Raw genomic sequence first — 72,089 nt, 5'->3', positions numbered from 1 at the left:
TCCAGCATCCCCTGGTCACCATGGCGTCTCCATGGCATCCCAGGTGACTATAGACTCAGCGATAGGCTACAAAATGATTTAGCCTATTAACATTAGATAGCTACAATTCCAACAACATGTCACTCACCTTCAAGTCCCACTGCAGCCTATGTAGGTCAGACTGACAGCTTCTCCCCATCCAACATCTTACCCAAACTTTTTGGTGCAAAAAGTAGTCTTCAGCTGTTCATTCATACGTTCTGTGTCTTGTATCTCTTAGCAACGGGTTGTATTTTTGAGTGAGGGTAGTCGTGTGGTGTGTTATGCCTAATGTGGAAATAATCAGTTAGTGTATGAAACCCTTTAAGGCTAAGATTGTAGAAATTGGGTAGTGTAACGCAGTAACAATTGCTCCTCCCTGATGTGTAACAGTTTTGTCCTTGGTAAGGATTTGTTTAAATTAATTGTTTATTGTTTATTGAAATGTTGCACCTTGCTTGTATCAAATTAAGTAGTAAGTAAGGGGTAAGAAGATGAACCCAAGCTTCTTTCTAGTTTTCAGTTTGGTCTCAGCCCCTGTTTCAAGCCAATGTGTTTCCACTGCACCTGCAATACTGTTGTTATGGCTGGAAGGGCTTACACAGTTTCTCAAGACCAAGTAGCCAGTCAGTTTAAGCCAAAGATTCTACAGGTGTTTTGTGCTGCTCTATAATCTTTGGTTTAAACTACTGTTTACTACCATCATTAGCGGGTTAACATCCAACCTTTTAAAGCACATTTTGACCATTCAAATAAGCAATCTTGACTGGAAAGGCTTGAAATTTGCATAAAATCCTTGAATGTGAATAAAAGTTTGATTAGCTTGAGAGGGGGTGGATTAACTTCCTATTAAATTAGGGTAATAATGCGGCTAAATGTTGATTCAAACGGGTTTATTCGCATAAATTAAAATGTTTTGCTTTATTTTAACCAGGTGTTTCTGTGAAGTTGCCCTGACAATCCTACCTTTTGATCCCACAGCTAAGTGCAACTCCTCCCTTGTTTAGCAGAGTGTCCATTTTGATTTCGCCTCACACCGCTGATAGAAACACGCACTGCTTCGACACTTTTCACGAAAGTGCATAAAAGATGCAAAGGAGTTGGGTGGCTTTTGTTTATCTTAAAGTAGGAATAAGAGGAAAGCACACGTCTCTAATATGGATTCTGGTGCCAGCTGTGCTGTAATTGCTATGCAATGACGGAGCTGCCTGATGCCTGGTGCCAAGTCAGGTTTACGTCAGAGCAGGCTTGTGTTTTCTGAAATAATGAAAATAATCATTTTTGCTTTTTATTGACAATCCTCTTTTTGGGGGCTAATAGCATTTGCTATGGTGCTTTAAGGGAATGTTCAGATAACTGCTACTCTGGCTCCTCCAGTTTTTCAATCTCATTCCCCATCTCTCTCTCTTGCTTGCCCTCTCTCTCTTGCTTGCTCTCTCTCTCTCTCTCTCTCTCTCTCTCTTGCTCGCTCACTCTCTCTCTCTTTCTCTTTTCCTCGCTCACTCACTCTCTCACTCACCTACTCTGTCTCTCTCTTGCTCGCTCTCTATTTCTATAACTCGCTCGCTCACTCTCAATCTTTCTCTCTCTCACTTTCTCTTGCTTGCTCACTGTCTCTCTCTCGATCCCTCTCTCTCTCTTGCTCCCTCTCTCTCTCTCTCTTGCTCTCTCTCTTACTCGGAGTGACAGTGGAGCAGCTGTGTGAATGTGGGGCGGTGTGGGCGTGATTGGTGAGCTAGGGGGGATTAGAGATATTAGCTTTTAATAAGGCTGATTAGGAATTACTGCAGGGATACATTCTGCTGAGATTTGGAAACATAATTACAGCCTCCCCTGTGGGGCCGCCAGTACATTAGCAGGTAAACAGACCGTAACTCTCCGTACGAGCTGGCCAGCCACATGGACGCAGTAACCACCACGGGAGAACGGCTGAATTTTTTATAACTTAAGAGGCCAATGCATTATGTGTGAGCCAAAGCCACTTAATGCAGCTGGAACTACTTTGGGATTGGGAGATATCTTACAAAAACAGAATTATCAAAACATGCACGTAAACACAAGACGGTGACCTTTTGACCTCTTGTAATGTGTGGCTCGTTGCACTCCGGTGTCCTCTGGGGAGGCGGAGAGGTGTGTCTGTGACAGATCTCCTGATCAAAGCTCAGGCACTGAGGCGGCTCCTCAGGTGGGTTGGCCTTTTGTTTCAGTTTTATCTTGTCATTGTGGGTCAAAGGTCACTCCACCCAGACACTCCTGAGATACATGCCGAATGCCATGCAGCATGTCTTACAGGACGAGCACACACCAAGAAACAAAATGGAGTTCTGAATCAGGCATAGGGCTGGGGGATATTACCGAAAATCACTATATCAATAATTTCACAGATTTACCTTGACGATCCATGATAATTTCACTTCAGTTTCAAAATACCAATTTAGCAAATGCCTTTAAAATATAATACTTTGTTTAGAGGTCAACTGTAGTCAAAATGATTACATTGTCAATATAGGAATTTATGTAATGTATGATATTTTTTCACATTTTTTCACATAAAAAAAAAAAAAAGTTGGAAATGATGGTATTCGCAAAATGTGCATTTGTGTTCGTTTTGAGATGTCTAGCAAAACCCAGTGAGCTGATGGTTATTTTGACACCATGACTTGATGAAGCTTATTAAATAATAAGGCTTTTTAAGGCTGTGATGACACTTATTAAATAATAAGGCTTTTTAAGGCTGTGATGACACTTATTAAATAATAAGGCTATTTAAAAGTGTGATTCCTCTGAAGAAGAGCCAAATGCTGAATCATCACTTAAGTAAATCCTGTTTTATGGGAGCTTGTTGGATGTGTAAATCCTTTGCACCATTGCTTCTACTCTCATGCAGAACACATGATTGGGCTGTTTACTGAGAGTGGTTAATCAGTGTTGGTTTTGGAAAGATATGTGGACTTCACTCAGATGCTGTCGTAACTGACGCCTCAAAATTGGACTTGGACCATAAAACTACTGTATGTATCAGATTAGGTGGAACGAGTGATTTCCACCATTTTGACCATAATCGTCAGTGAGTTTGTTACCTTTATCCTGGGGGGAAAAAATGCGCAGTCTCATACCTTATTCTCACCATTGGTTGTCTTTTTGAAGTTTAGTGTATTTTGCTTCTTCTTTTTTTTGTTCATCCACTCACGTTGCCTCAGCGCACAGTCATAGCTCCTTGATGCGTTGTGTCTGTGGCTGTACACCATCCGTCAGGTGACAGTCAGAGCACACACTCAAAAGTTTTTCATTCTTGAGCAAAGGCTGCCCTCTAGTGGCTCAAACAGGGAATTATTGTTTTTATTGACGTTTGACGGGCAGGATTCTGGTGGGACTGGAATTATTGATGTCTTGAAACTCTCAGATGTTGGGTTGTTGATTTGTTTTTCACTTTGGTGGGTTCTTGACCTAGAACTGCCTATGCAACACGAACTAACAATGGAGAGATTGGGCTGCTGAACGCATAGATCAAACCCCCTAAAGCTCAATTCATAGTCCAAAACTGACGTCAAAGAGACAACAATTATGTCTGCTAGGGTGCCAGAAATTTGAAAGGGTGTTGACATTGTCGCACACTCTGATTTGATAGCACCTCAAAGTTCTATGTTCTGGAGTGTTGCTGTGGTCACCGTATGCAGTCAAAGAGCTACTCCTCCTCCACCTCCCTCATCTGTTGAACTAGGAGGTGTTCCCCACTCTTTCCTCCTCCTCCATCTCCCTTATCTGTTGAGCAAGGAGGTGTTCTCAATCTCCACTCTCTCCTCCTCCTCCATCTCCCTCATCTGTTGAGCAAGGAGGTGTTCCCCACTCTCTACTACTCTTTAGTGACCCAGAGCTAGAGCTGAGAGTTGTTTGCTGAAGGTCTGTCTGTCTGTCTGCTTCACTGATGTCTGGCTGCTGGTGTCTGTCTGTCTGTCTGTCTGTCTGTCTGTCAGCTTCACTGATGTCTGGCTGCTGAAGTCTGTCTGTCTGCCTGTCAGCTTCACTGATGTCTGACTGCTGAAGTCTGTCTGTATGTCTGTCTGTCTGACAGCTGAAGTCTGTCTGCCTGTCAGCTTCACTGATGTCTGGCTGCTGAAGTCTGTCTGTCTGTCTGCCTGTCAGCTTCACTGATGTCTGACTGCTGAAGTCTGTCTGTATGTCTGTCTGTCTGACAGTTGAAGTCTGTCTGTCTGGCAGCTTCACTGATGTCTGACTGCTGAAAGCGTGTCTGTCTGTCTGTCTGTCTGTCTGTCTGTCTGTCTGTATGTCTGTATGTCTGTCTGTCTGTCAGTCTGTCTGTCTGTCTGACAGCTTCACTGATGTCTGACTGCTCTTTCAGGGCCCTGAAGCTGTGCGGTCGTGGAGGTCCGGTGCACGTGAAACTCATCATCGAGTGGGAACACAAGATCAAAGAATGGTGAGGCTTTCACTGATCTCTGTATACACGTGCATTCAAACATCCATGAATCATTTTCATCCACATACCAGATCAATTAATCAACAAATATTTATTTGAAGGCACAAATAGTGCAAGCTACAAAAACACACACACGCAGATGAAATTTATGAAATGAAAATGTGTGTGTGTGTCTCTCTGTGTGTACGTGTGTGTGTGTCTCTGTGTGTGTGTGTGTGTCTGTGTCTGTGTCTGTGTCTGTGTCTGTGTATACGTGTGTGTGCGTGTGTGTGCGTGTACGTGTGTGTGTGTGTGTGTGTGTCAGTCTGTTTGGAAACATCCAGGAGGAGGTGGTGAAGGATGCAGAGAGTGTGAGGGTCCAGCAGCAGCAGCACCTCCAGCAGCACAGCTGCACCCTGGACGAGTGCTTTCAGCTCTACACCAAAGAGGAGCAGGTAGCTTTTCATTCACCGCTCTCCTTCAGTCTCTTCTTTCTTCCTCCCTTCTTAGCCAATCTCTCTTTTCATTTCCCGCTCTTTTTCAGTCTTTACTTTCTTCCCCGCTCTCTTTCAGTCTCTCATTTCTCCCTCCTCCCATAGCCAATCTCTCTTTTCATTCCCCCGCTGTCTTTCAGTCTGTCCTTTCTTCCTTAGCCAATCTCTCATTCCATTCCCCACTCTCTTTCAGTCTCTCCTTTCTTCCTCCCCCCTCTTAGCCAATCTCTTGTTTCATTCTTCATGTCTTATTACCACCAGAATTTTCCTCCCGTCCACTTTCCTCCCCGACCAACATGTGACACAGTCAGTTTTTCTAAGAAAGTAGAGAGTTTATTCATCTCAAGGGAGCACTAAGCTTTTATGAGGCCCTTTTTTTAAGGGTCTATATATCTGCCGAACAGGTTCCAAGTCTACTCTTTTTGTTGCCATGCTGACTCAATATGAAGAAAAATGTTGTACTATTCGTTTGAGAGAGCATCATAGTCATCCATAGCTTATCATAATGACCTGGCTTTCATGTCACTGTGATAGTCACACATGCACACTTTCTCAAACCATGTAAGACACACATACGCACACACACACACACACAAACACTCAAACATGCTGTTTATACCCATAACTGCAATCAACACCTGCCTTAGCATGCTTTTCTAACGATGGCTCATTAACACCTAAAGCTGGCTCTATCGAGTTCAACACAAATGTGTGTGTGTGTGTGAGTGTGAGTGTGAGCGTGAGCGTGTGCGTCTGCTGGCAGAATTGTTCAAGTGTGTGTGTGTGTGTGTGTGTGTGAGTGTGTGTGTGTGCGTGTGTGTGTGCGTGCGTGTCTGCTGGCAGTATTGTTCAAGTGTGTGTGTGTGTGTGTGTGTCCTCCAGCTGGCCCCAGACGATGCGTGGAAGTGTCCCCACTGCAAGCAGCTGCAGCAGGGCATGGTGAAGATGAGCCTGTGGACGCTGCCCGACATCCTCATCCTGCACCTCAAGCGCTTCCGGCAGGTTGGCGAGCGCCGCAACAAGCTCTCCACGCTGGTGCACTTCCCCCTGGCCGGCCTGGACATGGGCCCCCACGTGGTCAAGCGCAGTCAGAGCATGCGCAGCCTAGGCCCCTGGCCCCCTGCCTGTAAGCACCCCGACGGCCCCCTGCCCCAGGACTTCCTCTACGACCTCTACGCCGTCTGCAACCACCACGGGGGCATGCACGGCGGACATTACACCGGTAGGTTCACTGCAGTCCGAGCCCTCGATCTCATTCCTCATTGACATCGTGCCGAGCTACTGTGTACTTCCCTCTTCAGCTATCTCCACGACACATTTCTCCCTATCAAATCCTTATGTACTTGTTTACATTTACATTTAGTCATTTAGCAGACGCATTTATCCAAAGCGACGTAAAAAGGAGAGAACAATTTAGACTGATGAGCTATAAGCAGAACACATTCAATGACGTATGTGTTCTGCTTACAGCTTATCAGTCTTCATTGCAGTCGGTGGTTGTTTCATAACTGTGTGTCCTCTGCAGCATACTGTAGGAGCTCAGGCTAACTCTGTGTGTCCTCTGCAGCATACTGTAGGAACTCAGTGGACGGCCAGTGGTACAGCTATGACGACAGCAGTGTTGACCTGGTGCCCGAGGAGGAGCTGCGTACCCGCGGTGCCTACATCCTCTTCTACCAGCGGCGCAACGCCATCCCGCCCTGGTCTGCCAACAGCTCCGTCAGGGGTGAGGGAAGGGTGGCACTTTAACATCTCAGGAAGCTGAGTCATCTAAACGCTATCATTACATCCATGCAAACATGCTCAGTACGGTCCTCTATTATGGGGGTTCTACCATGTCACACCAGCCATAACACAGTTCTCCATGTTTAATTTTTACTAAACCATGAGTGTGGTGTTCTTGTTCTTGTCTGTTGAAAATACTGGAACTAAGGACTAGTAGTTGATCAAATGTCTGTAGGCCTAAATGGTTAATAGTTTCTCTGGCCCTATACTGCCTCATATCTACAAATTACACAATGTACATAATGTGTAATAATAATAATAATAACAACAATAAACTTTATATAGCACCTTTCATGCAAAAGAATGCAGCTCAAAGTGCTTTACAGCAAAAACATTATGTGCACAAAGAAATTACATGCACATAAAAATAGACATCAAATAAACATAAAAACTCATAAATAAATCAATAAAAAAGAAAATGCATAAAATGCATAGCATAAGACAGAAAATAAAACTTTGTATAGTGTATAGTGCGATCACATATAACTGCTATGACCTATGACCTATGACCTACTAATACCGTGTGCCTCCACCAGGCTCCACCAGTTCCTCTATGTCCGACCACTGGCTGATCCGCCTGGCGGGGGAGAGTAAGCGAGGGAGCGTGGTGTCACGGAGCTCCACCACCTGCCCCTCGTCCATCCCAGACTCCCCAGAGTCACCGGTCTTCCACGAGGAGCCCTCCAAAGATGAGAGAGGTTTGTCAACACTGTCTTCTGTTATGCTCAAAAGAGTCTCCATTAACTTGCTGGGCATTTTGGCTGTTATTTCCACTCGGAATAGGAAGATTACAGTGATTCAGTAATTTCTGCATTATTATGAGAACAACAAAGAGTTGTTTTTCTGAAATATATTTTGTTTCTGTAGCTGAGTTTATTTGCCTTTGTACTGATGCCCAAAGTGTTGCTTATTTCCTCCCCTACCTTCCCTCCAGGTGGCTCTGAGTTCAGGCCCTTTGCGCGGGGCATCAAGGGCCGCAGCGTGAGCATGAGGGCCCCCACAAAGACCAGGGACGCCCTCAGCAAGGTCCTGCCTCTTCGCTGGTCCTTCGGCTCCAAGGACCGCCGCAAACCGGCCACCAACACTGCTCCTGATGGGGCCACTCCTGCCCCTGCTCCTGCCCCCGCGCCCGCGGAGCTGGTGGAGTACCTGGAGTCAGGCCGGAGGCCGCGCTGCACCAAGGACTCCATCATCACTCTGATGAGCAGCCCCTCCACCAGGGAGGGCCCCAAGGGCCAGCAGCAGCCCACCACCCCCTCCAGCTCCTCCAGCCTCAGCTGCATCGGCAGGTCCTCCGAGGAGCAGGAGGGGGTGGTGGGGGCCGACCTCCACCAGCCCCCCGAAGGCCCGCGCAGGCAGAGCGCCACTGACAGGACGGGCAGCCTGAGGCGCAGCAGCACCACCACCGCCGTGACCAAGCAGCGAGACGACGACACCCTCGGCAGGAGGAGCTCCAGGAAGCCCAAGCAGGACCAGGGGGCCAAGATCCATCAATCACAGTCCATGAGGGGGTCCAGCTCTGGGCTTCATCCCAGCCCCAGCACTCATTCAGGCTTGGACTCGAGGCAGCAGAGAGGCAAGGGGAATGCGGTCGAGGAGCTCCCAGACGGAGACAAGGGCAGAAGGGGAGAGGAGACGAAGGCACACGACGGGCTGCTGTCCTTCCTCAAGGGTGGGTTCCTCAAGAAGGACTCCATGCGCCGCTCCCGGGACAGTGACTGGGGGAGGGGCAGTGATGCTGGGAGCAGGAGCTTGTCCAAGCTGTCCCTGTCCAACGGAGGCCCCAATGGGGGCCCAAACAGCACCGCGGAGGGGAAGAGCGCCGGCTCCGCCCGGGGTCGCCACGGTGACGAGCTGGCCAATGGGAAGGTGGTACGTAGCAGCATGACGGACATCAAGCGCTCGCAGAGCTCCTCCAACATCCAGAGTAAGGCCGACCCGTCTCTGCGGCGGACTGCCTCCCTGCACCGCAACGGCCTCTCGGCAGCACCGGCACGAAGCCTCACCGCGGACAAGGCCTCGTGCGGGACCCTGCAGAGGACCCGCTACAGCAGCACCTCCCTGGGGAGGAAGAGGACTGTCCCTGAGTCCAGCTTCTGAGACCCGTTCGGACCCTGACCCTGACCCTGGCCCTATAGCCTAATTTATACTTCGGTAGACGACACTTTTAAAAAGGTCGCCGACAAAAATTACGTCATGGACGACACTTTAAACCGTCGTTTTGAAGTGTCGGCTACATGGAGAAATTTCTACTGGCGCTGAAGTCGTCACGAAGTGTCGCGCAAATGTGATTGGCTAGATAGACGGCACGCGTCGTTGACTTCGTTGTTTGAATTTTCCTCGAGCGGTCAACAGCTGATTCCAACAGCTGATTTCCAACAAAAAAAGCCCCTCTCCCATTATGACAAACTCGGCGACTGTTCGCCTGAAGTATAAACACACAAGCCTGGACGACACTTTTTTTTTTGTCAGCGACCTTTTCAAAAGTGTCGTCCACTGAAGTAAAAATTTGGCTTAACCCTGACCCGCTCAAAGCAATAGCACACAAGGGCACAGGAAGTGCACAAGTACTGCTGTCCTATTTGTGGAGGGGGGAGTATGCAAAGCTTCAGAGAGGAAAGGGAACTTGCCTAATAGAACAAGAAAGGAGGGAGCTACCCAGTGTTTTTATTTGAATACTTTTGTTTGGTTGTTTAATACCATTAGAGTTGATGACAAGTGCCTCTGTGACAGCAGCCCGAGGAGCTGGAAGCTCAGCTCTCCAGGAGTGGAGGCACATCTTCCTGTTCACACTGGGGGCTGAGCATTCTTTGGTTTGACCTGTAGGTTCATGTCCTGAGAACATGTAGATGCTGTGAGTATCAAAGGTGAAGAGATGAAATAAGAATATGTTGGTATGATCTAATGTGGTACCAAAAAACTGATTTTTTTTTACTTACTTTGTAAACAAATGTTTATTGAAGGTCTATTTAACTATTGCAAAGAGAGGGACCATCTGTGACTACACAATATAACCGCTGCTAGCTTTTAGTTTTGTTATTGTTTGTAAAGATTTAACAATAGAGATTATAATAATGCACTTTTAAAGAAGTTGGAAGCACAAGTTGTTTTTCTTTGGTCTACATTGTGCAAGATGACAAAAAATAACTGTTATTCCACAAAACAATCTTTGTGCAAAAATGTAACTCCAGAAGAAACCCCAGAACAGATCAATTAATATATAAACATGAATGATTAAGGGTTTACATTAATGTAAAATGATCGCATAATATATTCCACTCTGTAAATGCTTATATCATTTTTTGTATGTGGTGTGATGGATATAATTGTGAACTGATTAATCTCTAACTTGCAAGGTTTTATATTTCCTTGAAACGCTGCCTTTTTCCGATTTCTTTGTGTTTATTTTCTTTTCACCGTGTCAAACACTCCCTCAAAACACAGTAACTATTCAGTGACTATTTGTGCAAACATAGCTTTACACTGATCTTCATTTCACCTCAAATGCAGTTGCAAGTGCCAATATGTTTGATATACAAATGTACCTTGTTTCCATTTATCAAGTACTGTAAGTGACTCCAGCACAGCACTGAATTCAATGTATACTATGATGAAACCCTTTCTTAATATGATCTTACCACAGTCTACAGTTTGCTTACAGCAAAACCTGGTTCAGGTGTGTGTAGCTGCAGTTTTAAATTGAAGGATTGAACATAACTAAGACTAGACCAGGTAATGTCACTCTGAGGGAGTGTGTAATGATTTTGGATCCATTTCTTATAATATTTGTCTAAGGCCATAAACTTCCAAACATATTTGATAATCAACTGCATTTCAGGCAGAGAGTCTCATCAGAATATGAAAGACGTCCTGGACCTCAAATAAAGCAGACCTGGTACAGCACAAGGAGAAACCCCCTCTGCGCTGTGTGTTCTATGTGTTTTAAATGTGCCGTATATGTTCTGTGTGTTTGCCAAATGGAGTGCAACGCTGGTGTCAGACTCGGCTGGTTTTAAGTGAAGGAGCAATAAAGATTGAAGTCACAGATTCCTCGTAAGTGTTTTTCAAATACTACTGCAGTACTATGAATGTGTTTATAGCTTAAAAAAAATTGCAACATATTTATGTTAAAGGCACCCAGTGCAACTTCCGAGGCAAAAATAAACATTCGATTTCTAGTCTTTTTTACACGTAGTAAGTTTCAATAACTCCATACCATTACCACACAACAACGTCTCATCTTTGCTCCTTGAATGTCGATATGTAATGGTATGGAGTTATTGAAACTAACTACGTGTAAAAAAGACTAGAAATTAAATGTTTATTTTTGCCTCGAAAGTTGCACTGGGTAACTTTAAGGTGTCTCACCATAGCTGAAAGCTATAGATGGGTGTGTGTGTGTGGCGTAACATCAGCGTTCTTCACATTTTCCTTCTTGCTTTTTGTGATAATACCTCCTGATGATGCGTCATGACGGTGCAACTTACTGTGTACACCAAAGCAGAAACTCTACCATTGTCAAAGAGCCAAAGTGCTCCTTCACACTGTGAGCCTGGCACCATTAATATCATATATTATAATATATTGTAATGTATAATATTAATATATTATACAACATAATGCCCAGCACTGGTATTACATAATTTGAGAGACTAAAACTTGTTCTCTCATCAGTTATGTGTAGTAATGAGGGGATGCTGGCTCCACTGTGAAGTGTAGTTGTGATGTGCTTTTCACAACAGGATAAAGTATAACACATCAAAAGGAAGGCTGCCAGAGAGATGTTAGCATATCACTAGAGGAGTAAGATGGCAGAACAATAGATGATTAAGATGACTGATCAGTCCTGCTATTCATAATAGCCTTTCATGTCCGTTAGAGGTAGGACACATTTCGATCTATTTCACCCAAATTGCTCATGTCACTCGGTCGTTTGGTTTGCATTTTTGTAAGCAGAAACATATGCAGTGCACAGCTTCATATGCTGTCAGTATAAGCTGACCAACACACCACCTATAGAAAAAGTATTGTAGGTTTTTTTATGTTTAGGAGCAGGACCCCAGATATCTTATTGGGAATCCATACAGCGCCTCTACAGCCCAGACCCCCATCATGTCTGAGTCCAGACATTAGAGAAATGTGCTGAGAGGATTTGTGTGACTTGTTATGATTTTTTTTTTTTAAACCTTTTCTCTGATTTTCTCTCGTTTTCTTTGAAACTACTGTACTTGTGGGACAACAAACACCCAAAAGAGCCCTTATCATGGAAAAACAAATCTAAAAATGAAGGATTTACCCTTAGTTTATTGTGCTTGCAATGTTTCATATGCAACTTTTATAAGGTTTTTATAATGGCATTGTAAATACACACAGGGAAGTTTGACGAGGCTGGCTATGTAGCCTTGCTTGAAGGGGAGAGAAAATCACACACAAGTGTACATGGTGTCATACTGCTTCAGCTTTGCTTTCTATTTGCCTATGAAGTCTGCTATATGTAAAATACAATTTTTATTTTTAATACTGCAAAATAAAACACATTCTTTATCACACGTTGGCTGTGGATGGATAGTGTGCAGTGGGTGCTATGTATTGTGTTGTTTATACCCTTATGAGCATGAGAATATGGTTATGATTTTACAGATGTTTTGAGAGACAAGTATGATTATTTACCTGGATGGCAAGGACATAATATAAGGGGTTGGGAGCTCTGTGCTTCATTGAAAACGTGCGTCATGCATTCACCCTGACCCTGACCCTGATACACTCAAAGCAATAGCACACAAAGGCACAGGAAGTGCACAAGTACTGCTACATTCACAGTCATTTAGCAGACGCTTTTGTCCAAAGCGACATACAAGCGAGAGAGCAGTCAAGCTACTTTACATAAGAAATAGAAGAGACGAAATAGAAAGGGGAAAATAATGCAGGAATGTAACTGCTGTAATTAGTGTGTGTAGCTGCCCCTAAACTTTTCTCCTGGTTAAAGATGAACCACGCGCCTCCAACTGATGGTTGATGAGTTTTTATTTGCTTTCGTACTCTCTCTCATACTCCAAACCACCGTAAAAAACTGAAATAAAATGTATCACATTCTAACATCAGCATATGTCACGTAATGATATTATGAATTAACTTTGAAATTATCCTTTAACACCTTTAACACATTACTAATCAAATAAAACATACAAACATACCGTGTGCGCCCTCGAACCAGAAAGTTAAGGTCAGCTAAATATTTTTGTATTCACGCACGTCCTTCTTCGTGCACATCTTAGCTACAAAAGAACAAAACTTACTTTTTCCCTGCTATTAGTTAAGTGGATCACATGACTATGGTAGCCTATTTGACTCAATTAACGTATTCAACAGTATACAGGTGTCCTTACCATGCAATACCAAAATCCACATCAGAAAATACTAAATACAATTAAGTATGCACAAGCACACAAACAAATAAACAAACACAAACATATTTTAATAAATAAATAAAGAAAATATGTATATATTTCAGCGACAGCTACACTGCCACCAAAATTACAGAAGATTCATATTACCATATTCAAAGAAATTTGCATGAATCTTGTAATTTTCCCATAACTTTGGCAATTAACCAATTGTAAACCATTAACCTTGTTTTTAATCAACAGCTTCTTTTAAAGTTTTTAGAATAAGTATTATGTAACTATGAATTATGCTCAACTAAAACAACTCATTTTTTAACTGGACGATCAAGAAATGAAGGTTGCGTTAAGCGCTCACCTTTCTTTCCTAAATTAGTTTGTCTTATTTGAATGTTTACTTTTCGCACAAGACCGTCATCCTATTGAATTCCTTTTCTACCTTGTTTTGTATTCAATGACACAATCCTTGATAGGCTTGGCCACTACCTTGCTGCTTTAACTCAAGTGTGGCTGATGACATTCTCAACCTGCCACCAATCCCGAGCACTCTATAATCGAGAATAGGGTCAAACTAATACCTTTTTTGCGAGTTTTCCAGAGTTTGTTTTTTGCTCTATGACTAAACCAGTTCAGCTCTTCTTCAAAGGCTTCTGTCTGCGCTGCCTTGACGAGCACAAGAGCACCTTTCTGTCTTTCCTTCACACTAATGGGCCTAGATATGTCTTTATGTGCCAGTCTCTGAATCCGAGAAATGACGTTGAGGCATGTAATCCAATCAGAGAATCTTGACAGCCTCTTGAGGCTAGTGTCTCTTTCAACGACATCTGTTTTCAGGACTTTTACCTCTAGGTCACCTAAAAGAAGCTCTGGGTATCCTTTGTCAATGACAATGTCTTGTTCCCATAAGAACTTGGGTCCTCTAAGCCAGTGTGATGCTAGGTCTGCCACCTTGAGACCCTTAGAGGCATGGTTTTCCTTGTCCTTGGGACTTCTCTCCATCTTCAAGGTTTCAGTGTGACTGTAGCCAGCTTGTTGCTGGGAAGTTGAGGTCGCTCTCTAAATGGCAGAGACATCTCCAGATGTCCAGTTTCCTTATGGTGAATTTTACCATTCAAAAATTGCAAAAATTGAATATCCTCTTGAGATATTGTCTTTTCTCTCGAGTTGGTATCCTGGAAATCAGTCTCCAGTGCTTTAATCACAGACGCAGGTGTGATGGGCGGAAGTTCTTTCCCAGAGATACGATGACAGAATCTTGTTTCATCCCTTCTGCTAGTGCTAGGTATCTTGGCACCAACTATACTCCAACCTAAATCTGTCTTGACTGCGTATGGTTCATGCTCATCCCCTGATACCACTTTCTTTGGTTTAAGAGCCCTTGCACAGTCATAGCCAATTAGGAGTCCAACAGGACAGTCCAATAGGTCTGGCATCTCTTCCGCTATGCTAAGCAGGTGGGTCCACCTTTTGGCTGTGTCACGAGTTGGAATGCTAGTTTTCTCCAATGGGATGTATTCCTGGGTGTATGCTGGTGGTAGCTCAATGCACTCTTGTGAGCTGTACCCTCTCACCTTCATTCCAACAGCTCTGTGACAATTCACTATTGAACTTCTGTCTGTCATTGTTGACAGCTTCAGTTTGACAGGTTCTGAGTATGCTTGAATTTTTTCACACACATCTTGGTTGATGAACGTACTACTACTCTGTGTGTCTAACAATGCATACACCAACATTTCTGGGCTACTCTTGTCAGCACGAGAGAGCCACACTGGGACAATCATTGAAGTGCGGTTGGTATTGTCCTAGTTTGAACTACATAAGGAAGTAGTGGGACCTTCTGTTTGTAATGACACTTCAGGCTTACTTTCTAGAGAGCGTTCTTCATGAAGCGGAGACGGATAGCTCTTCCTGCAGATGTTACAAGTAGCCCTATTCCGGCAATTTTTCGCAACATGGCCAACTCTCAGGCAACCGAAGCACATGTTGTTGCTCATGATGAATTTTTTCTTCTCATCAAGCGGCATTGCTGTAAATTTTTCACATTTAAAAATGAAGTGATTCTGTTGACAGCAAATGCATTCTATTTGTCTTTTGGTTTGAGTGGCAGGATTAGCTGTAGAACCATCTGATATTCTTGTGTCTTTATAAGTTGGTCTTGTACTCACCCTTGTTGATGTCGCTAGTGTGCTTGCTTTGACACGTCTCTGTTCCTTGCCTAATCTCTCATCAATTCTGTCATTCTGTTTTAATGCAAGAAGAGAAGACACTGGATTGCATGCAATGCGTGCCTCCTCTGCTATGAAGTTGGAGAAATCCTCAAAGCCTGGATATGGTTCGCCTTCATCCAATGCCCTAGTGACATACCGGTTCCAGCGGGTCGTTGCCCAGTCAGGAAGTTTCTGGAGCAATTTGTGATTTTCCTCACTGCTTGTTGAGTTTCAGAAGCTGGCTTCTGGCTCTTTATTTTATGTATTTTTAAATATTCATTAATATCAGCTATGCGTTGTTCAACTTGTTCTCTTTCAGATTCTTCTATTTCAGTTTCTAGCTTTGTCTCTAATTCAGTTTTCTCATCTTCAAGAGCCTGCATTACTCCCTCTAATACAAGTGAATCCATTGTATTAACTATGGCCTAATTAGAAACAATACTATTGAAATATAAATTCTTTGAATGCAAACTTATATTACAGGAAACCAAAATAGTAAATGAATTAAACACTGTCAAACAAAATTACACATGTTACTGTAATCTAATTGCAATGTACATTTCTCTCTTCATTATATATGCAAGAAATATTCATTTCAAATTAGCATAGGAAATAACTTAATCAGACCTTACATCCCGTGGGCTTATCTTCACTCACTGAATTGTCCATAGTGTTGCGTTGTTGCTCCCTTTAGGCTTGTTCTTGGCAGCTGAGGTAGTCTTCTCAAGCTGGTTTCATTTCACGCGGAGCCGTTGAAGCCTTGTTGCTGAGTCACGTTGCTGGAAACCCAGGACGAGCAGGTAGATCTTCCGTGAAGCGTAACGTAGCGATGTAATCTTCAGGCGGGCTGGATGATGTTCCCTGGGATGCTGGCGAACGTCGGTAGGCTTGTTCACTCCCGATGACCGCGTTGTTCACCACAATGGATGGCGACGGTCTCCACCACGTCCTTCATGGCCTTGAATTGCGATGTTCTCCACCGAGTGCACACCAAGCATGTTCTTCTCCCTCGTCTATGCGTTCTCTGCAGGCTGCGGTATCTCTAGCTGTCTACGTTATTCACTGCGGTATCATTAGCAGTCCACGTTTTTCACTGTAGCTGGCCCTAAACTTTTCTCCTGGTTAAAGATGAACCACGCGCCTCCAACTGATGGTTGCTGGGTTTTTATTTGCTTTCGTACTCTCTCTCATACTCCAAACCACCGTGAAAAACTGAAATAAAATGTATCACATTCTAACATCAGCATATGTCACGTAATGATATTATGAATTAACTTTGAAATTATCCTTTAACACCTTTAACACATTACTAATCAAATAAAACATACAAACATACCGTGTGCGCCCTCGAACCAGAAAGTTAAGGTCAGCTAAATATTTTTGTATTCACGCACGTCCTTCTTCGTGCACATCTTAGCTACAAAAGAACGAAACTTACTTTTTCCCTGCTATTAGTTAAGTGGATCACATGACTATGGTAGCCTATTTGACTAAATTAACGTATTCAACAGTATACAGGTGTCCTTACCATGCAATACCAAAATCCACATCAGAAAATACTAAATACAATTAAGTATGCACAAGCACACAAACAAATAAACAAACACAAACATATTTTAATAAATAAATAAAGAAAATATGTATATATTTCAGCGACAGCTACAGTGTGCTTGCCCGAAGGGAAGCACAGTATTGTTCTTCATAAGTTTTCTTTATTTATTCTCCCCGTTTTTCTTGCAGCTAACTACGCCTCGCCCGATTGAGATAGAGACGCAGTTCAAACACCGAAACGTCCGGCCCGAACTGGTGCAACCTGCTATATCTTTTCGTGGCGGTACTCCATGCCACTCTTTTTTTATCACCTTTTTCCCCCATAGACTTGCATGGCAGAACTCAGTGGCATTATGACATCATAATGGGGTCATTAAACTGGCTTGCACCTGTGCTTCACTGACACCTGCGCCAAGGTCCCAAGGCTCCTCTTCTCTCTCTGTCCCTCTCCATTCAACTGTATAACTAGGAATATTAAGAGACACCTTCCATACCAGGGCTCTACTCACTCATGCATACTCACTCATGTTTACTCACTCGTGCATACTCACTCATGCATACTCACTCGTGCATACTCACTCATGCATACTCACTCATGCATACTCACTCATGCATACTCACTCATGAATACTCACTCATGCACACTCAATCATGCATACTCACTCATGTTTACTCACTCGTGCATACTCACTCATGTATACTCACTCATGCACACTCACTCATGCATACTCACTCATGTTTACTCACTCATGCATACTCACTCATGCATACTCATGTTTACTCACTCGTGCATACTCACTCATGCATACTCACTCATGCATACTCACTCATGTTTACTCACTCATGCATACTCACTCATGTATACTCACTCATGCATACTCATTTTTGCATGCTCATCCAGCAGGGAGAGTGTGTGTGGTAGGCGCGCACGGCTGACACCTGCCCCAATTCCAAGGCACTTGTTCTCTCTGTCATGGCCGCAACAGAGCAAGCACACTCTCGCAGTTCGTTCACGAAACGCATTCTAGTTGCAAGTTAAGCACTAGGCGAAGTGCCTGTTAGGACTTGAGGTGCTCTCTGAAGAGTTGGGTCAATGCTTCTTAAAGGTAAACGTCCCGCCCCTGCTCTGGTAGTGCTAGGCCAGGGTAGCCTACTCAGCCGGACCCAAACGTAATAAAATTCGGACCGAAGCCAAAATCAAATCAAATTTCATTGTTGCGTGATTTTGCGCTATATATTTTTTCCTACTCGTTGTGGTTTCTATCTTCTGTGTCCAGTCCAGAGGTCCAATCAGGAGCTGTAATAACAACATCACTATGACAACTCACTCATTCAATGTTGGCCGCGAGGTCTGTGGGCAACAACGCGGGCAGATTGATTTGTGAACGGTATGTGTTTCTCAATAAATGAAAATCATGGCGTGCTCTAAACCCGACAAAAAAACTAAAAGTTGATTCCAAAAATCGCGAATTAAGAGAGAGTGGACTGACAAGTATGCATTTGTGTTGCCTGTGGGGAGCACAAAACCGATGTATGCATTGGTGCTGCCTATGGGGACTTGGGGAGCACAAAACCGATGTGTTTAATCTGCAACGTTGTCCTTGTCAAAATTGGTAACGTGATACGTCACTATGAAACAAAGCATGCACACTTCGAACAAAATTACCCCCAGAACTTAGGGCCAGAAACCATCTGCAATCATCATACCAAGCAACATGCAGTGTAATTGTTAGATCAGCCACACAACAAGAGCATGCACCTCAACATAATGTGAGTCTGCCTTTTCAACCATGAATATGGTGAAACACAAATAGCCTACAGGAGCACACTCACTAAAGAACATTTACCTCAGTGCCTCCGCCTGGCCCTCACAACTTTTATGCCCAAGTTTAAAGCACAAAAAGGTGTCACCTTTCACACAAATAAGGCCAGACCACATCACCTTTGGTGCAAAGTTCTAACGTATTGTTGGAGTTATGTTTTTAGATTTTGACCATCACTGTCCCGGCCCTGGACTGAACGGAAATTTGGCGAGTGGACCTTTTGGGTTTCTAATTGAGTACCCCTGTGCTAGGCAGTTCATTCCACCAACATGGAACTACAAATGAGAATAGTCTGGATTGCTGTGCTTGCACAGACGGCAGTGCCAAACGACACTCACTAGAAGAGCGCTGCATCCTGGGTGTAACATTTGCCCTTACAAGAGCCTTTAGGTAGGTGGGAGCAGAGCCAGTAATCACTCTGTAGGCAAGCATAGGTGACTGAACTTAATGTGTGGAGCTCAATGAGTAGCGGGTTGACGTGTGCCCTTTTCGGTTGGTTGAACACCAGACGTGCTGCTGCTGGATCACTGCTGTCCCATTTATGGAGGAGGGAGTATGCAAAGCTACAGAGAGGAAAGGGAACTTGCCTATGAGAACAAGAAAGGAGGGAGCTACCCAGTGTTGTTGGAATACCTTTGTATGTTTTATACCATTACCATTTGTTGTATACCATAATGTTTATTGGTAAACATGTGTTTTGAAGGTCTATTTAACTATTGCAAAGAGAGGAACCATCTGTGACTACATAATATAACCACTGCTAGCTTGTTTTGTTATTGTTTGTAAAGATTTAACAATAGAGATTATAATAATGCACTTTTAAAAGAGTTGGAAGCACAAGTTTTTTTCTTTGGTCTACATTGTGCAATATGTCCAAAAATAACTGTTATTCCCCAAAATAATCTTTGTGCAAAAATGTAACACCAGAAGAAACCCAAGAACAGATCAATTAATAGTACACATAATTGATTAAGGGTTAAATAACTAAATAACTTCAGATTTTCTTTCTTGCTTTTTGTAATGATACCTCCTGATGATGCGTCATGACAGTACAACCTACTGTGTACACCAAATCAGAAACACTACCCATGTCAACCTACTGTGTACACCAAAGCAGAAACACAACTGATGTCAAAGAGCCAGAGTGCTCCGTCACACTGTCAGACTGGCACCGTCAATATCATTTATTATAATATATAATATTAATATATTATACAACATAATGCCCAGCACTGGTTTTACATCAGTTGACAGAGTAAAACTTGTTCTCTCATCAGTTATGTGTAGTAATGAGGGGAGGCTGGCTCCACTGTGAAGTGTAGTTGTGATGTGCTTTTCACAACAGGATAAAATATAACACATCAAAAAGATGTTACCATATCAATAGAGGAGTAAGATGGCAGAACAATAGATGATTAAGATGACTGATCAGTCCTGCTATTCATAATAGCCTTTCATGTCCGTTAGAGGTAGGACACATTTCGATCTATTTCACCCAAATTGCTCATGTCACTCGGTCGTTTGGTTTGCATTTTTGGAAGCAGAAACATATGCGGTGCACAGCTTCACATCCTGTCAGTATAAGCTGACCAACACACCATGTTCTCATGTTTATAAACAACACAATACCTAGCAACCACTGCACACCATCCATCCACAGCCAACGTGTGATAAAGAATGTGTTTTATTTTGCAGTATTAAAAATTACCCACAAGTACAGTAGTTTCAAAGAAAACAAGAGAAAAACAGAAAAGGTAAAAAAAAAAAAAAAAAAAGCTTATTTATGAAAACCAACTATGTCAACTCATAACAAATCACACAAATCCTCTCAGCACATTTCTATAATGTTTGGAGTCAGACATGAGGGGAGTCTGGGCTTTAGAGGCTCTGTATGAATTCCCAATAAGATCTCTGGTGTCCTGCTCCTAAAAAACATACAATGCTGTTTCTCTAATATTTGTACAGATATTTTGAGAGATAAGTATGATGATTCACCTCTAGATGGATGGCAAGAACATAAGGGGTTGGGAACGCTGTGCTTAATGGAAGATGTTGGGCTTAATGGATTCAAGGATTTATATTCAGCCTCTGAGTGAATCCTATGCGCACCAGGTGTCCATGTGAAAATCATGGCTTTAATGCGGTGTAGGAAAAAGCGAGGCATGTCTTCACACTTTTCAGTCTTTAATGAAGGATTCATTTTTATGTTATATCCAGAACTGAACTCAACACCATAAGTGAACAAAAAAGTAACCCATCATTTTCAATAAATACCCATATATCCCAAATCATTTATCACTGATTCTTGAGATAAGGGACAACACATGTCCTCCACTGAAATGCTAATTTTAGCTTAAAAATCCAGATTGTAATTAATTGAAATAGACTTTAAAAGCTCAATATGAAAGACTTAACTACACCAATGTACTTAGTTTTGTCTATATTTATATATTTTCATAGCAATTTGACCAAGTGCAAGAATTGGCCTAGAAAGTACATGCAAATTAACATGTCCTCTGCAAGAGGTCACGGGTTCTAATTGCAAAGAAAAGTAATTCAAAATGTAATAAATACATAAATATCATTATGAAATGAATTGCATGGCTTTATAAATTGTGACCGAATACATAAAGCAAAATACCGATCAAATTATCCATTAAAATTTGCCGCTCAAAGTAGTGTCCTCAGTTCATGTCAACTCAGGAAAAAATCAGGCATATTATGGTCTGAACTATTACCCTGAGGTAAATGATTATTTTAAATAAGAATTGCGAAATAAATAAAGGTGTTTTTGGTGAGTTTATGTAGGCAGCTAGCATCTGGGAAAAATCTTAATGGCTCCAGTGTACGGGATACGATTCAGACAATGAAAACGTTGAATTTCGTCAACTCCGTCTGGCGTCAACTTTGTCAGAATGGCCGTCTGACAGTGTTGACGTTCAAGCTGACGGAGTTGATAAATGCTCCAAAAACCTTATTATTTGATGCATAATAAACACAGAATGATTATTTTAAATAAGAATTGTGAAATAAATAAACACAGAATGATTATTTTAAATAAGAATTGTGAAATAAATAAAGGTGTTTTTGGTGAGTATTACTGAATGGGCACACATGTGATGAGACACCAATAAATGTTGCCATTCAATTCTGCAATGTTATTTTGCATTATGTTTTTAAAAAAAAATATTTTCATAGACACAGGGAATGATTGTTAGAAAATATCAATAAACTGAAACTAATGGGATGGATGATGGATTTTTTTGAATCTTTTGAAGCCATACTAAGCCTCCAAATTGAAAAACGTACTGTAGTGAAATGATAAGATGAACATATAATATTGCATTCATGAATTTATACACGCATGCAATCCCTTTTTGCCGATCTTCACAAGCAGTAAGATAAGAATGAGTAAATGCATGCACGCTTGTTTGAAGCACATATTGAATCCTTTCCTCGCAGGAAGATCAGAGCGGCTCCTGAGAAATCACACCTGTCAGGCAGACGGAAACAGGATCACTGGGGGGAGTGAAAATAAATCCTCCCCCATCGTGCTCTTTCTCTAGAAAAGATACAGGGTGGATCAAAAAAGCACAACATCCCCGCTGACTACATATGATGACCTGCAGAGAGATGTCTGTTTTAATAGAAAACTAAAGGCTTTCACAACCTTCTTACAAGTTATAGCGCTGTAGAAATCCAGATGCAACCTTACCATTACTGAGTTTCAAATTGTGTTGAGACATGTTTTTAATTATTTTATTTTATACAAAATGAATTTCATATAACACTATAATAGATGTTACAGAACAAAATAACAGAGGTAAAAGTATTGTGCAACATATCAGATGAAGACGTAAGCCTAGGAGTATCTCACTCCTGACTCGGACTTGGAGATGTGTATCATGACCTGTCTTTGCTGTAGATCACACACAGACATTTACATTTTCCTGTGAGACAATCATACGAGACAAACAATACATTCAGTCAGGTGATTACTCTCCGTATGTACAAAGAAATATGTCGAAATATGCAGAAAATGCGCTGGTGTTTCTTCTTCTGCCTTAGTCTTATGTGACTACAGTGTGTTGATAGAAAAAACAAGATCATTATTGTTTATTTACATGATGGATGCCATTCGTTTATTGTTGACTGAATATATCATTCAAGTCGGACAAATTAGACAACCTTTTCCCAGACACTAGAGTCTTTCAGGTGGTTTAACCTTAAAAAAAAAAAAAAAAACATTTCTGATGTTCTCTGTCAGAGGAGTTTAAACAACCGGGCGGAATCATCCTCAAACTAGGGGCCATTGAATCTTACTGTTAATACACAGGGATGGGCACACCAAGGGCCTGATTTACTTACAGGATTGCGCCCATTTCTGGCGTAAAATAGCGGTCCGGGGGCCCATTTGAGTAGAGTCGCATATTAACGCTTTGAGGGTGTTACCACGGAAAATGCGCAAAAACACAGGGCCTGATTTACTAACAGGATTGCGCCCATTTCTGGCGTAAAATAGCGGTCGTAAACATAAAACGGTATTTACTAATGGGCCGCAGCGCATATTAACGCCTGTGGGTGTGAACAGGGGAGGTAACTTGGAGGTGGGTGGTAACGTAGGCGTGAGGCGCAATTTACATGGGTGGAGACAAGGTAAGTGCGCCTAATGATGTCATGCGTGGTATTTACTAAACTGCCTGTGGAGCGCACGTCTCCAATTTGCAGGCTAATTCTCCGCCTCATAAAAGCACGTCTTAACCAAGCGCAATTTCATTGAGTCTGAAAACGTTGATATGGCAGCAGTGATAAGAGAAAGGCGAAGAAAGAAGACAGAGACAGCGCACAGAAATACTTTTTTCAACTCGCATAACACATTTTCAGTTAAATGAACCTCAAATCATTAGACGGTACAGGTTAACCAGCCACGCAATACTTAAATTACTGAACCAGATCAGAGATGACATCTAACCCTCCAACCGGAGATCACATTCCATTCAATCAGTTGGTAAACATTGCAAATATTGGCACCGGATCATTTCAAACAGTTATAGTATCAGCAGTTGATATATCTCAGCCTTCACAAATATTCACACAGGTACTCGAAGCATTGCTATGGCGCACTGGTCAATACATTTCCCCACTGCCACAGCCGAAATTTTAGACATCAAACAGGACTTTTTTTTGAAATCGCAAACTTTCCGAACATAATATGAACCATTGATTGCACCCACGTCCATGTATATTGTAGTGAACCCATGTCCCTTGTAGAAATTATTAATCTCGCCATGTACACATCTATATTGTTATAATAGACAGTTTATGCATTAATGCCACCAATAGCATATTCTTTATAATCGTGTTCTTTTAAACATCTTGCTGTAGGTGATGGCGGGCAGAACAACATTATAGCAGCGCACACATTGAATCAGGTTCAGTGATTGAGCGAACGTGAACCAATATATCTATCTCCACTTGCTGAAGCTTCATTTTCTCTTCCTAAATAAATACCACGGAAAATGCGGAAAAACACCGTGCGTTAATGTGCGAACGCAGTTTAAGCAGCGGTCGCAATGTTAGTAAATCAGGCCCTATATAGGGCGGAGTAAACACAGATTGCCCAGCGCGATCTGGTTTGATAAATACCAAGTAAAATGCGCAAAAACACTGTGCGTTAATTTGCGAACGCAGATTAAGAAGCGCTCGCATATTAGTAAATCAGGCCCACAGTGCGTTAATGTGCGAACGCAGTTTAAGCAGCGGTCGCAATTTTAGTAAATCAGGCCCTATATAGGGCGGAGTTAACACAGTTTGCCCAGCGCAGATCTGGTTTGATAAATACCAAGGAAAATGCGCAAAAACGCTGTCCGTCAATGTGCGGACGCAGATTAAGCAGCGGTCGCATGTTAGTAAATCAGGCCCCAAGTGTTGAAACTTTCTCAGGGTATAAAGAATGGTCTTTCGCATGAACATTGAAGTTGTAAAACTGGCAATTGTGTCATGAAACCACTTCTAGGTACCCTTTTCTTGAAAGTGAAATATTGAAGTAGTTCTAAGTATCATGACAAAATGCAAATCAGTCATTGTTCATGAGAGAAATTAAGTGGTGATTTCTGTAGAGTCTGTAGAGCAGCAGCGCATTGAGGACTCTGAAGGGTGTCTGACATCTGAAAGGAGCCTCTTTTGACTACCTCCACTAACTGCCTGGAGGGAGCCTCTTTAGATAGGATTTTAACATGACTACCTGCCCTGCCAGCCTGGAGGACAAGACGAGAAGAGGCTGTCATCAGTGAGAAGTTTAAAGAGGGCCTGACCCTCATATGTCTCATTATCATCCACGTTTGTCATGAGATTCAAAAGAGAGACTTCATAAGAATTGCCCACCAGCTTCTATGATGGAAATAGAACTGCTATCGTTTAAATATTATATTATGGAGTCGCATGCATAGACTTTCAGATTTCATATAAAAGTTTTGTGCTTCTGACTGCTTATGCCACCACACCTTCGCAAGTCTGATCCTTTTATGTCATGGACTGATTCCCCATACAGTGCAGATGCACCTAACATGCATACTGAATCACTTAAAGCAGCAATAAGGAGTTCTGTTCCAAAACTAGCAAGCTAACTACCTAAAAGGCATGCAAAAACCTTGCAAACACCACCAACAGCCCAGTTGGCACTAATAGAAGCTTGCCAACACACTAACTGGTGTCTCTTGGCAGTATTGCTGGCAATGGCATGCTGTGAAAGCTTTTCTTCCATTTTTGCAGGGTGTTCCAGCCCGGAACACAGAACTAGTGCATATCCTGGATGGCTAGTTGGAAAGACATACAGTGCCACTTTAAAGTATGTGAACCCCTTGACCACTTAGGAGTTTTCTGTTGTTTTACCATGATTTTTCATTTTTTTCAGCACCAATTTTCCATAGAAGGAATGTCAGGTTTATGTTTATCATTTGTATGTACTTTTTTTAGAGGGAATTGTTTGAGTAGCCAAAAGACTACATGAAACATCGAATTAGTCCATTTCAAAAGTAAGTGAACCTGTCAGGATCCTGCTCGCTCCATTTTGTGTTTGCCTGTTTTGTCTCGTGTTTCTTGTGTGTGTTCTCCATGTGTTTTCCTGCGTTTGTTTTTACATGTGCTCTTTGTGTTTTTGTTATGCCATGTGTTTTCTGTTTTGTCCTAAGACTCCGCCCCCACCTGCCCTCTGTCACTTCCTGGATTCCCTGTCACCAATAACCACACCTGTCCGTTAATCAGTCCACTCATTGTCTTAATTAGTTTCTCCTGTCCCCGGTTTGTTTCCCACCAATTGCATGTCTCCCTTCTTGTATTTAAGTTCAGTCTCCCCAGTGTTCCATGTCTGATCGTCACCTAAGGTCTGTGTGAAAGACTCTGTCTGTCTGACCTGGTTTCTAGAGTTTAACTCTTCTGCTTTCTCTGAGTATCTGCCAGTGTGAGAAGTTGTTGTTTTGTGTTTTTTCTCTTTTGCTCTGCCTGCTTTGTATTTTGGATCTTTTGAGTGTTACCTTTTGACTTTGACTTTTGCATATTTTATGTTTGGACTTTTTGAACCTTTTTGATTAACATTCGTGGACAAATAAATACAAGTTTTTTGCCCGCAATTCTTGGTCTGCTATTGGGTCTCTTTTTCCCTTCGGAACCTAACAGGACGATCAGACCAAGATGGACCCAGCGGACCCGAACCTGATGGAGAACAGACAAACACAGTTTGACCCGTATTGCACATCGTTTGATTTTAAAGCTAATGAGGCCATACATCTGCTCCCGTGGGAGATCTTTTGGGACGGTGAGTCAGCGAGTGGAGAGGACTGGGTTACTGATGACGAGTTCTCAGAGGGTGAGTGGTCTGAGAGTGGCGTCATTGAGCCCGAACCCGGACCCAGCCGAGACTCTCTGTTTGAGGGTAGTCGGTTGGCTATCCGGCCAACCCCGTTCAGAACACCACCTCTGGTCTCGCCACAACCAGTTCCTGAACCCGGACCCTGCCGAGACGCTCTGTTTGCGGGTAGTCGGTTGGCCATCCGTCCAACCCCATTCAGAACGCCACCTCTGTTCTCGTCCCCTCCGCTTCCAGCACCCCCTTATGATATTGAGGAGGATGTCAGCGAGTGGATCGATGGGGGCTTTATATTGGGGGACCGCTTTTTTGAGAAGCCAGCTGGTGCTGATGACTGGGAGGCCTATGACTCTGAGGATGACTCGGATGAGGAGGAAGAGATGGACACAGCTCCCGCCCCTGCTCAGATGACCGCCGTCGCCTCCGTTGCTCCCGCACCTAAGACTCCATCTCCAGCACCTCCTGCACCTCTCACACCAGTGCCAGTGCCAGCACCCTGCCGGATCCCCGTTCCAACACTCCACTGTGAGCCCGGTGGGTGGATCGGTGGGGGTTATTTCATGCGTGATCAGCACTTCATCTACACCGATGAGCTGGAAATGGCGGACACGACTCCTGCTCCAGCTCCCCAGTTAACCCCTGCTCCACGTCCAGCGTCCGCTCCCCAGCTGACTCCTGCACCTCTTCAAGCTCCAGCTCCCCGGCTGAACCCTGCACCTCTTCGAGCTCCAGCTTCCCGGCTGACCCCTGCACCTCTTCGAGCTCCAGCTCCCCGGCTGACCCCTGCACCTCTTCGAGCTCCAGCTCCCCGGCTGACCCCTGCACCTCTTCGAGCTCCAGCTTCCCGGCTGACCCCTGCACCTCTTCGAGCTCCAGCTCCCCGGCTGAACCCTGCACCTCTTCGAGCTCCAGCTTCCCGGCTGACCCCTGCACCTCTTCGAGCTCCAGCTTCCCGGCTGAACCCTGCACCTCTTCGAGCTCCAGCTCCCCGGCTGACCCCTGCACCTCTTCGGGCCCCAGATGCCCGACTGACTCCTGCGCCTCGTCGGACTTCAGCCCCTGAGCCATTCCGCTCTCCTACAGCTCCTGCTGCTGCTGCCCCCGCAGCTGCTACCCCTGCTGCTGCGCCTCCTGCAGCTGCTCCTCCTGCATCCACTGCAGCCACTCCTGCTACTTCTCCCGCAACCCCTCCTGCTGCTGCCCCTGTCCGCAGTGCCTCGACTGCCCCTGTCCGCAGCGCCCCGGCTGCCCCTGTCCGCAGCGCCCCGGCTGCCCCTGTCCGCAGCGTCCCGGCTGCCCCTGTCCGCAGCGTCCCGGCTGCCCCTGTCCGCAGCGTCCCGGCTGCCCCTGTCCGCAGCGTCCCGGCTGCCCCTGTCCGCAGCGTCCCGGCTGCCCCTGTCCGCAGCGTCCCGGCTGCCCCTGTCCGCAGCGTCCCGGCTGCCTCTGTCCGCAGCGTCCCGGCTGCCCCTGTCCGCAGCGTCCCGGCTGCCCCTGTCCGCAGCGTCCCGGCTGCCCCTGTCCGCAGCGTCCCGGCTGCCCCTGTCCGCAGCGTCCCGGCTGCCCCTGTCCGCAGCGTCCCGGCTGCCCCTGTCCGCAGCGTCCCGGCTGCCCCTGTCCGCAGCGTCCCGGCTGCCCCTGTCCGCAGCGTCCCGGCTGCCCCTGTCCGCAGCGTCCCGGCTGCCCCTGTCTCCAGCGCCCCGGCTGCTCCTGTCTCCAGCGCCCCGGCTGCCCCTGTCTCCAGCGCCCCGGCTGCCCCTGTCTCCAGCGCCCCGGCTGCCCCTGTCTCCAGCGCCCCGACTGCCCCTGTCTCCAGCGCCCCGACTGCCCCTGTCTCCAGCGCCCCGACTGCCCCTGTCTCCAGCGCCCCGACTGCCCCTGTCTCCAGTGCCCTGACTGCCCCTGTCTCCAGTGCCCTGACTGCCCCTGTCTCCAGTGCCCTGACTGCCCCTGTCTCCAGTGCCCTGACTGCCCCTGTCTCCAGTGCCCTGACTGCCCCTGTCTCCAGTGCCCTGACTGCCCCTGTCTCCAGTGCCCTGACTGCCCCTGTCTCCAGTGCCCTGACTGCCCCTGTCTCCAGTGCCCTGACTGCCCCTGTCTCCAGTGCCCTGACTGCCCCTGTCTCCAGTGCCCTGACTGCCCCTGTCTCGAGTGCCCCTGTCTCGAGTGCCCATGTCTCGAGTGCCCATGTCTCCTGTGCCCCTGTCTCGAGTGCCCATGTCTCCTGTGCCCCTGTCTCGAGTGCCCATGTCTCCTGTGCCCATGTCTCCTGTGCCCCTGTCTCGAGTGCCCATGTCTCCTGTGCCCCTGTCTCGAGTGCCCATGTCTCCTGTGCCCCTGTCCCAGGTTCTCTTGTCCTTGTCCCAGGTGTCCCTATCCCAGGCACCTGTGTCCCTGTCCCAGGTTCTCCTGCCCCTGTCCCGAGCGCTCCTGTCCCGAGCACCCCAGGCGCCCCTGTCCCAGGTGTTCCTATCCTGGTCGAGGAGGCGTGTTGTGACCTCCTCGCCCCCAACAAGGCTCCCAGTCGCCTGCCTCATTCGGGGCGTCCACCTGGCCAACTGCCAAAGACCCTGCCCCTGTCTGACCACTCATCCGGCCGGCCACCAGATACTCTGCCCCTGTTTGGGTCCCCACCCGGGTGGCCACCAGATACTCTGCCCCTGTTTGGGCCCTCATCCGGCCAGCCACCAGATACTCTGCCCCTGGGTGGCCGCTCATCCGGCCGGCCACCAGATACTCTGCCCCTGTTTGGGTCCTCATCCAGCCGGCCACCAGATACTCTGCCCCTGTTTGGGTCCTCATCCGGCCGGCCACCAGACACTCTGCCCCTGTTTGGGTCCTCATCCAGCCGGCCACCAGATACTCTGCCCCTGTTTGGGTCCTCATCCGGCCGGCCACCAGACACTCTGCCCCTGTTTGGCCGCTCGTCCGGTCGGCCGCCAGACATTCTGCCCATGATTGTCCAACCACCCGGTCATCCACCAGGCTCTTCGGTCGTCCACCCGGCTAGCTTCCTGACCCGTGGTCTGTGTCCAGCTTTCTGCCCACCTGCCTTGCCCTTGACCCCCTCCACCCACCCTACGCGGACTCTTTCAGGTTTTGCAAAGGCCGTCTGGAATCCGGCCCTTAGGGAGGGGGTACTGTCAGGATCCTGCTCGCTCCATTTTGTGTTTGCCTGTTTTGTCTCGTGTTTCTTGTGTGTGTTCTCCATGTGTTTTCCTGCGTTTGTTTTTACATGTGCTCTTTGTGTTTTTGTTATGCCATGTGTTTTCTGTTTTGTCCTAAGACTCCGCCCCCACCTGCCCTCTGTCACTTCCTGGATTCCCTGTCACCAATAACCACACCTGTCCGTTAATCAGTCCACTCATTGTCTTAATTAGTTTCTCCTGTCCCCGGTTTGTTTCCCACCAATTGCATGTCTCCCTTCTTGTATTTAAGTTCAGTCTCCCCAGTGTTCCATGTCTGATCGTCACCTAAGGTCTGTGTGAAAGACTCTGTCTGTCTGACCTGGTTTCTAGAGTTTAACTCTTCTGCTTTCTCTGAGTATCTGCCAGTGTGAGAAGTTGTTGTTTTGTGTTTTTTCTCTTTTGCTCTGCCTGCTTTGTATTTTGGATCTTTTGAGTGTTACCTTTTGACTTTGACTTTTGCATATTTTATGTTTGGACTTTTTGAACCTTTTTGATTAACATTCGTGGACAAATAAATACAAGTTTTTTGCCCGCAATTCTTGGTCTGCTATTGGGTCTCTTTTTCCCTTCGGAACCTAACAGAACCCCCAGCTGAATTTGTAAAGTCAAGCAGGTAACAGATTCAGTGAAACTTATTTGGGTGCTTAATTAGTCAATTAAGCAAACCGATCATCTGAGACATCCTTAGGGAAAGGTTTGGGCAACACAGATTAAAAGAGGGAGGAAACCAACTATAAGACCATCTCCAAAAGATTCCAGCTCCATCCATCCATCCAAGACAAATAATTTAGAAATGGAGGGCATTCAACATGACCGCATCTCTGCCTAGAAGTGGACGCCCATCAAGACCATCACCAAGAAGCACCAGAAGAAGAATACATCAGGTAAAAGTCAACCCACACATCACCTCTAAAGAGTTTCAGACCTCTCTGGCAGCATCTGGGGTAAATGTACATGGGTCTACAATCAGACGAAAATTGAATAGACATGACATTCATGATCGGGTTGCTAGAAGGAAGCCTCTGCTCTCAAGAAAGAACAAAACTGCCCGTTTCAACTTTGCCCGAGATTACTTGGATAAACCAAAGGCCTTCTGGAAGTCCCTTCTTTAAACAGATGAGTCCGAGATAGAATTATTTTGTCACGATCAAAACCAACAATTTTCGTCTGATTGTAGACCCATGTACATTTACCCCAGATGCTGCCAGAGAGGTCCGAAACTCTTTAGAGGTGATGTGTGGGTTGACTTTTACCTGATTTATTCTTCTTCTGGTGCTTCTTGGTGATGGTCTTGATGGGCGTCCACTTCTAGGCAGAGATGCGGTCATGTTGAATACCCTCCATTTCAAAATTATTTGTCTTGGATGGATGGATGGAGCTGGAATCTTTTGGAGATGGTCTTATAGCTTTCCCAAGACTGATGGGCTGTCAGTACCTTCTTCCTGATGTTCTCGGATATCTCGTTTCCTCTCGGCATTGTTGGTCTGTGTGGGTACACCTTGGCACTACAGTAGTTTGGTTGGTTTCCTCTCTCTTTTAATCTGTATGGCCCAAACCTTTCCCTAAGGATGTCTCAGATGATCGGTTTGCTCAATTGACTAATTATTCACCCAAATAAGTTTCACTGAATCTGTTACCTGCTTGACTTTATCAATTCAGCTGGGGGTTCACTTACTTTTGAAATGGACTAATTCGATGTTTCATGTAGTTTTTCAGCTTCTCAAACTATTTCCTCTAAACAAGTACATGCAAATGATAAACATAAACCTGACATTTCATCTATGGAAAATTGGTGATAAAAAAAAAAAAAATCATGGTAAAACAACAGAAAACGCTTAAGTCCTCAAGGGGTTCACATACTTTCAAGTGGCACTGTAGGTGTGTATCTGTCCTTCACATGAACATATGTTATCAAAATTCATTTGAGGATGGTACCAAAACTGGTTGCCTGTAAAACCATACCTCAAAAAGTGTCGAATTGTTGCATGGTGTTGCTTTAACCCTCTATAGTACAAAAAGAGACACTTCATAAGAAGCTTTAACCCTAGACTTTTCTAAGTTGTCTGACATGCTTTGATGTTTTTGTACATTTCCCTTAACTAAAAACAAATGGAAAATCTGATTATATATTCTAGAAGACCTCAGCAATAATATCATGTAAGTAAAAGGAATGTAGTAAAAAAAGGTTTAATTTAAATCAAATGTAAGCTTCTATTAGTGCCAGTAAACATACCCTACAAAAAAATAAATATCCCGGACGAGGGATATGGACTGATGACAGCATATCTGCACATATCTGAAAACACTGTTATTGTGAATCAGAAGGACTGGGAAGCAAACACATCCTCATCATTAGTGTCTCATTCACTCCACTGAAGCGTCAGCTGATATTACACAGAAGTACCTCTCGCTTTGAAATCTGCCCCTTTGTCTGCCTTTATGTACTGAAGGCTTCTGAAATTACTTTCACATTGAATCCCACATGTGCATCATTTGAACCGGTATCCACTAATACAACTCCAGAGCCCCCCGACACACTTCATATGGGCAGTTACATGAAGCCTTAATTGTTTTCAGTGAAACTAAACCGATCGAGGAAATTACTGGGTAATGAGACAATGTGTCTTTTCTGCACACATAAGGCCATGCCAAACCAAATTACATCTGTGCGCTGCGGTATGTATGGACACATGGATCCCTCGGATGATTCCACGATACTGGCTCCAGTTTCCGCAGGCCTTAGTGATATTTCAGTTTGGATGAGGGATCGACACCTTCAGCTTCAGATCGACACCTTCATCTTTCAAAAACTAAGGTTCTGGTATTCCCAGTTAATCCGGCTATTCCACAAAATATTACCATCCAGATTGGTTCCTCTTCATTGACTCCAGCTAAAATTGCTAAAAACATGGGTGGTGTAACTGATCAACCTAATTTTTCAGAGCATGAAGCTAAGATCAGACCCTCTCACACACAATATGTTAAACAACTTCTTGTGCAGGCCCTGGTTTTGTTTTTTTGTAATTACTATTCCAATTCAGTTTTGAAGGACTTGCCTGTTAGACCCAGTGTTGTACCTGAACGCGTTCATTGAACGAAAGTTCATGAACTCGTTCATAATTTTGGTGAACGTGAACTGAACGTACTGTATTACTGCCTGAAATAACGATACTGTGAACGCGTTAATTTTGGTGTCTGTGAATGTTCAATAAGGTGCCAGATTTCTGAGACAAAACTGCCAGGCGAAAAAGACACCGTTAACAGTCCTTTATCCAATCGCTGCGTGTACTTTATCCTACTGCCTATGCCTGGCAAGTGTGAGAGCACCGAAGTTGCGTAGAGTCCGACAGTGGTATTGCAGACAGATAGAGATTTAGAAAAAATATAGCCCGTAAGATATTGAAAAAAAGAACTGAACTAGTTCATTTTTTGGAGCTGTGAACTTAGTTCAAATTTTTTGAATTATGAACTATGAACTGAACTAGTTCATTTTAAAATTTGTGAACTATGAACTGAACTAGTTCATGTAGAAAGTGCATTCCCAACACTGGTTAGACCATTGCCAATGATTCAGCGTGCAACAACACGTTTGGTCTGGCTCCCTGTAGCATCTAGAATTAAATGTAAATCCGTCACACTTACCTATAGGACAGCCATGGGATTTACACCATGTTATTGAATTGCCATAATTCAGCGCTGTTCAGCCTCTCAACCACTTGACTGCTCTAAAGAGTGTCTGTTGTCAAGGCCAAACAAGACTCTATTCATTCTTGTAACCCCATTGGTGGAATGACCTACCAAGTGCTGGCAACCTTGGTACAGCACTTAAGGCATTAAGAAAAAATCATGTTTTTAAACATTATCTATCTAATTAGTTATTTTATTTATAATAATACAATGAGAATAAAACACAAATAGTTATTGGTTGTTTTTATTGAAATGTGTATTTTAAATTAAGACTTTGGTTTGTGTGTAATGGTTTTCTAATGTTTTGTACAAAAGTGGCTGCTAAATCCCTTAACCCCATAAAGGAATAGAGTGTGAGTGTACCATGAGGGGGACTGGGTGAATGGTTCAATGAGGAGAAGAGCAGGAGATTAATGAGCACCTCGCCTAGGTTCACAAAAATTGATTCATTCCACCCATGCTGCGAAAGATGTGCAAAGACTAAAACATTCCTCCAGGAACCCTGTACAAAATGAAAGAGTTGGGAAGCTATCCAATGAAACATGAAAGGGTACTCTCAAAACCAGAATCTTTCAGACCAACGTTCTCCTTGGCCTGAAAAAAAAAATACAAAAAACATTGTGTCATAGATTGAATCTTCTCCCACTTCTCTACCTATGTTCGGATGCAGCAGGTACTCTGCTCCCCAGAGGAGTAGTCTTCTGAGAAATAACACACCAGAGGTTAAAGTTCATCAGAACCTCCACTAGGACAAATGGGAAATGGGAATACTGGGAGCAGAAGTGAGAAGTGCTTCAGAGGCAGCATCCATTCAGAGTCTACTCAAAAGAAGAAGGTAACTTAACAAGAGTAGAACTGCGATAAGTCTCAAGAAACCCTCAACAGCCAGACAGACAGGCATCCAAAGCATGGGTATTAGCTAGGCTCAGGGGAATTACAGTCGGCTTTATTGGCCCAAACAGGACTGACTGGTTCCAACTCAAGCTCACATTATTCAGAACAATGCTGCCAAATGATTGAAATGCAACACTGAACTAAAGAAAACAACATAATCTAAGTAATCCTAACGAAGAACTGCAACCAAGGCAGTGCACCCTTTAGATAACATTAAAGTGTGACGGGAGAATCTTCAAACCCAGATGGTATTACCAGTTACTGTAGCAAATGCTTGTGCTATCAGACTTTTCCTGACAGCATCTCTGCAAAGGTGATGGGGGCATAATCCACACACAGAGTAGCCCACATCTCCATTTGGGCCTGCTGCTACAAGGTGCAAACCAGCTCTGGTCCGCTGAGAGCCCCCAATCTCTCTCTATCTGGTTTTAAAATAGATACGGTAAATCTCCATACATGATGGATGACTACAAAGATGTAAGGTGGATTTTCTGCCTCCTGAAACCTCAGCAATCACAGAGCGGGGTTGATCAGATCATAGGGAAAGCAAGATTTTAATTAAATAGGTTGGTTGGAAGCCTGATATATGATTTTTTATAATCAATTGGCCATCAGTGACAAAATAATTGTAATAGTTTAGACCCCTGGATTTCCACCTGAAGACTTAACTGGATTTGTGTTTGTGATGTATAATTAACTATTTTAAACTAGATTTGAGTTTGTTATGTATAATATACTTTTTTAACCAGATATGTGTTTGTTATGTACCATATACTTAGTTAACTAGATTACTGTTTGTTATGTATATTATACTTCTTTTCAGATATTAATGAAGGTCCACCAAACATTGAGCAGCTAATGAGTGGTTTTATGCAGAATATGGTGCATTTCAATTGTGCATCAGGTTACCAACAACCTGAATACATTTGCCAAAGTTACTTTAATACTAAGCAACCAATCATACAAATGGAATTGTAGCATTATGTTCCATGTAAATGTGTTCCATCTAAATGGATTTTTAGAATATTGAATTTATTAATGCAAGGTACAATTAAGAACCATTTTACAATAACTCTGGGACCTTAAAAATACCAAAGTGAATAATTACACTTTCAACCACTTTGAAATAATCACAGTGAATGTTTCATCACAGATGTACATTGCATTACCTGTTATTACGCTCACAATGAGAATGTATTGACATTTTCACATTCCGTTACCCTGACAAAAAATAAATATCCATGTGTGTGTGTGTGTGTGTGTGTGTGTGTGTGTGTGTGTGTGTGTGTGTGTGTGTGTGTGTGTGTGTGTGTGTGTGTGTGTATGTGTGTGTGTGTGTGATTAGGCAGCAAGTATACTGTATATCATTTGCAAAAGTTTTACAACACCCTCTATCTCTTCATGTCACCAACATGTAAATAAATCAAGGAGGAGGTCAAATCTCAGATCAGATCTTAACAAACACATCAATATACAGGGGCATTTTCTTCACAGTTTTTCTCAATCACTTACACACTATAACTGGGCCCTTTTTTACAAGTTTCAGATTTGTTGAACTTTTTGTGCAAAACTCAACTAACACACAATTCCTCAGGTGGACACACAAAAACAGAAGGACAGACAGACAGACAGACAGACAGACAGACAGACAGACAGACAGACAGACAGACAGACAGACAGACAAATAAAAGGGCCACGGGCTAGTTCACTTGTTTGGAACAAAGACCTTCTTTTATGTACAGACTCTTTCTTCATTGGTTTATATTGATAAATAACTGGATATTTCACTGCATTCCATATTTGGTATAAATAGGTTGCAGTACATTTACCTTTTCACTGAATTCCAGTTTATTTTACTACAGCACATGAGTAATAAAAAATGGTACATGTCTTTCTAATTGTGTTTATTATGTAAAGAGGTTGTTCTGGGGGGAAACCGTAAGTGCCATTACCCTTTGCAGTAATAGGTTTTCAATGAAGTGTCTCGTGATTGATCTTGCCAGGGGGTAATGGCCATTTTGTAGTGTATGTGTCTTTGATGGTTTTTGTGTGATGTCTGCAGGCAAAGCTGGGTTTAGATGTAAGATTACATGGTTTTAACAGGAGAGCTTGGTTTGGACATGGAATGTTGTGAAGATTAGTGTGCAGTTTCCATTTGTGTCTATGCTCCATTTCCCAAAACTCTACTTTCAAGAAATGTGTCTTGGCAATCAAGAAAATCTGTAGCTGTTAATCTGAGTGTCAATTTTCTTTTTTTTAATCCTACACTGAAATGTGAACAAACTTTAACATTACTTTTCACTAAAACACACACTTACAAACAAACACAAACATATCCACAGCCAGACAAACAAGGAATAACATATAAACCCTCCCACATTCCCAATGACACAGATATCCCAACAAGCCAAATAAACTGTATGTCCAGTCCATTCTGTCTGTTCCTTTCATTGTTTAAATCAGTCTCATTTGATCTGACTTCATGGAAATGTAATATCAAACAGCATTGGAAACCAATTGGCACGTTTAACCATCACAGCCTATCGCCGTAGGTGCTGACCTGAACCCAAGAGCAATCTTAAATAAAACCTGATGAGTGAATGTCTTTTTTCACACAAAATCTGAACAGTATCTTGAGGCAGGATCAAAACAGAAAATTCTTATCAGATCTCCAGGCTTAGAGCAGATCAGAATTCTCCACAAATCAAGGCAGGTAACAGACAGAGATCATATTATACAAAAGCTCTTACAGACTAGGGAAGGTGTGATATTGTAAAAATATATATATTTTTTAAACAGCAGAGCCAGCTGGAGCCAGGGAAAACAGGACTCAGGCAACACACGGAGTGGAGGAGCAGGGAGCATGGTGATCACACGGAGTGGAGGAGCAGTGGGCATGGTGACCAAACCACACAGCCTGACAGGCGACCAGAGAAAATCCAGCTAAGGATCTGAAGGACAGGACTGGATCATTACATAATATAAACGTAATAGAATAATCGTTATGAAGTTCAAACCCTGAATCACAAGGTCATTGCTGGGTTATTGTGTTCACCCCTGTCTCCTGCCTGACATGTCACATGACTATTCCATCTATAAATTACCACCATATTCACGTATATTAACCACACAATTTAAACCAAACATGAGATTGGCGTGTTCTACACCTGAGGTTCTGCTTCATGAGTGAGAAGAGCTCCATCTGTTAGGTCCTCAGTGGCTGTCCCTGTTCTCCTGTCCTCCATCCTGCAGGAGCGCTCTGGAGGACTGGGACTGCTGCTGGCGGTCGAGGCCCAAATGCAAGCTCCCGCTCCCCTCTGTGGTGCTGGGGTTGACCCGGGAGTCTTTGTGCGCTGGCTGGATGGCCACGATGAACTGCCTCTTGAAGGTCTCACTGAGGATGATGTACAGAAAGGGGGTGATGCAGCTGTTGGCATAGCCCATGCTGATGGCGATGTTGTAGGCATACGAGAAGGCGGGGCTGGGTTGATGAATGCCAAGATGGATGAGCTGCAGAATGTAATAGGGTGCCCAGCACACAAAGAAAGCCAGGCAAATGGCCACCGCCATGCGGGTAACTTTTTTGGTGCGCAGCCGTAGGCGTCTGGGGGGCAGTGGAGCCACGGCAGTGGAGATGTGCTGGAGGATCTTGAAGAAGACCACACAGATGACTATCAGCGGTAAGGCGAAGGCCAGCACAAACTGGTAGAGGGTGAACCAGTAGACGTCTGAAGCCGGGTTGGGCAGCAGGAGAGCACATCCCACCAGATCTCCAGGCAAGGGCATGAGCCCAGAGTACATGAGGACAGGGGTGATGGACAGCAGGGAGAGCAGCCACACCACTGCCACCGCAGCCCCCGCCACGCATGGCGTCCGCACATGGTTGAACCTTATGGGGTGGACCGTGGCCAAGTAGCGGTCCAGGGTCATGACGGTTAGGATGTAAGTGCTAACTGTCTGACTGTTGGAATCCAGAGCTGTTATGACTGTGCACATCGCGGCCCCAAAACACCAGGAGCCATTGCCCATTAACTGGTGGATGAGGAACGGCATGCCAAGGAGGAATAGGAGGTCCACGATGGCGAGGTTGAAGATGAAGATATCAGCTACTGTCTGCTTTGCCCGGCACTTGGTCTTTTTCGTGATGGTGTAAATAACGATGCAGTTCCCCACGATACCAAGGAAACATATGATCCCAAATATACTTGGCAAGATAACTTTGCCGTAGTCAGGACTTCCATTGGCTGGAAAACAAAAGAGTAATGTTAATAGAACCACACAACATAACGGCTTACTACCATAAAAAGAAGAAAAAAGTAATATTTGAAAGCTTGGGAACATGGGTTATTTTGGACCCACACAATCATATATTCTATATATCATCACAGGGAAAGTGAACTAAGAAACATTAAAAAATTTTAAATTGACTTGCTGACATGTTTCAGTGCAAGAAAACTAATGATATGCTTTTTTTAGACAAACAATTATAAGGAAAATTGTGTACCACTGTCTATTAATCATGCCCTCAGACTAACAACATTGTTTCAAGCCTCGGGGCAGTTTGAAGAGAAAAATAATCTATACCTTTAATCAATTGCAAGTAATTTCATGCATCAATATTGCATATTGCTTAGTGAGGTATAGGCGTGATGTAGACACGGAGGACCATGGCTGAAACCTTGGCTAGCCTGGTGTTACTTACAACACAATTTGAGAAATGAAAGGTAACTTCTTCAACCGTTGCTTACAACACATTCCCTCTATTGTGTCAAACTTCAGCTCCACACAGCTCAGCTCACACACTTAGTGATGGTTTAACTATTTTCTGGAAAGGGGTACTGTAAGGGGGAGGGGGGGGGGGGACTACTTTAAACCTCGCACCATTATACACTTCTTTCGTGGTGCCCCACCCTGCACAGCGCTGTCCAACACAGCAGTGCTGACTAGACTGAGCTATTGATGAGCTCGACACAAGGCTTTCATTTCAATGATCAAAAAATGTGAAAAGTATACAGTTATTAAGGAAGAAAACACAAGATTAAGATCTCTTTTTTTGTGATTTTAATACATTTTTACTTATTACATAGACATGTCGAGTGTATGAGTATACGCGCGGTTTATCACTACACATCAACAGTTGTAACATGCAAATATATGAAGTTTACACGAGGAGACAGGCTTATCATTTCCGACAGTTTCATCACTATGACAGCATATATTATTTTCATTGTATGGAAATGTGAAAGACATAAATGAAAGTCAGACATAGGCTATATCTAAGCACCAATTCAACCAAACCTCCGTTCAACGTTTATGCACACGATGTGTCTTCTCTAAACAACACTTTCACTCTTAACACCTTAAACATCTCAAATGTCAGTGGCAAATTGACTACGAGGAAAATTGCACAAACTGTCATTTACATTTAGTCATTTAGCAGACGCTTTTGTCCAAAGCGACGTACAAGGGAGAGAACAGTCAAGCTACGAGCAATGGAACTTGGTGTAACAAAAACAATACTACCTTACATTTAGACATATTTAAAAAAAAAAAAAAAAAAAAAGAAGCGCAGGAATGTTGCAAGTTAAGCACTAGTCGAGGTGCCAGTTAGGACAGAAGGTGCTCTCTGAAGAGTTGGGTAGTTAGGTAGAGCGGGACGCCATTGTCATTCCCAGAGATAGACAGCTATTCAGGTGCGAGGAATTCTTAATTAACTAATTAGGAATATACGATTCATAACTCAATAGGTGCGTTTACTTTTAATTATAAAAACGAATAGCATTTCAAGAGTACAACATCAATGGATGGATTCCATAAAATACAACTAAGGCTATATTTTTTTTACCTGAGTACTGTGAAGAATTTGTCTTGAAAAACTGGGATGAGTTTTCATACGAGGTATTGTAAAAATCCATGGATGAGAAAACAGCAAACAGACTACTGTGTGAACATCCAAAGTCGAGGAAAAGAAAGAGTAAAACGAGAGTCCTAAGAGACATATTATAGGCTATTAGAAGCAGCAGAGAATAGTTGGTCAAATTAACTGGTTTACTCCCAAACGTAACACGAAGTTTTGTTGTTGTTGTTTTTGCTGACAACTAAATGACATGTCATAGATTTGTTAATATCATAGAGTAAGTATTTCTGGGTAAACCTTACAAATATTAACACTAATTTCCTTAACATCTGATTAACTAATCTCTCCTCCCGTACTAATGTTCTTGTTCCCGACAGCATCTGTTCCTAGCGCTCAGCTCAGCTGGCACAGCTCCACCTCCAGAGAAGAGGCTGTGATTGAGCTGCTGGTGGTAACAGGTTTGAAACATCAGTCTGTTGCGCCTGCGCTGTGAATAATGTATGTAATGTATTTATTGAGCTCTTGGCAAGTATATCCTAATTGTATCTTCTATACTTAGTACACACATAATTAACATCTGCGAGCGTGAGTGTTTTTTTTTTTGTTGCAAGATCTGGGCTGTTGGCCGTGTGCAAGTGACTGCGCGCTCCTGTTGGAGATGAATCAATCACCCTGGGGATCCTACCGCTTCTTTCAAAGCTCTCCTTGTAACCTCCGAAGATGTTTGTGGAGAATACAGGTTGTATGTTCTCAATTTAGTATGTCAACGCCCTGTAGGGCATTTTATGTGACGTGGTTTGATCTTAACACACAGGCTGCTTGATTAATACGTGATTTACAAACTATATTTTACCAGCAGATGTCACCATTATCCACGTTTATTGTGTAAGTACAACAAGGACATGGAGGGGCAAATGTACTACTGACATGTTGTTGGCCCCCTTTTGGCGTCGCAAATATGCGCCTTGAAAGATGGCATGGCATGGCATGATGACGATGATGATGATGTCTTAACCCAACCCCTTTTTAATTATAAAGCAATCATGGTCAATAACAGCACTGAGTCTGTTTGGATAAGTCTCAATCAGGCTTGCACATCTGGACACTGCAATTTTACTCCAGTCTTCTTTGCAAAACTGCTCAAGCTCTGTCAGGTTGCGCCGGGATCGGGTGTGAACAGCCCTTTTCAAGTCCAGCCACAAATTCTCTATTGGATGTAGGGCTGGACTTTGACTTGGCCACTCCAGAACATTCACCTGAAGCTTGTAACTCCTTCAGAGCAGTCATAGGTGTCTTGGTGGCCTCTCTCATGAGTCTTCTTCTTGCACGGTCACTCATGAGTTGGTGAGGATGGCCTACTCTTAGCAGATTTACACATGTGCCATATTCCTTCCATTTTTTTTAAAGCAGGTGTTCTCCATATTGCACGTTAGATATGTGAATAGAAGAAACTTCCAGAAACAATGGCATCAGTATTCTGGGCACCAGGTTTGCTTCTTTTGTAGGCCTACTATGTTAAAAGCAACCTTTTACTTTTGATTGCCTTGTCATCACTTTTTCAGGTAATCCACTTCCCTATAAGTAGATGCCCGCTATACTATTGAATTAGTTTGTTTCAGCTGCACAAATAGTTCTAGCATTGAGTGGTGTAGAATTACTGCCCTGTTTAGTCTCTCTGCTTGATGACAGCTCTGATTGCTAAACTTTTGATTCCTTTTAATGCAATTTATTTTAACTGAGTTTGTGACTGAATGATACTGGGTGTTTCTCAAAGTCAAGGATACTTCCTTGGTAGGATGGCTTCCAAGTCATTCCAAGTCTGGTCCTTCAGAGGCCTTGCATTCGGAAGACAAACAATTGAACAGTCTAGTGAGTGTGCAGGTGTACATTATTGAAGGAGGATACACCAACTGCAGCCTTCAAAATTCTGTGAACAAAGGACTCAGTCCTTGGTAGAATTTGAAGGATCCTAGAAATCGGAACAGTCCTTCAGCGGGATTTGATGGCGTAGCATCCTTGAAACGCAGGATCCTTCCTTGACTTGTAGAAACACCCACTGTTCAGTTGAAGGCGCCACAAATAACAGTTAGAGTGCAGTGACATCAGCCTAATGCGATCAGGCTTCCTTGGTAGGATGGTTCCTTTCGAGTCTTTCCGAGTCGGGTCCTTAAGAGGCTAGGCAAGACTCCTTCCAAGCATTACGAGAACAGCAAGTGTTTCTCAAAGTCAGGGATGCTTCCTTGGTAGGATGGGTCCCTCAGATTCCTATCAAGATAGGTCCTTCAGAGGCTAGGCAGGACTCAAGTATTTGGAGAGCCAACAATGGAAAAGTCTAGCTAGTGTGCGTCATTGAAAAGGTCACGCCTTCGGAACAGCCATTCGGCGGGATGCGATGACATAGCATCCTTGAAACGCAGCCATCAAGGCTCTGTCAAGGATCCTTCCTTGTCTTTGAGAAACCCCCAAACAATGGAACCGTGCATCATTGCAGGTGTGCATTATTGAAGAGGGCCTTCAAATTCTGCACTACTTTAAAAAAAAAAGGCTCTGCTGCATGCGCATAGGATTGTGGGTGTTTTAAGAACACAAGCGATACTCCAATTGCACCTCTGAAAATTATCTGAATGATGGACTCATGATGGACTTATGACGTAGCATCCTTGAAACGCTGCTGTGAAGGATCCCTCCTTGACTTTGAGAAACACTCCACGTCTCTGGCCTTCATCTGCCCCTGATACTCCAACCGTTTAAGTTGTCATTATGTAGTAGTACGCAGTTACAGTTACACAGTTATGCAAATATGAAGTGGAACAACAGCGCTGTTTGTGTGAGTGTTAGATGGAATTTGGAATGAAATGAATGAATATAAAATGATGGTTTAAAGAACGATTAGTGAACTGGTAAATATATATTTTCAATTCAAAATCATGGGGGCAATTTGTGCACCTCAGTCATGGCTTTTAGGGGCATTCTGAGATGTCTTGGGCATTCTTGCCCTCTGTCCTTGTTAATTTTGGACACTGTATGGGTGCTTGTACACATACTAGAACTAGTTAGTATTGACATATCTCTGTACTGGCCATTTGACGCTGGCTCCTGGTCAAACTAGGGTAATGAAATTGCTCTCCATAGACAAGACCATGCATGGCCGTGCCCCAGCATATCTTTGTAGTTCTCTACTGTTCCCTCAGGCACAGATCCTCTTGTTTCAAAAGTGTAAAACAAAGCAAAGCCTCTTCTGTGGAATAATCTGCCCCGATTCAACCATTTTTTACTTTCTTCTTTTCATAATTGGGAAAAGTGTGCTGAAACCTGGCTTATACACAATGCTGTGCAATGCCACTCTCATCTCCATTTCCTTCTCACTGACGACGGTCAACTATACATTACTCATATACATTCATGCTTACCCCAGGAATCTGCAAATACAGTTTATTCATTATCACCCATCTCTGACTCATAGCAACACTTATCCTGACTCCTCACAACACTTATATCATGATGATGATGTCTTGAAAGTCAAATAAATAAATGTTAGATTGTCGGTACAGTTCAGTGTTTGGCTTCTTAAATTGATCTGATTCATTTTCTCTTTTCAATTGTCAGATTTTTCCTGAATTTTCTTGTACAATGTATTTGGACATAACACAAACATGTTTGAGGTTCTAAATAAATATATTTAATATAAGAAACTTGCCAGCAATCATGGCCCTTACTTTATGTATTGAGAAATCTTCAGGCTTTCAGGTTTTAGGATGGCAAAGGGTTAAAGGTCAACATTTACAAAGTATATGTTGTGTTAGAAAATTCGGTCTATGGGATTTTACATCTAATCTGCTTTCCGATAGGCACGAAACCACTAGGGGCGTAGGTTTTCAATTTCTCTATAGAGTTCCAAAGTTCTCTCCCATTGAAATTGATGGAAGTGGTATTTCCTCACTGTCTCCATGTATACTCCTCCGAAACAGTGTTTAAACACTAATAGAACGTGGACACATAAATTGTGTGATATTGTTACAGCGATAAACTAAAGGGTCTACTGCATTTTGCTAATAAACTACGACCTAGATCATAATGCACACAGCGGAATATTATTCTAGAACTGTTCAAGCAGGCAACCTATCCTTCTGTTAATGTTGCATTGTTTACCCTTCCATCTTATCATTGCCATGTAAAGCTAAACCCAACCATACTCATAACTCGAATAACTTAGGCTATGCAGTCATTCCATGAAATTCCACACATTCCCGCGTCAAAAATGAATTAAGTCGTAAGGGGGTTTTACCTCAGATCGCAATTCTAAACTTGTGAGGTTGTCATGATTGTCAATAATTTCATAAACACAAAAGCTTGCATGTGAAGTCTCCGGTTTGGATAATAACGTTCGAGGCTGTGAGTACATCATTATAATGTATCGTGTAAATTCAAGCTTTTAGGCCGGCTGTTCTAGTCCTACACTGTCAGTCCATATGAGTCATGTTAAAATCCCATACGTTTAAAATTCACCTTTTTGACGAGATTGCTTCCACATCTCTGATTGGCTGTTGTCGGATATGGGTGAGCTGTAGTTGGCTGTGTGACATGTCAGCTCGCTAATTCCTTCCTCCCCTACATGCGGGTGTCTCTCAATGTAGCTATTGTCTCTGGGTGTGGTGCCATCAAACACAATTTAGCATTGGCAGTGTTGGGTTTTCCCTTCACAAACTTGTTATATCATCGGACTTACACGCATTTTTATGTTTTGCAGTTCGTACCTTCTGCTAAACGCCTCCTCTTAACAACGGGTACAGACTGCGAAGCAGTAAACCAACTTGGTAATTTTCTTGCTAGTCTGTCTGTCCCAGTTCGTCCACCCATAAGGAATAAATCGAGGAGGAATACGGAGAACAGCAACTGGTTTGTGTACCCTCCCGGACACAACAACAGGTTATCAACAGCACTGCACAATGGAAGCCGTAGCGAAGTACGATTTTAAAGCCACTGCAGACGATGAACTAAGTTTCAAGCGCGGAGACATACTGAAGGTAATCGTGCTGGTTATGCTTGTATATTTGGTATCTTGGAAACGTTGCCTTTTGTAGTGTGCAGTCATGAACCGAAAATAGGTTACAGAATGTATTAACCAAGGAATGTGCTGCACTCGGCTGGGAACAACTGCTCTGAATATTTGTTCTAGTGTTTGTCATCTTTATTTCTGGGTTAGTGGTTCAAGTTGCTGGCAGTCTTCCTTAATGTGCAGCAGCAGTAGTGACTGTCTGTGGTAGGCTAGGAAAGAGGTAGCCTGCTAGTACTAGGATGCCATAAGCAAATGCATTAAGTTGTTGATCTTGAAGTAGCCTGCGTGGTTTAAAAACAGTTCAGATCAGCGATGTTGATATCCTGTCGCCCTTTTACTCATACACTGCTCACAATGTGTATAGATATTTACTCCCTCGGCCCTTTGACCATCAAAGTTTTACCAGAGAGAGAGAGCTGTACTTGACTTACGAGCAGCTTACTGACAGACCTTTTTTGAAAGCTTCAGGCCTATCAAATCATGTCTTGTGATCAATTCACATGTCCCATACTAAGACATCATGCTAGTGACTGCGGAGAGGTCCGAGAGTTCAGAAATAAGCTAAATAGAAGGAGCAAACCCCAGCAGCTGTCTAAGGGATCCCTGTTATATCTGTTCTTATTTAGGTAGCCTAACTTGAAGGTCTGTTTTTGGATATGGACACTGTGTGTGTGCTGTCATTGTGAACACCCCCTATCTTCCTCAACACTTTAATATTTTTTTTTTCTTTTCATTTCAATTCAAACACAAAGGTCAAGTCAGTAATATTCTGCTGGAAAGACAAGCATTCACATCAGAATGAAACCATTTCCGTTTTCAGGAGCATCACATTTTTTATTTTTTAAAAGCATTCTTGTGGTTGAGACATTAAATGCTCTCCGAACAGGATGTCTTCCATCTCACCAGCCCTTGTCGTTTAATGACTCATCTCATCCTTTCCTCCAGGGTAGACTTTGCCAAGTGCCACGCTTCAGCTGAGTGATCAGGGTGGCACTCACTGCCTGAAGCCACAGCTCACCACAGTAAAACCCTACGTTTGCATTGAGATGATTCTCACTATGGCATATCACCATCGAATAGACTTTATTCTGGCACTGTGTCGTTTTAAAAGTATCATTTTGAGGCCCTTGGGCTTCAATCTCTTGCCCTCACGTTTGGACTACCTTGGCCCCTGCCTTTGGCCCGGCTGCCTAACTGAATATAGCAGCCTGCCCTCATAGGAATCAGCCTCATTTCACTGTCTCTCATGGAACAGCACAGTGGTTGATAATGGTAGTATCCTCAGTGTATACATTTTTTTCAATTTGCGTCAGTTCTTAATCCTTTGATGCTCTTAAAGGAGTCATATCTTCCGGATGCATGGGTACACTTAAACCTGTGTGAGAAGGTTTGCAGACAAATGCCATTCAGTCTACTCTCAGTGGATCTAACCTTGCCTTCCATAGTTTGTATAAGGCTTCACACAAATCCCTTATTTTTTTCATTGACAAGCTAGCCCTAATGCTTGCGAAAGCCACTGATGTTGACCCGCGGTACTGTGGTGAAGTAGGTGGAGCTGAAGCATGCCAAGTTGCTCCGTCCCACAGGCCTGTGCCTGCGTGGAGCGGGCGCATACATTTTAATCAGAGAGTCTGAGGCAACAGATTGACAGTAATGCTCCTGAGCCCGCGGCACTGTGCTGAGCTACACTTGGATGGTGGGGAACGAGAGGAAGAGATAAAAGGGAGGAAAAGAGACTGGGTTGCACAAGCACTCTCCAATTCCTACTCTCACTGCTCCAGCCCCTAAACCAAGCCCCCACCCCCCACCCCTCCTTCTCTTTCAACTCCCATGAGGCTCGGCTTCCCGAGGTTTCGGAGAGAGGGGGTCTGGAGGGGATTCAGGAACGCCTGCCATCCAATTCTCCAGCTGTGTAATTGAATTTCGAAACTGTGGAAGAGGCTGTTTTTCTTCAGCCCCCAGCCCCCTCAACTTGAGCCTGTTCCTCACTAACCACATGCTCTCGGAGCTCTGCAGTCTGTGCAAACAGTTCCAGTTTTGAAAATTTGTCAGCCGACTTGAATGTCCTGTTCTCACTCCGCTCCAGTGAGAGTGAGGTAAAAACACAGAAATCCTTGTTGGACAGCAAGAGGTTTGCGTGTTCAGCTTTGTCTCCCAGCTCCAGCTGAGGCTTGTCTTGGCCTCATCCACTATAGATCTTTTCCATCCAGTCTTTGTTGTTTGGCAGCACGTGGAAAGCTCTCCAGCATTATCAGAATTCAGCACAGGCAGCGTTCAGAATCCATTTCCTCTCCTTTTCTGTAATTTGGGTCAGAGAGTCTATGTGGGTTGTGATTTGCTCATGCAGTGGCATACCTCTCCAAGAAGAGATCTGTGGTATTAATATGTTGCAGCTGAAGATGGCTTTTTCATGCTAATTTTTGAGAAGGGGAGAAAAAAATGTGCTCATGACTTCTCTGTCAGCATTCTGCTGTGGTCTTCCATGATAACTAAGCATTTTGGATAAAAGCACTTTCCGCCATTTACAGAGCCTCAAAGTTTTACCAGACAAATTTGGGAAGCAGAAACAGAATTAATTTGTTCAGTCCTTCCACTTAAGGAGGCTACTAATCCCAGAGGCACGTAATTTTTCTTGGAGAACAGCAGTGCCTGAACATCAGCAGGGCTCTAATTTTAGACTGAAAGGAGCAGAAAGGGAAGGATCTGAAACTGGAGCCTAGCCACAGGCTAAATGGCAGTAAGCAGAGCAGAGATTCTTTCTTGTGACCAGAACAATGGATCCATCTTACAGGGGCCCATTGCAGAGAGGCCTCATGGTGGATGGAGTAGTGGAGTACCTTGGTTGATGGCACCAGCATTGTGGTCCAGAAAGACAATCTGCATCAAATAAGTCATTTTTAGCTGCATAGCTTCGTGGAGATTATTCGTTTTCTTGCTTTGAGAGGCTTATCCTGATGGCGCTATCTGTTAATCCTTATAGCACTTAATTACTTTCCTTTACCATATGGTATGATGGCCGCAAATATGGAGATAGGTATTGCAGACTTGAGCTCCAGCTTGAGTGTTTACACGCACCCCTATAAGCTGTGTGAGAGAGGGAGAGAGGCAGGAAGTGGGGGGCTCTGGAGAGGTGACAGTGTTTATTTTCCCTCCATCTCAGCGGGTAGAGAGCTGCAAACTCAAACCAGCAGCTTGGGAGGGGAGAGAGCGACCCTCTTACCTCCATACCCACCCCTACGATGAAAAAGGAGGAAAACCTGCTCAGGACCTTGGTCTGTGACTGGAAGTAGTGCTGCCTCAGCGAGGAGAAACAAGGGTGGGGAGGTCAAGGAGGAGGTGACTGAGGGTCGCGGGGGGGTTAGCTGTTGTTTTTAGTTTTCAACACGGCCTGTTCCTCGCGAAAAATGCATTCTGGGTTTAAGGAGAGGGAGGAGACGCAGTTGTATGTGGCTTGGGAAACCTGCTGACAAGTTTGCTGACATGGGAGAATGCTGTAAAACATGGTGGGGTTTTTCTAGGCCGTGAAAAATGTGATACGGTTCTAGCTTTTAAAAAACCTTTTAGAATGTTTTCAAAAATAGCATATTGGAAGATGGCTGATAATTCAAGCGTGTCTCCTTAAGCATGCAAGGCTGAAGTGCAGGGCAAAAAGATGTATAATTCTCTAGAGCCCTGTACCACTTTAATGAAACAGTCGTCCCCTTTGGCTACCCACACTGAGATGGAGATGGAAAAGAAATTCTCTAATTACTGTATCAGGACTTCTGACTGGAGGGGGGAAGGCTTGTGTTCTGCTCCTGATTGCGGCTTTGAAGGGGTTTCTTCTCGGCAGCCCGCTTCATTTGAGCCTCTCTTGAGGTCTGAAGCCTCAATTTTATTAACAGCGAGCTCAGGGACCCGCTCTTTGAAGGGATTCTGGAATATAACCCTTATTTTCTAGTTCTCTTGTTTTTTCCTCGGGTGGTGAGGGGGATGAGATGCGTAGGGGAGCGCCTCTTCGCTTGTCCCACTTTCTCAAGGCCACCGGGGATTTTTTCCAGGAGCTACAAAGTGAGAGATCCTCAGATGAAGGGAAGCGTAGTGCCAAATACCAGCTCAGTGTGATTGCCTCGGTGGCAGTCAGCAGTTAAGAACGTGAGTCTGCACAAGGATAGAATCGGTTTGGGATTCTAAAAGGTGTTTACTACCAATAAACGCTGCAGCTAATGAGCTCTTCTGGCCATTTATGTTGCCCTTCCATGGATAGTAAAATTACTGTTTGCTGTCACTCTTCAAAATCCATAAGATGAGATTTTTTTTAGTTTTTTTATCATTGCTTGTACAGTCTCCATTTAAGATTCTCTGACAAGCAATATAGGTATCAAATGTGCTCATTCTTGCTGTACAGTGCAGCTTGTATTGCCCTTGTGAAAACACCAATTTATTCACTTCTTTGTCTATACTGTGTGATCAGACAGAGGTGTATTTTTATTTGGCAGGATCCACTGTAACTCTAACATCATTCTAGAAAGAAACACTCCCAGCTTTAACTGTATTGACCTAGGGCTCTCCCTTGTGTGCCAAGGCAAAGGCATGTTTGGCCTCCCTTCATTGCTTTTGATGCAGTGTTTTCCCACTTTGTCCTTTTTTCCGCTTTAAGTTGTTTGTCAGTGGAAAAGCAGCAGTTTCACTCCTCATATATCACAGAATACTGTCGACGCCGGCCCTCCTTCCTCCTCGGTGGGTATTGATCAGAGCTCTGTGTCCATTTCCCGCCACCGCCACCGCTCCTCCGGAGAAGCGCTTTCAGCCCCGTCTCCTCTGCGGCTGCAGGGGAAACACAATAGAATCCTCCCAACGGAAGCCACAGGCGGAGAGAGAGAAGGGAAAAATCACTTAATGATGCCTTTTCACACTTCACTCAGACCAGGCCAGAAGCCATGAGTGATTACGGCAGGAAGCTGTCAGAGCTCCTCAGACAACAATGTGATGAGTGTATAATTTAGTTTTTCATCTCAACTCTCAATTCTCCATTTTCCTTCATTGCCAAGGGAATAACTCTTAGCAGAAACTAAGAGTCTGCCACAAAGAGGCACCTAGACCGGAGGGAGGTTAACCTTCTGAGGCCCATTAGCGTCCTCTGAGGGAGTGTGACATGCCTTGACTGTCTGTAATGTCATGTGGCCCTCTCTGCCTCCAATAAAGGCCTTTTTACAGTTGGTTGAAAATGCTGTAAATGTCCAAATCCAAACATGCAGTGGATCAAATGATTAAGTATTGAAGATGCAGTCACATTGTTGTAGTAATGTATTACGGAACGAATATAAAATAAAAGTTGACAATAAAATAAAAGTTGCAATAAAAGTTGCGAAGTTCAAAAGAGAAGGTAGCTCACCTTTACAATTTGAGGCTGTGCATCGCTGTGCAACGCTTGTCTGACTTTATCTTTGGTAGGTCGTTTGACTTGCAGAGCTGATGGCTAATGAAACGGATGGCACCAGCTACTATCAAAAGTAGTCACCAGAATATTTGTGAGTTAAATAATAATACTTACTAGTCTTGAACAGAATCCTCAGTTGGATCCAAATTGAAGTTCAAAAAGGCAACATTCTTACTCACTGTCCTTACTTTCATCACTACTTATTGCACACAGAAACACAAGGTTTGGTTGTATTTATGAATATGTGGCATATTACTATTCTTCACAACACCACTGGCAAATATGTTGGGCAAATCTCCTCGTGTGATGGTTAGAAATATTTAAACGTAGGCATCAGGTTCCTCCTCAGATTAAAGTTGTTGCTCCAAATTACTCTACGTTTCGTTGTCCTTGGAATTTCAAAGCTTGTGTCTGTCTTGTTTGTGTGATAATGTGGTGCGAGATTGGATTTGAGATTTCAGACAAAACCGATGTCAGTTTTCTCCACATCAGCACTGATGCTATGGACCTAAGGAGTTTAAACCCCCCCAAGGAAGTACTGACGTGAGATGAGCGTCACTGTGCATCGCTCTGCGTTGATAGTCTGCGCACACATTTAACAGCTCTAAGTACCAAACAAAGAAGATGAGAGTGTGACGCATCAGAGGCAGCCCTTAGTCATCCCCCGCTCGCTCTCCACATCCTCCGTCATCCTGCGGAGCAAAGCACTCAGTGCTCGGTGACACCTCCCCTGAGGGCGTGCTCTGAGATCAGTGTCAGTGCTGATCCATCTGTCACTACAGCTCCTGAACTGCCACCGCACTGACTGAAGACACGCTGCTACTCGACTTGTCTCTTCCAGCCACACAGTCATGCAGCCTCTTATCGTATGATTCATGTGTTCATCACAGATGTGATCCACTTCCTGGAGTTTGCTCTATGGTGGTGTTATGACTCCAAGGACCTGCTGGGGGAGGATCAGTCGCTGTCCAGTGATCTCATCCCTCTGATGATGAACGCGATGTGTCAGATGCTGGTCCATCTGCCATGTGTGTGTGAGGTGGTGTCGAGGGAGAAAGCAGGCTCTCTCTCTCTCTCCCGCTAATGCTGTAATCCTGCCAGGTCTGTCTGCGGGCTTGTTAAAAGTGCCCCACTTAAGCCGGCATTACAGCTCAATGATGCCTCTTGATCACAGGCTCTGGGTAAACAACCATGATGGCTTAACGGCCCGTGCCGAGGACGCAGGTTGAGCAGGAGAGGCTGGACAAGTGTTTACTAGTCCCTGCCGGCGGCCTTTCCTTTGAAACCAGACGGCAGACTGGGTATGGCTCAGAGGTAATAAACGTGCCGGTGTTTGCACACAGGTACAGACTGGTTATGGCTCAGTGCTACTTAAAGTGCTGGTGTTTTGGGTACAGGTGATTCATGCTCAATGTTGTTAAGGCAAGCTGTGTTGTCTTGCTTTGGGGAGCAGTACATTAGTCACCAAGTCTAGCTTGAGGAGGCAGCTTTGTGCATCACAGCTGACTGGCAGTTGACAGGACACGTGTCTGTTAAACAGTGTTGACTTGTTGACTCATTCTGCGTTGACGAATGAGCACTCTTTCTCTCTCATTGGAAGGGCCAGATTATATGGTTGATTTCTTGGCCTGTTATAATGTTCAGTTTCTCCGTTGGCCAGGCATCGGCTTAGATTGCATGTCGTACCTCGAGGGCAGAGTTGTTTGCTTTTTGTCTCCACCCCCAAAAGCCTTTGAAACAGTGGCTTGGCGCCTTCTCCCAGAATCCTCCCAGTTTTCCATGTGTTACTAGAGAACAGAAGGTAAATCTGTGTTCAGAGGGAACCCCTGTGGATAGGCTTAGAAGTAAGGCTGGCTCATCTGTCACACTGAACTCGTTCCTATGATCCAGCACTGTTTAAATGTCCTCTGTACTGTAGCATTTAATCACTAACCTTTCTAAGCTTGCTCATCTGTCTTAACAGACTATAAGACGTCCTGCCTGGAACTAAAATGGTTGGTTTCTACCTCTCTTTTCATGCAAACCCATTATGGCTGCCATGCCTGTGCTGTGGGAATAACCCCCAGACCTGTAAAGTCACATGACAGTAGTATGCTCAGGCAGTGAAGTGTGATGGCCCAATCTGTTCAGGGTGGACTGTTTCTGCACCTACATGCGGATCTTCTCTGTTCAGCTGTGGGGGGCGTTGTGGTTAGGCGAGGGGACTGCCTCGCGTGCGATGGTGGGCCACAGATGGTAGTAGTGGGTGTACATATACCCTGAGAGCAGGTTGTGAGCTGTGGGGTGTGTCAGCCCAGGGGACGTGACCTACGAGGTGAGAGAATCTCTGGCTGTATAGAGTAGCCGGTGAGAGGATTGTGGAATCCGCCATAGTCATGATGGAATGCTGTTGCCTGACTGACAGACTCTGCCTGGTTATTATAATGACCACAAATGTGCGTAGCCTGTCAAATATAGACCCTGGAGAAGAATAAGCATAGAGATGACTGTTTATTAGCACCTCGACAAAGCTGTTCTCAGATCTGTCAACTTTGTCTGGCTACTCTTTTAAAGAAGAGCCAGAGGCAGAGGCACTCTGTGTTATTCACATACATCCTGATGGCGACAGTCAGAGGACAAGGCTCTATTCTTGGATCTGTGCACAGAGGGATAGGGTAGCTTTGAATTGCATTGGATTAGTCGATTCACTTATCAGAGTGTAGCTTCACCGGGGTGATCTTCTCATCTCTGACTAGTCCAGAGAAGTTTTTGTTTTTACACAACGTTTTCAAGGTGGGTATATTGCCCCTTCATTCCGTCTCGCTGTTCTGTCTAAAAGGTCATGGGGGGTCATTGTTGTTCAGCTTCGGAGCCAGCTGTGGAGGTAGTCACAGAGGTGAAACGATGGGACAGCCGGCATGGTGGAACAGGGGTGTGTTAAGGATTGCACATTTCTGGGAATATTCAAAGTTGGAAACTTTCCATGGGAATTAACACGAATAAACTGGAGATTTTGGGGGAAATTATACTTACTGTATTTACCTTTCCATTTTGTTTTTTCATTAGCAGACATGCATGCAAAGATTTATAATACACATTTTTAAAATTACATTTTTGACTTAATCCATTTGTGAGTAGAACTTTAATGGATTCAAAAACAAATGAAGAAAAAAACATGAATGTTAAATAAAATAAATATTCCCTATGACCCCCCCACCCCCCCCCCCCCCCCCCAAAAAAAGTCCCATTCTAAATGTAAAATGAAAGCATTTAGTTAAGCTTTTAATTTGCATTAAAAACTTTAAAGTCACCCAACTACTTTTAAGATCTGTGTTATAAGCTAACTCTTGCAAAAATAATTAATTTAAATTTCAAAAATTCCCGGGCTGCACTTCCCATGGAAAGTTTCTGGAAATTTACCGGAAATGTTCCGCCCCTTTGGAACCCTTGGTGTGATGGAACACATAAATCTGTCATGATGAGCAACATGCTGTACATGATGCACACCAACTTTGCATGAGTTTGAACATTGAGTCTGAACATGGCTAGTCACCTACATGAAATTCACCAGTCAGTGTTTTTGACAGTCACAGTAGGCTAGGTCATTTCCGACGCATATGTCTCAGGCACATTCGAGCCAAATGTAAACACAATAATGTGGTGATGACTCATCAGATTTCCCTTCTATGTGCTGGCTATCAACAGTTATCATCAATTTGTTTGTTGTTTATTTCGACACACTGCCTCTTCATCCATCTTGTCACACATTTAAAAAGGTTTTTTTATCTTTGATAAAGTCAAGGTCTCTGTTAGGTTCGTTGCCAAATCAATTTCACATCACATCCTTCTTCCAAACATGACTCTACATGAAGCTGCATTATAGTCATATCAATTAATAGGAGCAAATGTTCCAAAGTAGCATGAGTCACAGATTAATTTAACATAATCATCTCAGTCTGTCACTGCATGAGAGTTTACAGGAGCCGAGTGAGTTAAGCTCTCAGCTGTACAGAGACAGTCTGTCAGGAGAAGAGGTGCACAGACATAAAGAGGAGATATCTACACCTCTGCCCTCCTAATACTGAATGAGCCTTTAGATTAGCAGATCTACACAGCTGCTCTCAACTAGAACTCTGTCTGGCTACTTTTAGTTTTCAGGTCAGAAGCAGAAGAACTCTGTATATTCTTGTACATAAGTCCATGCTTCAAGTGTCTTGGAGTTTGATAGACACCAACTCTAGTAATTTCTTTATTATTGGTCAATTTTGCCCACCTTTCCAGAAAGTAAAACAGGCTCTGAACCTCAAACAACATTATCTAGGTTTTACTGTTTTTATATTTTATTTTTGTCAGTTACTAGTTTTTAGTTCCTGGTGGTCATATAGCCACTGAAGGAGTGATAAACTCCATTAATGTGCGTCACAACCCGGTATTTGTGTTATTGTGTGTTAGATGAGAGCTTGCTGTTCATTGATAGAGCCGAACAAGATATCTGTTGACGTAATAAGTTATTAACAGTTTGTCTATGATAAGGCTAGAATGTGCTGATATGTTTATGTGCGCTGTCAAAATTATAGGAAAAAATTATTTATAGTTTTTTGTTGTTTTTACTATTGGAGCATCTCATGCGGTAGACATTTTTGCAGTTTTGGTCTAGCAGTCATTGTGTTAAAGATTCACCTTCCACCATTTCAAAGAGTTGGCTCAGTCCAGTTCTAGACAATAGGCAAGTTAATCCTCTTCCCAAACTCTCCACTTGTCTGTGGCGGTCTGTCTTCCCTCTTAACTTGTGCCATGGACCAGACCCCATTAGTATGCCACCAGCATAATCTAAGATTGTCCTCAACTCCTCTTTCTCCCTGGCTCTTCCCTGTCTGCCTGTCTGTGTTACCCTCCATGGCTCTTCTCTCTCTGCTGTGTTGTTGCCCTCCCTGGCTCTTCCCTCCCTGTCTGCTGTGTTGTTGCCCTCCCTGGCTTTTCTCTCTCTGCTGTGTTGTTGCCCTCCTTGGCTCTTCCCTGTATGCTGTGTTGTTGCCCTCCCTGGCTCTTCCCTGTCTGCTGTGTTGTTGCCCTCTCTGGCTCTTCTTTTCCCTGTCTGCTGTGTTGTTGCCCTCCCTGGCTCTTCCCTCCCTGGCTGCTGTGTTGTTGCCCTCCCTGGCTCTTCCCTCCCTGCCTGCCTGTGTTGTTGCCCTCCCTGGCTCTTCCCAGTCTGCTGTGTTGTTACCCTCCCTGGCTCTTCTCTCTCTGCTGTGTTGTTGCCCTCCCTGGCTCTTCCCTGTCTGCTGAGTTGTTGCCCTCCCTGGCTCTTCTCTCTCTGCTGTGTTGTTGCCCTCCCTGGCCCTTCTTTTCCCTGTCTGCTGTGTTGTTGCCCTCCCTGGTTCTTCTCTCTCTGCTGTGTTATTGCCCTCCCTGGTTCTTCTCTCTCTGCTGTGTTATTGCCCTCCCTGGCTCTTCCCTCCCTGTCTGCTGTGTTGTTGCCCTCCCTGGCTCTTCCCTCCCTGTCTGCTGTGTTGTTGCCCTCCCTGGCTCTTCTCTGTCTGCTGTGTTGTTGCCCTCCCTGGCTCTTCTCTGTCTGCTGTGTTATTGCCCTCCCTGGCTCTTCCCTGTCTGCTGAGTTGTTGCCCTCCCTGGCTCTTCTCTCTCTGCTGTGTTGTTGCCCTCCCTGGCCCTTCTTTTCCCTGTCTGCTGTGTTGTTGCCCTCCCTGGTTCTTCTCTCTCTGCTGTGTTATTGCCCTCCCTGGTTCTTCTCTCTCTGCTGTGTTATTGCCCTCCCTGGCTCTTCCCTCCCTGTCTGTTGTGTTGTTGCCCTCCCTGGCTCTTCCCTCCCTGTCTGCTGTGTTGTTGCCCTCCCTGGCTCTTCTCTGTCTGCTGTGTTGTTGCCCTCCCTGGCTCTTCTCTCTCTGCTGTGTTATTGCCCTCCCTGGCTCTTCCCTCCCTGTCTGCTGTGTTGTTGCCCTCCCTGGCTCTTCTTTTCCCTGTCTGCAGTGTTGTTGCCCTCCCTGGCTCTTCTCTTCCCTGTCTGCTGTGTTGTTGCCCTCCCTGGCTCTTTCCCTCCCTGGTGTGCTCGTCAGGTTGGCCCTCATTTCCTAGACAGAGCCTAATGACTTCTATCAGCCAGCTCTCCTTCTGCAGGCCGCCTCAGATGCTCACAGGGAGGGACGGCCATTAGCTCCTCCATTTCCTCTCTCTTCAGCTCTCTTATTCTCTCTCACTCACTCAATCACACCCTCACTCTTATCACTCTCTCACTCTCTCTTTCTTAAGGTGAGTCTGGTTTAACCAAACCAGTGAAATGTAATGTATCATCTCAGGGCATTGTTAAACATTTACATATTGTTTTTGTAATGGGTAAAGTAGTAGTGATGATAGTCTGATGTAAGCAAGGCCAGAAAGCCATTTTTTTCTCTTTTTTTCCTGAGGCCTGCACTACAGATTAACAGGGATATTGTCCATCTCAGCTTTTGAAATACCTGTGATGGATCCCTATACCAGTCTCAAACACTCCTCACATAGATGTCATTCTGACCACGCCTCCATCGCCACCACCACACATCCTCACACGTTACAGATCAAAGCGCATGCAGTGTTGTAAACGGCCATAAGTAATGGTTTGCTCACAAACCTGGGTCAGTTGACTCAGAGTAAGTGGTAATGCCCTATGGCTTTGTGTTGCTAGGAGAAGGAAGCAATAGGACTTTTCTATTGGGAGATTTCCCACTTATTCTGAGTGAATTTACAGGTTTGTCATTAAACCACGTTCTTGGAATACCCCCCTGATCTGCAGCCATATGTTTGGACACTTCTCATGCTATTATCACAGCTGTAGTCATGTGCTCTATGCCCTTGGGCAGGGCCTAGTTTACAGACAGCACTTGTCTGGCGGCTGATGTCTGTGTCTGAATTGGGTCTTTGAGGTCATGCTGAGTTCACAGTGACAATTAGTTACAGTATAATGTTAATAATCTTTTGATTACTGCATATTTGTCAATGCATCTTAAAAATGAGAACAGTCTTTCTAATAAAGCCTACCTGTATGTAATTTGTACTCAATATTGTCATTTACTTTAGTATTTAATGAGACTTCACAAATCATGCCAATTCCACATTTTGGTGTATAGATGCTGGTTTCTGTCATGGTCTAATACTGAGGACACATAATGTTGCCGTAAATGGCCTTCTATCCCAGACTACCTTAAACTGCAACCCCAAAAGAATGTCCTAAAAACGGAACAGGTTTTCAGGTTCATCTCTGATGGGCCATTCTCTAGAGGTTGTTCATTTTAAAAATGAATTCTCATCATGTTACCTTTACGCCTCTGGTTCACACAAAAATGGATCCTCTGGATTGTGACCTCCTGTTTGAAGTGCTCCATGGTGGTCATGTCTCAAAGGGTACGCAAACTGATGTGATGAAATTAAAGTTTCAGGGTTAGTACATGTGAGATTTCTGGACTTTGAATGTATTCAGAAAGTATGCAGACCCCTTCTGTTTCAGCCTTATGTTAAAATAGTTCAAATGTATTCAATACCCAATAATGACGAGACTGAAAGAGGTTTTAAGACCCTTTTGATTTTTTTAAAAAGGGCAAAACTGAAAGAGCACATTGACACTTAAAATTAAACTCAGGTGCCTCCCATTTTTCTTGATCATCTTTGAGATGTTTCTACACCTTGCAGAGCTCAGAGACAGGATTATGTTGAGGCACACATTGATGGTCTCAAAGAGCAAAGTGGCCTCCATAATTCTTAATAATTTGAAAAAGTTCCTAGAGCTGGCTGCCTGGCCAAACTGAGAAATCGGGGAGAAGGGCCTTGGTTATGGAGGTGATGGTCACTCTGTCTGAGCTCCAGAGGTACTGTCGAGATGGGAGAAACTTCCAGAAGGACAACCATCACTGCAACACTCCACCCATCTGAGCTTTATGGCAGAAGCCTCTCCTCAGTGAAAGACATAGGAAAGCCCACTCGACTCAAACTGAGACAAACAAGCTTTTCTGGTATGACGCATGGAGGTATTATATAGATATGAGAGAGTGAGGAAGTACCACCCCCATTCATTTCAATGGCTGATGGTATGCTAGCCACTTCCGCCAAGGAAATACCATCGACATCTTTAAAAATGTACTTCCATTGAGGCTTAGTTCTGAACCATTTCTATGAAAAGCTGTTTAGGCAGCACATAACCTAAAAAAACTAAGACACTTAAAAAATGGTGTGTTGTCTATGCAGATTGATGGATGTTTCCAGCTTAAAAATGACAAGCTCATGCACCAGTTAAGTGTGAGGGCACAAGCTTTCTGAGGCGTGCATGTTGACATTTTTTTTATTTCAGGATAGCTACAAAGGAGACTGGCGAGATTTGTCAAAAGCCAATGGCTTTTGGCCCACACTATTCTATTAAAAATACTGAAATACCTGCCCGGGGGGGTATTGCTAAGATGACAACTGAGTGGCGACCCTTGCCTGTAAAGACTTTGCCTATATGGAGCAACCCATGCTTCTTGTGGGCTATAAATAGATGTAGTAGCACTTCAGCAGTTCTCAAGCATTCATTCCAGTGTTTTGGAGTAGAAATTCTGTCTATAACTGCCTATAACAGTTCAAATGCCGGGGTTGTGCTTTTTTTTTTTTGGCAAGTGGTTTTCTTTCAGTTGGCTGGATTGGCAACAGTACACATTGGGAGCACAAAACGCCTTATACTTCAGCTACTAAGAGTTTCGTCTTGCAAAATGTTACCCTATTAGCTATCCACGATCATAAACTTGCACCACAGTAAGCCCACTATGTACATTCCATTATGTTTTTGTGACTGTCATTACGGGCAGTTTTTGACATCCACCAATGTGCATAGACAACACTATTTTTTTAGCGCCTATTGTCATGTTATGTGGGGCTTAATTGGCTTTTTGTATAAATTGTGCCAGGAGTGAGCACCCGTGGGACGACAAGAGGTCAATTTGGATGCTAACTGACGGAAGCTAACCCGGTTTGGCCTTAATTCTAACCACCATGTCAAGAGGAACCCAGGCAACACTCGTCACCTGCCCAATAGGCAATGGTGAAGTATGGTGATGGCAGCATCCTTAATGAAACTTTGGACCCGAGCGCTTAGGACCTCAGACTGGGCAGGAGGTTCACCTTTCTAACAGAACAGTCACCCTAAGCACACAGTTAGCACAATGCAGGAGTGGCTTAGGGACAACTCTGTGAATGTCCTTGAGTGGCCCAGCCAGAGCCGTGACTTGAACCCAATTTAACATCTCTGGAGAAACCTGAAAATAGCTGTCCACCAACGGTCCCAATCCAACCTGACAGAGCTTGAGAGGATCTGCAGAGAAAAATGGCTTGTCATACCCAAGAAGACTGAATACATACGTCAATGTCATATTTTCACATTGTCGAGAGTAGATTGATGAGGGGAAAAATGTGTTTAAACGATTTTAGCACAAGGCTGCAACATAACAAAATGTCGAAAAAGTGAAGGGGTCAGAATGCTTTCTCAACGTACTGCAGTTACCAGCTGTTGGTAAGGTCTATATTTGGCTGCATAGTGAGTTGTCAACTTTGAATAGTGTCAGTAATGGCAAGGGGCAAAGGTTGTTTTTGTTTGGCAAAGGCTGTGATACCCTTTCCATATTTTGCATGATTGAAAGGCGTTAAAGTGCTAATATTTGAAAGGCCAAGTTGTTTACGGAGCATATTTTTAATCAATGAATGTTGAGTGCTGTACAATTGACACAATTTTGAGTCAATGAAAAACTGGGGGACAAAACAAAGCCATCTCACATGCAAATAATATTTTGATAAAAAATATATAAACTCTGTCATGAACTACATTTATATGCATTCATACAAAAATACAGATACCCAAAATGTCTTTATAGAAATAAGATCTCCGCTCTCTTTACCAAAACATAAGTGATAAAATAATAATGTAATACCATGTATTTCAAATGTAGTACTTACAACAATACTGCCCATCTGTGATGACCGATACACTCAGTTACTGACCTAATATATCCTTATCTCTTGTCTGCATGCATACACACACATACACCAATGGTTTTCCTTCCATATTTTTCACTGCCTAGCAACAGTGGATTTCCTAAGAGGCAGACTGCTGGCCCGGGACTCTGAATATTGGAGCAAACTCGCATCGTGGGCAACCCGGCTCTCTCTGTCTCTTCAGTGTGGCTTTGGGTTGGAAGATTTTTTGGAGTCCGATCCATCCCCTCCCTCACGTCCTCCCTCTGCCAGAACAGACTGAGCCGCACATCTTTAATCACCACCATCTTGTTCTGGTGTTTGTTCGTTTGTTTGCTTATCCCTTCTAAAACCTCTTTGCAACTGAAAGGATTTTCTCGAAAGAGGACGAAACTGGGGCAGAGTTTGCGTGGGGATTGCGCTCTCACTTCTCGGTCGAGTGGGTCCTCTGAACTACAGCCCTTGTACATACACGCTCACAGGCTCAACACTACTCCTACTGAATGCACAAGTCTTTTGGTTGGAACAAAAAACAATCAGGGTTTGTCCTCCGGGGCTGAAATCATCCTTTCTGAAAGATAATGAGAGGATGAGTTTTAGTTCAATATTGTGGTTCAGAAGCCGTTTCCTCCACTGCCCGTACTCTTGCAGGATACCATCTGGAGTGTGAGGGTGGGCTCCATGTGCTGTGAATGGTCACACAGACAACACAAGTGAGCAAGCTTCATCCCATCTAGATCTGAAGGTCGCTTCCATTTTGTGCAGTTGGTTACAAAAGAAGCTTGTAGATCATAGATGGGTGAAGACTGGACATTCATGTCTGGAGATCTTATGGAGTTTAACGCTAAAGGATGTGCCATACCATGGCGCCTTCCTTGAGAGATACAGTTGGCTGATGCTGGAGAGAACCAATGCAAGCTGGATGGCCATTCCTCAGTGTTTGATGGTCTTCTAACAGCTCAACCTGGTGCACAAAAGGCCGAAAAATATATTTAGACAACACTGTTTCCGAGGCATTTCCTTGTAAACTAATGCCATTTAGCAAAGTTTATTTTCTAGGAAGCCATTTGCATGGAATTCTGAGTCCTCTATACAAATGTAGGTCATGAAGACGCTTCTTGTTTTCACTCACATTGTTTTGCCCCCCCATGGTTGTTTACAGTGTGAGCCTTCTTCATCTTGTGGCCTGGTAGTGCAGGCTCAACAGCTGGGTGGCAGCAGGGGAAGATTAATGGCTGTTTACTGAACGCCACTAGTGCTGGGAGACAGGGGGAGTCATCTCCTTTCTTTCCCCATAGACAGAATCTCTGATAACAAGACTCAATTCCTATGCTGTATAAGGAATGGAAAGATTCGGGCTTTGATACCTTGAGTGAAACTACTCCGAAATGGATTTCAAGGATTGTCACTGTTCTCCGAGGCTGTGTGTGTGTGTGTGTGTGTGTGTGTGTGTGTGTGTGTGTGTGTGAGGCCTGGGGGAGGGCACAGATGAGCACTCTGGACAGAGCATCTGGTGCCGACAAAGTTGCACTGAAGTCAACAGTTGAACTGCATCGAACGTTTTTTTCATTTCATTTGTTAAGCACCAATATCAATCGAAATTGCCTCAAGGGTGCTTTACAGAGCCCTGAGCTTGAATGCATGATCCACACAAATGGATCTGGATATAAATGAATCTGTGTCTGGCCCCATACATGCGTTTCCTCCTCTTCCCTCTGTTCTTTTTGGATTTTTCAACAAAGTTCACCTGAAATGTCATCCAGGCTTTTGAAGTGTGTGCCACTATGCCCGAAAGCTTATGTTCAGAGTCTACAAGTATCAATGGATCATTTTGTTTCTGAAATAGAGTGGTGCTATGCCGTATCTGGGTGGCACAGTCTGTGTTGTCCTGAAAGCGTGACTTCTCCATGGCAACGACACCCATGTGCGCCCGCTCCCGCTGAGCTCTGCTCTCAGGAAGGATATTGCACGCTTCCTTCCTGGTGGAGACGCTTTGGTCTGCTCTTCCTCTCTAAATCTAGGCCAACCATATGTCCCTTTTTTACGAGTTTCTTGCCTCGTGATGTTGTCTGTGGAGACCTGTCAGAAAAGAATGTAACGTTTGTTGTGGCACTCACTGAGTTTTGCTATAAACATGTCATTATGCTGCTCCCTCCTGTTTTTTTGCATGTTTCCCTGTGATTCTGATTGTTGTTCTCTAATACTGCTGATGACCACTCTCATCATGACTGACTTGATGTGTATTCTGCATTTGTAGGTTTTAAATGAAGAATGTGACCAAAACTGGTACAAGGCTGAGGTGAACGGAAGAGAAGGCTTCATCCCCAAGAATTACATCGAAATGAAGCCACATCCGTAAGTCTTGGTCCTGTCAAGTACAGCAATAATAAAATGCAGCAATACAGCAATAATAAAAACGGCTACAACTGTTCCTTGTTATCCATCTTTAGAAGCCTTTTAAGTAGCTTCACCTCCACTTGGTCAGGCTGTACTGGCCCACTGAAGAGCCATACCACTGTAGCACCAGTTTGTTATTATAAATCCCTAAACGCTGGATACTTGCCTAGTTTTAGTTTAATAGGACAGGCAGCCAAAAGTATCTCGCTGAAATGATACGCCATGTAAGCAATGGATCTGAAGCTCTTTTTCCTTTCTCCTGCTCTCAGACTGGGAGCCTTGTGGTCAGGGTTTTTGGGTTTGGCTCCCTCCGCTCCCCATTTGGGTTTCAGGCCCTCATCATGTGGCCGGCGTGCTGAACCCCATTCTGCTGACTCAGGCGCCCTGGTGTCCCCCGGCAGACCCACTCACCCTTCCCCTGCGCCTGAACTGCAGCACATATAGAAATAGACCCAGGCTGCTTTAGAAAATAGCCCCTTTCTAAAGTCACAGAGATGGAAACTTGTTTTATCTCAGGCGTGTGCGTGCGTGCCGTATACTTTTCCTGCTGGGTTTTTGGATCTGCTGTGTTTAATAGCAGAGCCCGGTGGCTTTAAAGCGAAGTGTTTTGGCTCCCTTTGAATCGTGGGCCAGGGATGACATGAAGACAAATTGTGGTCTTCATGAAGTGGCTTTGGTAGGGTCACGCCCATTCGTCTCAGGACTGCAAATAATCATGAAATGGAGCAGGAGGTCCTCACAGCCTCTCCAATGTTCTGGGTGATAGTTTGTCAACTGAATGCTAAAGCATTAGGAAGGATCTCAAGGGGGGCTAGCGTGACAGATGGACCAGTTGGCCTGGGGTTTGTCATCCAGGGCCTCCACTCCAGAAAAAAAGGCCACAGCTCACCATCCTGCTCTGCTGACATTCCAGAACCTGCTAACAAAGGCATCCTTATGGGACGAGGTCCAGATCCTGTTCAGTTATGCACACGTTTGAGTGACATGAGAGTGTGGGTGGGGAGTCTGCAGCAGACTCTGACATGGCCACCAGTGCACCCCGGAGTGCCCCTCTACTTCATCAATACCCCCGCAGGCTCTCTGGCTCTCTGGCTCTCTCACTGTCTCTGTCTCTCACTCACTCTCTCTCTCTTTCTCTCTTTTCTCTCTCTCTCTCACACTGGGATTGCACAAATGCAATTGCACCGTTTCCTCTCCTTCACTGAAGCGCTGAGGTGTGACAGCAACTGATCCTGCAGCTACTGCTGCTCGTGACCTCAGTTTATTTGACCAGCTTATTCATCATATCCCTGACTTAATTGCAGCATTAAATCCAGAACCAGAGGATGGTTTACACTTGGTGTAGAGCAGTTGGGTATTTTTGTAATACTGTTATGAAATTGTAGTATGTGAGTATTCTGTTACTAAGCATTCAGTCATACGACCTATTATAATTCCTATTAGAGTTCCAGTGACTTTACAAATCTCATTTAGTGTTATTGTTTTTCAGGCTGTTGAAATATTCACCAGTCAAGCCACTCACTGGCATTTCAAAGGCCAGCTCCATATTAATCAACCCAATGTGTGTTCCTTCTCAACTCATGCTTGTACACACAGTGTCCTGTTTTGTAACCTCTTTGAAAAAAAAGCTCTTTTGATGTTGTTGCGGTGATTAATGGCTTCTCTTTGGTGTCAGGTGGTTTTATGGAAAGATCCCGCGGGCAAAGGCCGAGGAGATGCTTAACAAACAGCGCCAGGACGGGGCCTTCCTCATCAGAGAGAGCGAAAGTACACCCGGGGACTTTTCCCTTTCCGTAAAGTAAGGCCATTACAGATCACACACATACCACACAAGCACACTCCTACACAAACGAGTCTGTATCAGCTGTGTTTTATCTTTATTTCTTATTTAACATTCCTATGAATGATCACCTCAGGATATAATTTCTGCTATACTCAGTTACACTTTCAGTGATACTTTCAGTTTTAATTAAGCTTATGGTGCCTAACAACATTGTACCCTAGTGGTGATTTGTAGGTACTAGCAGTAAGAATTAAGAAATTGTTTACTGAATAGCAGCACAACATACACTGCATGTCAATATTCTACATGTACAGTGCCACTTTAAAGTATGTGAACCCCTTGACCACTTAGGAGTTTTCTGTTGTTTTACCATGATTTTTAATTTTTTTCATCACCAATTTTCCATAGAAGGAATGTCAGGTTTATGTTTATCATTTGCGTGTACTTTTTTTAGAGGGAATTGTTTGAGTAGCCAAAAGACTACATGAAACATGGAATTAGTCAATTTCAAAAGTAAGTGAACCCCCAGCTGAATTGGTAAAGTCAAGCAGGTAACAGATTCAGTGAAACTTATTTGGGTGCTTAATTAGTCAATTAAGCAAACCGATCATCTGAGACATCCTTAGGGTAAGGTTTGGGCAACACAGATTAAAAGAGAGAGGAAACCAACCAAACTACTGTAGCGCCAAGGTGTACCCACACAGATCAACAATGCCGAAAGGAAACGAGATATCCGAGAACATAAGGAAGAAGGTTCTGACAGCCCATCAGTTTTGGGAAAGCTTCGTCTGATTGTAGACCCATGTACATTTACCCCAGATGCTGCCAGAGAGGTCCGAAACTCTTTAGAGGTGATGTGTGGGTTGACTTTTACCTGATTTATTCTTCTTCTGGTGCTTCTTGGTGATGGTCTTGATGGGCGTCCACTTCTAGGCAGAGATGCGGTCATGTTGAATGCCCTCCATTTCTAAATGATTTGTCTTGGATGGATGGATGGAGCTGGAATCTTTTGGAGATGGTCTTATAGCTTTCCCAAGACTGATGGGCTGTCAGTACCTTCTTCCTGATGTTCTCGGATATATCGTTTCCTCTCTGCATTGTTGATCTGTGTGGGTACACCTTGGCACTACAGTAGTTTGGTTGGTTTCCTCTCTCTTTTAATCTGTGTTGCCCAAACCTTTCCCTAAGGATGTCTCAGATGATCGGTTTGCTCAATTGACTAATTAATCACCCAAATAAGTTTCACTGAATCTGTTACCTGCTTGACTTTATCAATTCAGCTGGGGGTTCACTTACTTTTGAAATGGACTAATTCCATGTTTCATGTAGTTTTTCGGCTACTCAAACAATTTCCTCTAAACAAGTACATGCAAATGATAAACATAAACCTGACATTTCATCTATGGAAAATTGGTGATAAAAAAATGAAAAATTATGGTAAAACAACAGAAAACGCTTAAGTGCTCAAGGGGTTCACATACTTTCAAGTGGCACTGTATCTGTAAACAGTGAACTGATCCACATCTGCTGTGATACGAGTCCTTCCAGTTTATCAGGACAATTAGGGATTTGGCCTCCATTTAACCCTGGGGACCCAAATGCTTTTGCCTATCTGTGTCACAACTGCAGGTCATGATCTGGGTATTACAACTATCATAACAGCAGCATTACACAGCACAGATGTTCTCATATCCTGGGCTCTTCACACTGTTTATCATATCCTTAATACTTCCTCCCCAACCTCTGCCAGAAGCAGTTGAATCAGTGATATAATCCCACTAAAATGCAAGTATTTTCAGCATTTCCACATCAACATCAGAACCCCAACAGATGTTTTGGCCAAAGGAACTGTAGAGGATGCATGCAATCCCACACAGATGGTTTGGGGAGATGGGGCACTCTAATGTAGGGACATGCAATAGTTGACAGGAAGTGAACTGCACTGCACTGAGGGGGATCTCTTATCTGATTGACTGCTTGCTTCCCTGCCATCTGGATGTAGCAATGACACTAAATACTGAATGCTTCCCCTCCCTGTTTTTTTCGTCTCTCTCTCTCTCTCTCTCTCTCTCTCTCTCTCTCTCTCTCTCTCTCTCTCTCTCTCTCTCTCTCTTTTTCTCTCTCTCTCTCTCAGGTTTGGCAATGACGTGCAGCACTTCAAAGTCTTACGGGATGGTGCAGGGAAGTATTTCCTGTGGGTGGTCAAATTCAACTCGCTCAACTCTCTGGTGGATTACCACCGCACCAGCTCCGTCTCAAGGAATCAGACTATCTTCCTCAAAGACATCGAGCAGGTCCCACAGGTGTTTGTTTGTGTACATGCGTGTGTGCAATGCATATATGTGCAGGGTTTAGCGAAAGCTGTTGGGAGCATTTGCCTTTTACATTGTGTGGGTTTAGTAATATGGTAATACAAGGAATTGAATAGTAGAATGTGTGCAGTTGTTATTAATCCTAAGAAATTGACAATTTCTGGTAACATTTGGCTGTATCTAAGATTTTCATAGTCCTCTCTTCTGCCTCTTTCTTCTTTCAGCAACATTCCACATATGTACAGGCGCTGTTTGACTTCGACCCACAGGAGGACGGCGAGCTAGGCTTTCGACGCGGCGCTTTTATCCAAGTGTTGGACAACTCCGACCCCAACTGGTGGAAAGGGGCGTACCACGGCCAGACAGGAATGTTCCCACGCAACTATGTCACACCTGTCAATCAGAACATGTAATAAAAGACATCTACACAACCAAAACAACCTGCCATCCCTCGCCAGCCCTAGAACCAAAACAAACTTGTATAGGGTTGCTGTGGAAACAGACGGGGGAAGGGTGGATCAGGGCTGACTTTTGCCATGCGGGTTGCTTGACACTGCGGTGGCTCAGAGAAGAGGCGTGATGTGGCGCTGGGATTGGCGTTTGCCAGGGCCAGCACTAGAGACTGAGGGGGAGGAGGCATTGTGGTGTATCCTCCTCCCCGGCTGCTCCAGATTCACCTCCTCATCGCACTCATCCCTCCCGTCCTTTTCCTGTGATATCAAATGCTGTTTGACAAGATTTTCATTTGTAGGTCTAGTAGTATTACTACACAGGAAACAGGATTTGATCTGGATCTGGTTGTCTCGTTTCCACCCAGCGATTGGACTTCATATTGAACTCCAGGGGACAACAAGCAGTTTTTTTTCTGGAGTATAATTCTACATGTATTAGAGGCTGCATGTTTTACATGCATCTGTATCAGTATTTTTGGTCAAAGTGAGAAGTGTTGAGTGACATGACCTGATCCCAGGTCAGAGAGAGAATGCTTGCTTAAAAATCCTTTTTTCTTGAAACACTATTAAAAAAAAAGTGGTCAGCACTCAAACGTTATGAGTATGAGTTGATGATACAGAGGGCTCACTGAAATGTACATACCCTGCCTCTAAATGTTTTACTTTGTCTTTTTTTCCTGTCGGAGTGGCTTCATCATTTTGACTTGTAATAATGAATATTCAATTATGTTGATGTGATGTTAATCAATCATGAAACCCTATGATGTTGAAGCTTGCCTGTAATTCACCCACATACTTCAAACTGTCATGTTATTGGATGAGGGGGTCATGTTAGTTCATCTAGTCTTTTCTGGAGACATCTAGTCCAGCTGTGCTTTCTCAGTGCCTTTCCAACTTATTGTCAGCAAGATAATCATAAGCCAGAACTGGTCTTTGTGAGAAACACAATCGATTGCAAGTAAATGGACAGTACCTTTTACTCAAGACTCAAGTCAACATTACAGAAATATTGAAATTTCTTGTGAAATGTAATTCAGCCCAAGGCCTTTGGGTACGCAGGGGACCATGCAAACATGATGCTGGTATTTAACTTAAAAGAAATAAATGTGGTCAATATAATACATTCCCTTGTTACATCCTGAAAACCTGTGTCACTATGCCAAGTGTATGTGTGGAGGGGCAGAAAACTGTCTCACTATGTCAAGTGTATGTGTGTGTGTGGGGTGTGTGTGTGTGTGTGTAGGGTGGGGGGGGGGGGGGGGGGGGGGTGGGGCAGGGTGGCAGGTCACACCATTGCTCCATTTGAGAGATAAAACATCTCTCAATTCTTTGTCTCTTTTTTGATGAATGTTTACACTTAACAGCAATTGTACTTGGGTGTACCACAAGAGGTCTACTAATTTTATGGCTACCTTACATTTTAAATTATGTTTGTAAAATAAGCTAAGGTAACTGGTATGGGGATGTATTTTCTGTATCTGTTTGAGCAGAAGCGTCCAGATGAGACAGCACATCATGAGAGTGAGGGACTGAGACCGCTTGACTCACCTTATCTTCTTTATCCAGATTAGAAGACCTGTTTCTCCTCCATCTAAGGGCAACACACAAACATGTTTGGCAGGAAACAGAAACAGCAAAGACTGCCTGAAAATTTAGTTCACATAAAAAAAAGAAAAACATTATGTTGTAACTCAGTAACGACTGGTTAAAAAACGAGGTCATGAACAATCATTTGTTGAAGGAAGCATGTTTTTGTTTAATGGTAACCACTTTCTTTTTTAATTCTGTTCCTCCTTTGTGTTCTTCAAATGTCTTTCTCTCTTGTCATACATCCCCCTCTCTTTGGTCTTGTTGGTGAATACAATCCAGGTTCTTTGATGGCATGAGTGCTCCAGTACCACAGAAATAGGTCTGAAATAGCTACTACTATCTCGCCCTTTGGGAGAAGGAAGAGAACATTGTGACATAGCTCGGATCTTCTCCAAATTTCCCTCTGTGCTTTGAAGGACACGGTACAATCTAAAGATGAGTTGGGCAAAACCCAAATGATGTATCACACTCACATACACATCTAGTCCCAAAGCCACATTTTCAACATCCAGAATTATTTGTGCCCTTCGCACCCTATGTTGGCATTAGGTGCACACACACACATGGCCCCTTCTGTGACCCTCAGGTCCACTGCATATCCATCGCAAAGGGAAGAAGAGTGACCCAAGACAAGGGTGAGCATTCTCCTGAATATTATCTCTGCCTCATGTGAACATTTCTAATATCAATAGACTTTGTTTGTCACTGAATTCTCAGTCGTCAGATTGTTGTCCTCTTCATAGATTTGCCAGAGCTTTGATGAGTGAATGAATTTCAGCATTCCGGACATGTGGCTCTCTTTTCATTCCCAATTAATTCCCAACATGCTCCCTCTGGGGGAATTTTGTGGCATTGCGAGTCGACTTGAAGGACCATTGTGATGCTTCCTTGTCCGTTATCCCTCTACATTTGTTTGAATCTCACCATGAAACAAATTGTGCTGAGACTGATATTGTTGTTGAATAAATGTTGGCATCTTTGTTGCCATAAGGAATACAAATGTTTTGGGTGTGTGCAATATAGTGTCGCAGTTAGATAGTGGGCTGTATCCCTTTAAATTAATTTTTCTCTACAAAGTAGGTATGACAACTGAATAAAGCAACAATTTCTACATTGTATATTTGGGTAACTTGTTAAATCATCCGTTTTATTTTATTCATGTATTTATTTTGCAGTTCAGTAACTGTGTATACACCATAAAAAAGCACTGACATGGAGGATAAAACAGACACGCAAAAGCTACAAAGTAGAAGGTTGAAACACATTATAATACATTTCACTGTGTTCTAACCTTCAAAACATTAGAGAAGGTAACAATCACAAAACTAAGATTGAAGAGTTAAACCCCATCTCTGTAAAGGGCAGGACATGCTGTAACACTTCTTTCCCCATAGCATGCAAATAAGACCAATCATTTATTTTGTTACAACACACAAAAAAATAGTTCTTATAATAGAGTTCCTATCTTTTGTCTTCAACCCAATCTGGTTCTGAGTTCTGATCTGGACACACGTATCAGATGAAGGTAGGGACCATAGAGAACCACAGTCAGGATGTGATTTGGAACTCAACAGTAAAGCAAGATAGCAGTTGCTTCCTTTACCACAGATCATAGATATAGTAAATCATCTTCTTGGCCTACCTTGAGGTGAAAACATCTGGAAGCCAAATTAATAGACAGGCATTCCCAGAAAGCTATTCTTCTTCTGGAACTTAAATAAATAGACAGACACTCCCAGAATGCTCTTCTTCTTCTGGAACCCAAATAAATAGACAGACACTCCCAGAATGCTCTTCTTCTTCTGGAACCCAAATAAATAGACAGACACTCCCAGAATGCTCTTCCTCTGGACTGTTCAAAAGAGATGTGTCTGGTTTTCATTTTGAAGTCACAGATCCAGGGTAGCCTACATTATTATTATTATTATTGTTTTTTTAAGATTAGTTTTTGGGCTTTTATTGTTAGGTCAGTGAAGATTGGGACAGGAAATGAGAGGGAGAAGAGGTGGGGAGGGGACAGGAGAAATGACATCAGGCCTGATTTCGAACCCCAAATGTGGTCAGGGCTACTGTTTGCGCCACAGTGCCCCACCGGCCTACATTATTGACATCTTTAACAGATGTGTCTCTATTGCCCCTTAGGCAATAATTATAGTGTCTCCTTGCAAAACATGAATACATTTACCCTAGTCATGACCCAAAAGGTCACTGGGAAGCCAATCAATACAATATTGTCTGCATTGATTTTCATTGACTGTCAACACTTGTGCTTGATGGCACATGAACTTAGCTTCATGGGTTCTGGGAATTTTGTCTCCTGGCATGAATGTAATCAAACATCACCAACTGCATGTGAAATTGATGTCATAAGGTGGGTTGCCCCTCAAGTTTACGCCTATCCAAGCACAAGGGGGGTGGCATATTTAGCTGCAAATAAGAACTCAAACACGGCATATTACCTGACAGAAACAAAACTGAGGTGATGTAGGCCTATTGCCATCTACTGGTCAAAAGATGACGAGTCGAACTAAGAATAATGAATGGAAAGCGACATTTGTGATCAATTTGAATGAAGGGCGCCCGTGATAAAGTGCTTGCGAGATTAATCTGCAGCTAATGTATTTTTTTATTGTAAGAACACTGCTGGAAATTCCAGTTCATGATTAAGACCAACAACTGTCCCTTAACTCAGGGGTTCTCAAACTATATGGGGCCAGGGACCCCTCATAGGACCCCTTCATAATCGCATCCCAAATTAAACCATAAAGGCTTATAGCTATTTGTAATGTTATATGCTTTTGGACTCTTTTACTCTCAAATCATATAGTACTAATATCGCGAGGGTTTTATATAGTCATTGTATCGCTTTTGGCCTTACTTGACAGTATGTAGCATAGATTTAAAAATTATCTTTTTGTAAAATGTGCTGTGAAG

At 43.8% G+C, this 72,089-nt stretch overlaps 3 protein-coding genes across 5 annotated transcripts in view; 2 read left to right on the top strand and 1 right to left on the bottom strand.

The window, feature by feature from the left end:
• usp43a (ubiquitin specific peptidase 43a) overlaps positions 1–8,814 on the top strand; it is a gene marked incomplete at both ends in the record, with an annotated part of 84,264 nt that extends 75,450 nt beyond the window's left edge. The window contains 6 exons of the mRNA XM_080844184.1: positions 4,379–4,456; positions 4,761–4,890; positions 5,812–6,151; positions 6,497–6,655; positions 7,251–7,412; positions 7,649–8,814. Coding sequence (XP_080700310.1) covers positions 4,379–4,456; positions 4,761–4,890; positions 5,812–6,151; positions 6,497–6,655; positions 7,251–7,412; positions 7,649–8,814 — 2,035 coding nt within the window. The remainder of the gene's footprint in view (positions 1–4,378; positions 4,457–4,760; positions 4,891–5,811; positions 6,152–6,496; positions 6,656–7,250; positions 7,413–7,648) is intronic.
• A 28,725-nt stretch (positions 8,815–37,539) lies between these two features.
• mchr1a (melanin-concentrating hormone receptor 1a) lies at positions 37,540–41,521 on the bottom strand (the record flags this gene model as incomplete). Its single annotated transcript, XM_080844171.1, has 2 exons — positions 37,540–38,570; positions 41,440–41,521. 2 exons carry the CDS (start codon positions 41,519–41,521, stop codon positions 37,540–37,542), a joined length of 1,113 nt encoding a protein of 370 aa, XP_080700297.1.
• Positions 41,522–45,120: 3,599 nt separating this feature from the next.
• On the top strand, positions 45,121–67,526 carry LOC308361759 (growth factor receptor-bound protein 2-like; the record flags this gene model as incomplete). 3 transcript variants are annotated; one of them, XM_080834197.1, is made up of 5 exons in its annotated part: positions 45,121–45,207; positions 62,879–62,976; positions 64,694–64,816; positions 66,936–67,095; positions 67,338–67,526. In XM_080834197.1, exons 1-5 carry the CDS (start codon positions 45,130–45,132, stop codon positions 67,524–67,526), a joined length of 648 nt encoding a protein of 215 aa, XP_080690323.1. In that variant the 5' UTR covers positions 45,121–45,129. The 3 variants fall into 3 exon arrangements, with proteins under 3 accessions (XP_080690323.1, XP_080690322.1, XP_080690324.1); XM_080834196.1 differs by having other exon boundaries at positions 66,936–67,104; XM_080834198.1 differs by lacking the exon at positions 64,694–64,816 and having other exon boundaries at positions 66,936–67,104.
• Between the last annotated feature and the right edge of the window lie 4,563 nt (positions 67,527–72,089).

The sequence above is a fragment of the Sprattus sprattus genome (genome assembly GCF_963457725.1).
Source record: "Sprattus sprattus genome assembly, chromosome: 1".
NCBI lineage: Eukaryota > Metazoa > Chordata > Actinopteri > Clupeiformes > Clupeidae > Sprattus > Sprattus sprattus.
Note: the sequence above shows the minus strand (reverse complement) of the source record. Positions and strands in the feature narration are given on the sequence as shown.